The 60,948-nt window shown below is 33.8% G+C and overlaps 5 protein-coding genes, 2 long non-coding RNA genes and 1 other non-coding gene across 20 annotated transcripts in view; 2 read left to right on the top strand and 6 right to left on the bottom strand.

Annotated features, from left to right (window-relative positions):
- Positions 1-428: 428 nt before the first annotated feature.
- Positions 429-17,887, bottom strand: LOC132045248 (uncharacterized). 13 transcript variants are annotated; one of them, XM_059435803.1, is made up of 13 exons: positions 17,713-17,887; positions 15,550-16,066; positions 14,313-14,497; positions 13,180-13,284; positions 9,897-11,144; positions 8,495-9,106; positions 8,183-8,408; positions 6,417-7,189; positions 1,792-1,857; positions 1,427-1,510; positions 1,064-1,129; positions 920-967; positions 429-832 (listed from the first exon to the last, which is right to left on the bottom strand). In XM_059435803.1, exons 2-13 carry the CDS (start codon positions 16,058-16,060, stop codon positions 815-817), a joined length of 3,942 nt encoding a protein of 1,313 aa, XP_059291786.1. In that variant the 5' UTR covers positions 16,061-16,066; positions 17,713-17,887; the 3' UTR covers positions 429-814. The 13 variants fall into 13 exon arrangements, 6 of the variants coding, with proteins under 6 accessions (XP_059291786.1, XP_059291787.1, XP_059291782.1 ...); XM_059435804.1 differs by having other exon boundaries at positions 429-829; XM_059435799.1 differs by having other exon boundaries at positions 429-837; positions 17,713-17,886.
- Positions 3,110-3,232, bottom strand: LOC132045268 (U6atac minor spliceosomal RNA). The gene has a single exon (XR_009412389.1). It is a non-coding gene; the product is annotated as a U6atac minor spliceosomal RNA (small nuclear RNA).
- LOC132045250 (uncharacterized) lies at positions 5,120-6,189 on the bottom strand. The gene is made up of 2 exons (XR_009412385.1): positions 6,073-6,189; positions 5,120-6,034 (listed from the first exon to the last, which is right to left on the bottom strand). It is a non-coding gene; the product is annotated as an uncharacterized LOC132045250 (long non-coding RNA).
- A 13,400-nt stretch (positions 17,888-31,287) lies between the features above and the next one.
- Positions 31,288-34,896, top strand: LOC132045262 (alpha carbonic anhydrase 7-like). The gene is made up of 7 exons (XM_059435819.1): positions 31,288-31,429; positions 31,725-31,945; positions 33,096-33,202; positions 33,361-33,463; positions 33,672-33,839; positions 34,096-34,149; positions 34,582-34,896. The coding sequence occupies exons 1-7, from the start codon at positions 31,336-31,338 to the stop codon at positions 34,663-34,665; spliced, it is 831 nt and encodes a 276-aa protein (XP_059291802.1). The 5' UTR covers positions 31,288-31,335; the 3' UTR covers positions 34,666-34,896.
- Positions 34,897-34,953: 57 nt separating this feature from the next.
- Positions 34,954-37,861, bottom strand: LOC132045261 (lysM domain receptor-like kinase 4). The gene has a single exon (XM_059435818.1). It carries the CDS (start codon positions 37,662-37,664, stop codon positions 35,784-35,786), a length of 1,881 nt encoding a protein of 626 aa, XP_059291801.1. The 5' UTR covers positions 37,665-37,861; the 3' UTR covers positions 34,954-35,783.
- A 1,447-nt stretch (positions 37,862-39,308) lies between these two features.
- LOC132045242 (alpha carbonic anhydrase 7-like) lies at positions 39,309-43,381 on the bottom strand. Its single transcript, XM_059435793.1, has 7 exons — positions 43,227-43,381; positions 42,715-42,935; positions 41,536-41,642; positions 41,306-41,408; positions 40,909-41,076; positions 40,623-40,676; positions 39,309-39,708 (listed from the first exon to the last, which is right to left on the bottom strand). Exons 1-7 carry the CDS (start codon positions 43,318-43,320, stop codon positions 39,625-39,627), a joined length of 831 nt encoding a protein of 276 aa, XP_059291776.1. The 5' UTR covers positions 43,321-43,381; the 3' UTR covers positions 39,309-39,624.
- Positions 43,382-52,698: 9,317 nt separating this feature from the next.
- Positions 52,699-58,328, bottom strand: LOC132045264 (DNA-directed RNA polymerases II, IV and V subunit 11-like). The gene is made up of 8 exons (XM_059435821.1): positions 58,308-58,328; positions 57,850-57,911; positions 57,686-57,776; positions 57,026-57,039; positions 56,148-56,167; positions 56,021-56,079; positions 55,111-55,206; positions 52,699-52,938 (listed from the first exon to the last, which is right to left on the bottom strand). Exons 1-8 carry the CDS (start codon positions 58,326-58,328, stop codon positions 52,906-52,908), a joined length of 396 nt encoding a protein of 131 aa, XP_059291804.1. The 3' UTR covers positions 52,699-52,905.
- A 2,385-nt stretch (positions 58,329-60,713) lies between these two features.
- Positions 60,714-60,948, top strand: part of LOC132045247 (uncharacterized) — a 902-nt gene continuing 667 nt past the window's right edge. The window contains exon 1 of the long non-coding RNA XR_009412377.1: positions 60,714-60,883. This is a non-coding gene — a long non-coding RNA (uncharacterized LOC132045247). The remainder of the gene's footprint in view (positions 60,884-60,948) is intronic.

Below are 60,948 nucleotides of genomic sequence, written 5' to 3'. Positions count from 1 at the left end.
TTGAAAACTACGTTTTCACATGCAGAGATAATTTTGGTCAAATCGTTGTTAAAGCCGGCACTTATATATGCTGACATTTTAGAATAGTATCCAAAGTAATGTCAGTCCAAACAACATATTCAAATCATTCTGCTTCAAGCAGTAGACCTTATTTTTTAATTTAAATTTCGTTATTTTCAATATCTATATGTTTAGATTAAACACAATGTCTTGCCACGATGAAAGTCATTTTCTACAAAAATTGTTTTCCATATAAATATTCTCCTATAACATGTTTTCAAGTGTTTAATTGGTGAATGAAAACTAATTCCTTAATAATATTAACAAATCGTATAATATTTTGATGAAAATTTGTCTATAAAAGATTCATAATATGTCCAAGTGTTGGTTGTGGAGCAAATGATACATGAAAGTAAAAGCCAAGATAATTGTAGGGAAAATGACTTCAGTCCTTTCTTTCCCTTTTGATGAAAAATATTTCCTGATAACCATACACCATAAAATAAATGTCTCATGGAAAACATTAACTTTCAAAAAATGACTTCTGTCATACCAGCACAAAAATTGACCTATACAGTTAGTGGAATTTGAGGAAAGAATATCACTGAGGCGGGATCATAGTATTTCCTCAAGTATTTAACAAAAAAAAGTGAGAGAGAGAAGAAAATGAGCTATTCGCGGTACTGAAACTAAGATGACTAGATTACTTCATTGAAAAAATTATAGAGACCTGTTTTCATGGTCGTAAACGTCTTTGTCTGTTAGTTTCTGCACAAGTGACACTGGAACCAAGCAAAAATCTCTTCTTTGTACATCAATTTCTTCCACCCTGCTATTCTGTTTACTTCATTCATAAATAATTCGCAAGGGAAATAACAATGACTTATGAATTATATCAGAAGATTAAACCAATTTTTACCTGTGAGCGAAAAAGGGAACTACTGTTGCTTCCCGTGTTACACAAGTCCTGCAGACACGTGAGTGAATCATGGAATGCACCCCCAAAAAACAAGAAACAAGAAAAACGCCTTTTTTACTTCAATGCAGTGAAACTGGTTCGAACCTGAATCTGATCTTTAAGAGCCTTGATAGAGTTATAAGTCTCACGGAGGACTGAAGCTGTGCCAACCTGCAATAGAATAACCTCTTTTTGAGCATTGGCTATACAACGTAATTAGAGAAAATGGTGAAGCTGGTCAGTCACGAAAAACTTAAGTATGCGCCTCACACAACTAGGGATAGTTGCGTGAGGCACCATTGTCTCACAAAAAAGTAGACCCACGTCTTACACTTTTGGGCCCACATTTTTGTGAGACAAAAAGGTGCCTCATACAACTAGTGTCAGTTGTCTGAGACACACAATAAAATATACTGCCAGTCACCAAAAATATATAAACGTTGAATGTTGCTTCTGGCAATTAATTACATTGCCATGAGGAGAAACTAGCTTTTGCAGAGCTACAATCTTGTCCGTTATGCCTTTCTGTTTCTTCTTTTTCCTCACAGGCACCTGCAACACAAGCAAGAACAACACCCTTCAGGAACTACTTAATTTGAGCTGCTGATAATGCCTCTTATCATCACGAATAATACAGGAAAAAGAGGAACTGTATAAGTGAACTGTAGATTTTCTTTTGATAGACAAGACTCAAAAGTGTACATTATTAAAAAATAAATTTACATGAGACCGCCAACGTGGGGATACTTCCTCCATTTGATTGCCCAAAAATATATTTCCGTATAAGCTACTTGCGAAAAAAGATCTCCTAGTTTGTCTTAGTTTCCTCTTACCTGTGAGATGTTCTTTCTCCTTAGGTGAACATAAATCTCTGATTCACAAACAATGGATGAAACAGTCTGAAAATGTTAGCAAAAGGGCATATCCAATCATGGTTCTAGATGAGAAGTATCTAAGTGTGGCATATCCAATCATGGATCTAGATGAGAAGTATCTAAGTGTTAGTTCTGTAATCAATAATTGACTGGCACTATCAATCCACTAAAACACTATTTAAAAGGCAGCGTATCACTTGTCCCAATGTTCTGTAGGATGTAACTGAATAATGCAAGGCATTGAAAAATATTCTCAAAAATATAAGAAACAAATGATACCTCGGAAGAAATACAAATTGCTGCATCCGGAGTTAGTGGTATAGTTAATGATATGTTCTCTCGTCTTTTGATACTTTAGCACCAAAACATACAGGTCCCAAGGATAACTTTTTCTGGTTCAAGTTCAGCAAACTACTTGAATAAGTAGGGAATGAAGGCAATTTGTGAGTTAATTGATCAATTTTTCTTCTCAAGTGGTATTTGTCTGAATGACAGGCCAATAAATGCCTGAATGGATGAACTGAAACTAGCTTACTTAAAGAGGAGGTTCCAACATTTAACATAATATTAGAAGAATATAGAAGGTCTTGGATATAAGATATAGTTAATGTTATGTCAAGATCGTTGGACAAACGACAAACGTAAATGTTTCATCAACTTTCGATTGCAGTCCCTAAGTGCCTTTATTTGGTGGTAGTGTAATTAGGAGAAGTGGATAGCTATTAATGCAAGAAGAGAATGGTAAAGAAAGTTGACAATAAAAGATGAATAATTACAATATGGTTCTATTTTATTAATGTTAAGAAAACCGATAGTGGAAACTCGATCTCATATCTATTGGACATGATATTGATATTGGTCTCACCAAAAGACGAGCAAGTTGAAATTTCATCAATCTATACTTACAAAAGAAAAAGAAGTGGCCAAGTTCATTTATGAACATCCTTGTTAGTTTTGGTCGTTACCAATTTCAAAAAAAACATCCTTGTTAGTTTTGATGATATTTTTCACAAATAATCACGAGCTTCTTTGTCCTACCGTCACTCTTTGCCACATAAAAGAGTACTATAAGATGGGGGTTGAGAAGTAAAATTTTGGGGAAAATGACTGAAATCCAGAATGAGTTGAAAAATAGGTAAAGGTGACGGTCAATCTTCTATTGGATCCATTATGGATGACTCTCCTATGTTGATCAATCTTTCAGCTCTTGGTGAGAAAGATTGAAGGTGGAAGATGGCAAAAGGCACAATGTGCTATACAATATCTTTTTGATGACAAAAAAAATTGGGTAGATCAGCCAAAGAGGATAGCCTTAACCGGATGTGTCTGATAACAGGTAAAGCCTGAAGGCTGTTCCCGTCCCTGTCGGGGGGGTGCCAACCATCCCTCCTTTCTACTCCTTTTTTTTTATAAAGAGAAAAAAGGGAAGTGATTGATACTCTGATCGGTTATTGCATTCATGTACGTTAATTATGATTTTCATTCTATAAATGCTGGAAAGATTTTGTATGTACATACAAAATCTTTCCAGCATTTAGAAAAATCCAAATGGGTATACTATAGAAGACCAAATGGGTAGGAACTAAGGCTAATGTTGTATGGGTGGAATGCGTGAGCCTACTAGGAGAGATAGGATTAGAAATGAAGATATTCGAGACAATGTGGGAGTGGCCGCGGTGGATGATAAGATGCGGGAAGCGAGGCTGAGATGATTCAAACATGTGCAGAGGAGAGGAGAGCCACAGATGCCCGGTGCGGAGGTGTGAGACATTGGCTATGGACGGTTTCAAGAAAGGTAGAGGTGGGCCAAAGAAATATTGGGGAGAGGTGATCAGACAGGACATGGTGAAGGTCCAGCTTACCGAGGACATGACCTTAGATAGGAGGCTATAGAGGACACGGATTAGGGTAGTAGATAGTTGTGTGTTGTCCTACTCATTCGTTCATACTAGTAGTCGTATTGTTACTTTTATAGTTTCTTGTCCTTCGATTTCTGCTACTTTCTGTTGTTTCTTGTATCTCGATTATTGTGTTGATTTGTAAAAGCTATTGCCTTTTTTCATATTGTCTATCATGCTTCTATAGTATTTTGCCATGACATTTTATACTGCTTTGAGTTGTTTGTTCTTGTGCGGAGGGTCTACCAGAAACAACCTCTCTACCTCCCAAGGTAGAGGTAAGGTCTGCGTACACTCTACCCTCCCCAGACCCCACTTTGTGGGATTACACTGCGTATGTTGTTGTGACGTACATGAATGCAATAATTGATCAGAGTATTATCATCGTACATGAATGCAATAATTGATCAGAGTATTATCATCGTACATGAATGCAATAATTGATCAGAGTATTATCAATCACTTCTTTTTTTCTCTTAAAATCTGCTTCAAGAAGGTGGGGAGGCCAAAAAATGTCATCCATATTATGCAGGAAGGCTCACATTTTTTGCTTATTATTCTCTTGCATTTTAAAATCCGCCTTACTCACCATTATGTATCTTTTATACCCTTCACCTTCGAAGTGAATTCGAACACTGACACAAGGATTTTCATTCCTTTTCCCTAACCAGTAGGGCGGAACTACCTTAATACTTCATAAAGTACGTTTCCTTTATCAGGGTGATTATAATGTTAAATCTTGCTTAAAATGGCTATATATCAAAGGGATTGATACTATTACTCGGGTTGGTCCGGTTATATTGGAGGTTAAAACTGCCACCGGAGCTTAGTTTGTTTGCTTGGAAGTGCTTAAACTAATACTCTGCCTACCTTATTTGGGTTATCTAAAGGGGGAATTAATATGACAATGCCATTTATGTGACTATCTTTTCTGGAACGTTAATACATCCTCTACCAAGTTGCATGCAGCAATACTCTAGCTTAGGATTTGATTTTTTCACTAGAAAATGGATAAAACATGCCCCTTACATGGAAAACATCGAACTTAGTCATCACAAGTTATATCCAGTATCTTGTGTTTTCAGGAGGAACGCAAACCAGACCACTTGGCTTTTTTCTGTCTATTCAGGAGAATTTACTTCTCTTAGGACTAGAAACTCATAAAATCTGGGGAACCCAGAGGAAAAAAATGGTAGAAGCAGAGGCAGCAGGATGGTGATACTAATGGACAAGGCAAAATTACGGAAGCAAAGAAAAGCTTTACAACCGCAGTGGCAGAGGAAGCTAAAGCATTAGCATAGTGGGCAACAAAGCCAAAGATCCAAATTCTGATTCAGCTAAAATCCTACTCTGGAACTGGAAGATACTTGGTCAATAGTAAAATACCATTAATTTTTGTTTCTACCTTCGAAGTGGTCTTGAAAGAAGGTTCAGTTAGTTCACATGCTCGCAAGACTAGATTTTTTAGATGACCGGTCTGGATAAGATTGGCATGTATGAAGAACATAAAATTGTAAGTACTTAATACGCATAACAGATGGTTACTGATGCTAATGATTCAGCATACTTCCTACGTTAAGGGTCTTTCTATTTTTAGCCAACTAGACTTCTTGGTTGAGCATGAGGCTCTCATAATGGAGGTCTCAGGTTCGAAACACCATGCCTACGAAAGTAGAGGATTTGCCTTCTGAGTCAAGCTCATTGCACAAGGCTTGCCTAGTGTGGGTTATCTCTCCTGTGTGGTTTGCGGACTATTACACAGGAGCGGGATTTACCCTGTGCGCACCCGAAGGGTAGCGGCTGCGGGTTCCCTTATCATTACAAAAAATACTTGTACTTTGGGTTTAGGCCCATGTTCATAAGATCCTGTAAATACTAATTGTCGTGTAATTTTTCTAAGTTCATATGAATGAAGATGGGAAAACCCTTGTGAGGTTGTAGGGTATCTAGTTCTACTTGTAGACTCATAGTTCTTCTAATTAAGGTATATTTAGTGGTAATTTCTTTCTTATTTAGCTTTAATGATTTAAGTTGTTTATTGGAATTCAAGACTCCAAAAAAGAAGCTCAAGCTATTGCTACAAATCAATAGGATGAAAAGCCAAATTCTCTAAAGTGAAAAATCAGCTCCAGAAAGGTTCAGGATCATGAGATAGTACACTTGCACATTTCAAAACTTACTTCTCCAGGAATAGATGAAATCATGCTTTGGTAGTGTCAAGGTACAACAAATTAAGCATGCTTAGACACAATCATAGCATCAGAAACATGGTATAATGCGAGAAATAAACATTCATGTGAAACCTAAACCATTATGCCAGAAATAAACATTCATGTGAAACCTAAACCAAGGAACGGATAATATTCCAATAATAAATTCAGACAGATAGATAGTTGGAGCAGATACAGCTGTCTTACTCATGAACCCTAAAAAATATAGAGCAGGGCGGAGAAGGGAGTTGCGTACCCAGATATTTCCCCAAAGCTTCCTCTCCAAAGGTTAAATTTGGTTAGACCTCTGTTACTGCCCTCTGATAGCTTTCTTTTCCACTCTGCTTTTTCCATATTTCTAAAAAGGAAGTTTCTACACTAACCGATACAAGAGCTGACCCACAAATACACACGCAAATCCACTTTCACTATCAATACTTCAGTCATCATCGGACAGACAAACAACGCCACTTACATTAGTAGCTGTCTCTGAAGAGAGAGAACCTCTCTGTACACTGCCCATTGAATGAAAATCAGATAGATCTAATGAACCAAAGTTGCAGCCAACATCTGGTAAAGGTGGCATAAAACTAGGCCTGTGTGCATGAGATCGATTCTCCATTGCTTGAAGCAATTCCCGTGCTGAGAGAGATGGATTCTGTATAGCAGGCAGTCCTCCACGTCCATGGTCCAATGACATATTCCCAGAATTAGAAAGATTTACAGGTACTTGTTGCACTATGGGTAGTTGCACTTGATTTTGTAATGTTGATTGTAGAGATGCAAGCTGCGGAAGTGAAGGTGATGATGCAGTTACGTAAACAGGTCGTGGATGACCTGGCATGCCATTTGGAAGGATTGATGAACTGCTAACAGGGATCGATGCGGGTCCCTTGAAACGCTGAAGATGAGGGGCTGGAGCACGAACTTCACCACCTAATCGATGATTACCCCTGGAAGGGGTAATTGCGCTAATGAAAGGCGGCCTGGTTACAGTTCCCGCAGAAAATGTTGTTGAACGAATAACAGCAGCAGGTTGGCTAGATAAAGATGAAACAGCAACAGATGCAGATCTTGATGTAGTCTCCCCTGAATGTACTGAACGATTAGCAACTGACGACGTTGAGACAGATGTCTGCTGGGCTCCCCCAGGTTGGCGAGCAGAGGACGAAGCACCGATTGGGGAAGATCTTAAACTCTGCTGCTGCCGTACCTGATGTAGATGTTGCATATAACCAGGAGGCGCAACTGGAACAAAACAAAATTTCATTGCTTAAAGAAAAGATAGATACTAAAATCAAGTTTTTCATGTCATGCTGATTGCTGAAAATTATACATGTGATGCACAATCCTTATAACCAAGTACACTGGTATACTATATAAGCAAATGGTATAGGCATATCTCAGGCACTAAAACAATACAACTTTTGGTAGGAGGTAAAATTTATCCTGATAAATTTAAAGTTTTGGGTTGTAGTTTGAGAATCCCAGGGTGGGATATCTCTGCAAGATATTTTAGAATCTAAAAGATGGTTCAAGACATTAAGCCTGACAGGTAGAGATCATGGTTCAGTCTAGGGGTGGCAAACTTTGCCCATGAAAACATGACCATAGAATTAGGTTCAAAAAAAAACAACCCGCCCATGGTTCATTAGGGGTCAAACTTTGCCCATGAAAAACATGAACACCCCCCCCCCCCCCCAGTTTAGCCCAACCCATTTCAGTCCATCAAAAAAAATTGGACTGATATGTAGGCCAAATTGACCCATGAGGAATCTTGTCAAAATATTTTCAAAAAGACATTTTTTATTTGATTTGTTATATATAGCCATATATTTTAAAAAAAAAAAAAATAGTTTTATTAGGTACTAAAAAATTATAAAAGAACCAAAGAAATTAAAACTTAGTAAGAATTAGACGGGTTGGGTTAAGACCCACTTTTTACCCATTTCAGCCCAATCCATTTCAACCCAAGTAACTTTTGTGCGGGTTATTAACTCATCCCATTTTGACCCGCCCAAATTCAGCCCAACACGCCCATTTGACACACTTAGTTCAGTCCAAGAATGGGACTTACTCAAAAGATTTAGGTACTGGATATGTTGAACAATATGTGTTACCTTTAGGGGCCACTAGAAATGTTGAAGTCAACAACACAGTTGCCCCATGTCATATTTAATGTCGGTAAACAGGAAATATCAACTAATGTTTAGGAACACATAACCAAAAATACTTAAATACCTTGTTGTAAACCTGGAAACCCAGGAAAGTTGGCATCCATGCATGTAAATCTGAAGGAATCAGCCAGAGCTTTATTCATGAGAATTTTGTGCTGATTCATATCAAGCTCCTTCTTCTTCAAAACATATGCTGCCTCAGCCTCCAGAAGCTTTACTTCATATTTCTGACGAATTGGTGCTATAACCTCCTCTATCTCCTTCTTGCACTCGGATCTCAAATGCAATTTCTGTTCAAAGAGAGGAAAACAAGTTAACAAAATGATGCGTGGAGTCCTGAGTGTATATATAATCATGAAGGATATTGGACACGAACCATATCCTCAAGGCCCTTTGTCACTTGTTCTTTTTCTTTATGTATTCTTTCCCATTCCATATGAAGAGGGTCAGCTTGGAAAGGAAAGGCTAAATTTTGAGTGGCCATCTGATGGGCAGGACGCACTGGCATGTTGCTAGATCCCTGAATAAAGGCAAAATTAGCTTGACTGGGAAGTTCAGCAGAACCCTGAACCACTGGAAACACAGTTTGAGTTTTCCGAGAACATGCACGCGGATCCGAAATGGATTGAGGATGCACTCTGCTGACTTCTGGTAAGATAGGTTGATTGCTGGTAACCCTTATGTCTGCCAGAACAGATGCACAAGGCTCCAGATTTTCCCCAGCTGGAGAAACAGCTTGATGTAAAGGTTCTGCTGGGGAGGATCCAGAGATTGGAATAGAGTTTCTTTCATCATGGGTTTGAGGTCCACACTCCCTGTGAGTATGGTGAGTGGCAATGGGAACACCATCACCTACTGTGAGCTGTTTCTCAAAACTGCCAGCTAAAATTGCTTCAGTTTGTGTTCCAATCTGGTTTTCACTAAGTGGCATATTGTTATCATGTGTTCCAAGATCTTCTGAAGACCGGGAACATTCATCTAAGTTTACCTGATCCAGTGGAAGTGAAAAACTATCAATAATAAATCAGTCTGGCTATATCCATAACTCAATAACAACAACATACCAAGTGTGATCCCACAAGTGGGGTCTGGGGAGGGTGGAGTGTATGCAGACCTTACCCCTACCTGAGGTAGAGAGATAGTTTCCGATAGACCCTCGGCTCAAGAAAAGCATTTTCGAAAAAAGGTTTGACAAACACAAGGGTAAAAAATAAAGTTGTGATGAAAACATCGAAGAAAAGAAAAGTATTGAAAGATCCTTCATCAAAAAAAATAAAAAAGTATTGACAGATATAGTAAAGATAACCAAAGTAAAAGAAACAACAATAGTAATAAATTGAAGAATACGATAACGATAGAATACTATTCATAACACTGATAAGAACAAGAGGGAGCAATTAAGGTGCTCTAAACTAGAACTCTGCTCTCCCACAGAAAAGAGAGAAATCGCTCGACTGCCTACTAACCTTCTATCCTAATACTAGACCTACATGCTCTCTTATTTAGGGTCATGTCCTCGATGAACTGGAGATGTGCTTGCACAACATGTACACGATTGTTGGCAGATATAAGTGAAAGGCGCCTGAGATAACACTAACTTAAAGGCGCCTGAGATAACACTAACTTACTTCACTGTTATGGAATATCCTCTATTTCAGACATTTTAACTTGCCCAGATAAACCCTTAAACTACTTGTGTCCAGATTTAGAACCTAAACAGACAACAGAATGAGCTAACACATGCATCATATAAACGTGCAAAACAAAAGCAAACATACTGGAGTTTGCGGCAAAGAACTAGCATCATCTGAAGAAGGGACTGCTGCTACACAAGGCAAGTCTGGTGGCAATTCCTCTGGAGTTCTTTGGTTTCCGTCAATGGAATTAACTTCGTCTCTCTGGTTTCCAACAGAACTATTTTCCAGCATATTATTTTCTGTAACCAATTCTTTAATAGTGTTATTTACTTCAGAAGTTTTATCAGGTCCAACAGCTTCATTAGGGGCAACTTCAGCTATTTCCAAACAGTCTCTACTTCTCTTGTCCAATGCAACTTCACCAGTATGTTCTTTGGGAGGCAGAGGAACCTTGCATGCTATTTCCTCTTCATTGCCACCTGAATTACCTGCTTCATAGGACTGCTTAACTGCAGAAACTGCTGCTCTCCCCATAGATGTGATCTCAGCTTGCTCTTCTGAAACTGAAGCTGCTAAAACATTAGTAGTTTGAACAGGAAGAACATGGCACACATCTGGAGAAGATGCAGGTGCATCAGATGCTTCCATGTCACCCCGCAACCCGGATACAGCATTTCCTGGACCATGTAACTCAACATAAAGTCCGCACACAGGGATAACAGTCTTAGGAATACTGTCAGAGACATTTAAATTTTCCTCATTCCTCATAGCAGAGTACTTAGCCTCAAGCTCTTTCAGTTGCTGGTCCTTTAGGCATGTGTGCTCTTCAATTTTCTTTGCAAACGTAATTTCTAATGCTTTTTGTCTATCATTTGTTGCTGCAGTCTCACCATGTATAGCGCGGAGAACAGCTATCTCCAGTCTGCACTCCTTCTCTAGCACTTCTTTTTTCTTCTCCCAGATTTTATGGAACTCCTCAATTTTCTCCTGTTCCTCTTGTTCCAGCATGGATATTCGTTTGCCATGTCCACGCTGAACCTCCTTAATGACCTTATCCCTAAGTTTTTCTGTAGGAGTCACACTGCCTTCTCCACCTAACTCTTTATCTTGTAACCTGTCTATGATATCAGTTTTCACAGCTTGTGATACGCTTCCCTTATATGGTTCTTCTCCAACAGATTTGAATGGTGATATAGAATATCTTGAAGAGCTTGAAGCATTACCATTTTGATCCAATTTCCGCAAAAACTTCTTCTTTAAGGAACGCATCTTCAGATATACATTATTTGCCTCTTCTTTAGTGCATCTGAACTGTAACTGCTGTTTTACGAGCAAGAATATATCGTCTTTGTCAATCTTTTCCTTTAAGATTGAAGCTGCGGTCCAAGACTGAAAAATTAAAGTAAATTAACATCAATGAGAACAGAACTATAGTAAAATTCACTAAATGAACATGTAAATTTAAGGCTACTTAAAGATATCTTAGGCTGCAAAGAGAGTCATGAACTGAGACAAATTCTTTTCCTCAAGCTCTCATAGACATGAACTACTTTACCATTAGAAAAAATTGAGCATGTTAAAACTTGTGACTTTCACAAGTGAACGATAATTTTTCTCTCTTTTCTTTTTCGTGAGAAAAGTTATGCCAGTATAAAAGCCCATTGTCGTGCAAAATAATACTTACTTTGTCCCAATTTATGTGGCGGTGTTTGGCTAGGCACAGAGTTTAAGAAAGAAAGATTTTTTAAACTTGTCGTCTAAAATAAGCCATAGATATTTGTGTGGCTATAAATCATCTCACTAGGGGTGAAATGAGAAGTTTAAAGTTACATTGTTTCTAAATAAGGAAGTATGACATTCTTTACGAGACAAACTAAAAAAGAAAGTATTGACACATAAATTGGGACAGAAGGAGCATTGGAATTAATCAATACCTACAGTTACTTGCATATACAACAACTACTCCTCAGTCCCAAACAAATTCGGTCGGGTATATGAATCCTCAATGACTATGTTTCCCATTTAAACTCATCTCAGGTCAAAAAACAACAATTTTACTACAACTAAGTCCCAAAAAAGTTGGGTCGGCAAACAAATTGACAAATAGATCAGTTTGAATGTTTTCTTTCAAGTTTGAAATTCTGTTGTAGCTAGATGAATAATAAAAAGATAGGCGAAATACGTTAGTGTATAATGGATAACATCATAACATTTCAGGTATTGTTTGAATACATTTGAACTTTTAGAAGTAATGTATAGAACAGGATGATACAAATCTTACCAAACATTTCGTACGTTCCAAAATGGCAAGTGTGAAGAGCAACCATTTATCAACATGAAGTGAAAATTTATTATAAATGACTGACAAATTGATCAGTTTGAATGTTTCCTATCAAGTTATAAACTTTTGGTTGAGCTAGAGATATAAAAAGGAAAAGCAGATAAATTAGTGATAGAGCCGAAACTCTTTGTTTAAAGTATTTCTTGAACTTATATTTCTTAAAGTAGTGACTAGTGAATTCTACAAATATTATTACTTGGAAAATCATAAAAATTCTCTTCAAATGTTCCAAAATGGACATTGTGTCAAAAATATTGGGACAGGAAAAGTTACAAATTATCAACACAAAGTAAAAAGTTATACATACAATTAAACATTTTAATCAGTTTTATGGTTTCCATATATTAGATATTTTAGTCTAAGCAGATGAATGGACACACCATCATTAATTTAAAATGAGGTATAATTATATAACGAAACAAGCTAGAAAGAGAAAAGACAGTTAAAGATCATCTGATCGTGACTTCAGGAACCCTTCAAGTAACAATTCTGCAGCCGAAAATTTAACAGTTGTCTCAACTTACATTTGTTACATATTTTCCAATGTAATGTGGTCACAACTCAAACACAAGGATGCATGAATGCTGATAACAAATAAAAAAAATTGAATACACATTAAGGGCCAATATGATATTCACCATTGAATGGATAAAATTATGATTTACATAACTAGTACTCCCTCCGGTCCAATTTTCTGTGACGGATTGGGCCCGAAGCTTAAGAAAAAAAGAAAAATATTTGAAACTTGTGCTTAAAAACAAACCATAGACATTTGTGTAGGTAAAAATCATCTCATTAAAGGTAAAATGCTAAGTTGCTCGGACTCTCCAAAAATGTTGCCGCGGCCGTGTCGGATCCTCCAAAATGAGAAAACACGCACCCGTGGGCATTTTTAAAGAGTCCAAGCAACATAGGTAAAATGAGAAGTTTAAAGTTAAAATGTTGCTAAATATAAAAAGTGTCATTCTTTTCAGCACAGACTAAAAAGGAAAGTGTGTCACATAATATAGAAAGGGAGTGTTACTGAAACATAAAAAGCACAGGCAAAGAGAAATTGGAAGTGGATGAGAAAAAGATACTAACCAGAGATATTTGGAAAGCCTGTAAAATAGTTTCAGGTTCCCTATTAACATGATGATTCTCCATAATATATTCCAGAAACTTTTCCGCTGTATGTTTGATAACTTCCTGCATTTAGATTTTAGAGCCATATCAACACGAAGGAAAAGACTGGGAGGTCATAACTAGGGTTGCCAATCCCTTGGTTATGAAAAAGGAGAACTTACAAGTTCGAAGTTGAGGGCAATCTTGCCAGAATACCTTTTATCATTTTCCTTTACAAACTTCACCAACATAACTTAAGTTTTTCTGATGAGGTTTCATACCCCCCCCCCCCCTCTCTCCTCCCACCCAATTTTACATATTTAAAAAAAAAAAAAAAAGAATGGGAAAGAGAAACGTAACAAACTATAGACGACATGAGGTTCCTCATGGCAGATTAGGAAGGGCAAGATAAGTTTCTTAAGAATGAGTTGTAAGCCAACACAAAAGGCTTTTCAGAAGCATCATCAAGGAACCTAAAGATCATAGGAGGACTAAAGGGCAGAAATACAACAGTAAAGGATCACCAAACTATTGTATAAGATTCATTTTCAGGTTAGGATGGTGCTGGCGCATTTTTAGACAGGACAGCCAAATAGAAATAACTTTCATTAAATAATAGAAGAATATTTGAGCTAATGGAAAACTAAGGGATGATAACTTTCATTCATGGAAAATATATACTGATTTAGGTAAGACAACCTCATCGACAGTTAATGAAGGAAGTTCTCAAATTGCAGCGCACTCAATTTTTTGGTCAACACAATATTACTCACTTAACCGGAAGCTGAAATAATTTAGTCTTTTTTATGTGAAATAATTTCAAGAAGTGGATGGTACAGGGCTTTAAGGAAAGAGTTACAACAGCAAACACGATCTTTCCAGTACGTTTCTCCTAAATGTTCTATTACTCAGACAATTTGGTTAAACCACTAACAAGGCTCTAGTAAACGCCCAAGGTAAGTTAACCAGGACCTGAACACCCTCGCTACATTTCCCAGAGTACACGCATTTTACACCACTTTTTACACATGATATTAGCATCCCCTTCCATGGGAAACTGATAAAAATGAAAAAACAAAAAATTATAAGACATGTAATGTAAAAGTCAATACCGAAACTTTTATCACTCCAAAAAGTTTTGCTATCTCAGCTTTCAGATGGATATGGAGGGTTTTCTGCTCATTGCACAGCATTCTTCTTTCTTCAGGCTCAACCAGGTCTGCTTCATTCAACTGACTAGATTGAGATCTAGAACCATGCTCCCCATCAGTATCATCATCTTTACAAGCATCCGAACCTAACAAAGACATATTAGCAGTTGTTACTAAAAAGGTGCCGCATCTAGGAACAGCTAAATATACGGTGCAACAAATATAATAATAGGAGGATAGCCTATTGGAGATGGTTGACTCTAGAGATACATCCCTTTGACCAACGTTTCTTTAAAAAAGGAAAAGTGCAAAGAAGTGACAAGTTCCATGAGGCGTGAAGAAGTGATAAGTGAAGCGCACAATTTACTGAATACAATAGTTCTGAACTTTTCACATTTTGCATAAACAATGATAATCATAAATGCATTGAGTTTTTATATTAGTCAAATTGCAAACTTCGGCATTCAATATTAATCTAACTCTTCAATGAAGCTCCATTAAAGTATAATTTCAGCAGGGCCATCGAAAGATAAATTACAGTCACAATTAATTTTAAGCCATCAGCTAACCAACGATAAAGAGAATTAATTCGCAGCACGATTTAATATTTGATTACTTTAGTTATTTGTACTAAGAGAGGAGGAGAGAAGCAAAGAGAAAACAAGAATTAATAGCGGAAGAAAAGAACTTGCATGCAAAGGAAAAAAGAGTCAGTTATTTCACCAAAAAGAAGAAAGAAGTAAACAAAAAAGTATAAATATTACTAGTATTTAGTAGAATATTTCTAATATTGGAGCGTGCTAACGGGTCAACTAGCCCATCTTACTTCAAGTTTGAGAATATGTGGTTGCAACATGAATCTACTGAGAAAGACCTGCCAGACGAAAATATGGAAGAAACAATGTGATGATTCATACACAGTACCATTTCTCTCTTTATCAAAAAGAGAATAACGTTTTCTCCATATATAACATTGCATACAACTAGTTTACAGGAAGATGAAATATTTTAGAAGTAGAAACAACCTAAGAAGAACAATTTCAACAGCTTGACATGGTTATGGGATAGTTTATGCTACTATAGTACAGCAACTGATTACTGAAGAAGTGGATCATGTGCTATGTCTCTTACTACAATAAAAAAGGAGAAGGAAAACAGAAATAAGAAAATGAAAACTTCAAGAGAACAATTGGCATACCTGATGCAGTACCTCCTTTCTTTTGTTTTTTGAATGATAACCTGAAAGTTCTGCCATCCATTCTTTTCCTTTTTAAATCACCAGGTGCTGTGATATTCTTCTTGCTAGTGCTAACACTTTCAGATTCCATTGTCAGCTTCTTCACAATCTTCTCTCGTTTCTCCTCCTTTATACTAGAAGAATTGGATTCGCTGCCTAAGGACCTTGATGAAGTAGAGCACCTTTCAGACCTTCTTAAAGGGCTCGGAGTATTCTGCTGTTGAAGTCCCCCAGACTTCCTCTTGGCAGGAGACATGGAGGATGGGGTCCGCTTCTCAAGGCGCTCAGACTTCCTTTTACTTGCAGAGCTTATATCAATTTGTTTCGATGAGGTTTCCTTAACTGAGGACCTTGTGGATCTATCTGTCTTTCCCATGTCACGACTTGATGATCCTTTACTAACCAGTTTGTTCTTTGAGTTATTACTGCCGTTATCCTTATTTTTGCTCCCAGATCCAGCATCCTTAGCCATCTTCAGCTGTGATAAATAAACCTCGAATTACCTCAGACGATTCTAACTATTCCAAGTACTCAAGAATGCAATAATCAGATGCCAAAAAAAAAAAAAGACAATGTTCCCTGACAAGTGACAACAATAGAAGCTTAAAATAGAAGGGTGCCAGATTAAAGTGCCTGTTTTAACAGAATCCAGTAAATGGAAATTATCCTGGAAACCATTTCATTGACTTGGAAGCAGTTTACCAGTTTACCCTCCCACCAACCCCGACCCAAAATTCAGCTACATGTCCTATCCCTCAAAACAATTACAGCTAGTTAATTCCTACATGCAAATCGGTGTTCCAACAAATACTATCACAAAAAATACTATCTTGAACCAAATTTCAAAAGAATCCCTCACGTATCAATATTCAACATCAAGGCTTGCTTATCCCTAAAGCCCAATTGCCTGCTTGTAAGCTCTGAAAGGATTTACTCAAAAATTACAACAGAACGCATAATAAGTTTAAGCAGCAGACATGAGGGTACAGCATCACTCTTTTTCTTTTTCTTTTCTTTTTTTTTTTTAACCAACATAGCTCACTGTTGAAAATGTTTAAGAAATTTTCCAAGTATGAACTATCACTTACTATCAAAAATCAACGCTTGTATATCAGTTTTGAAAAGAACTGGGACAAAACCAAAAAAAAAAAAAAAAAAAAAGGACCTTTCAGAGTCCATAATTTTAGTTCAAATTCAACAATCCAATTCATTCAAATGCTAATAAAATCAACCAAAATAGTGCAAAACATGCCACATTCAAATCCAAAAAATCACAAGTAACAACCTTGAATATTGTTAAAAGAAAAGATTTTACACAATGCATGCGGTCAGTAATAACAACGACATTGCTGTAAAACTTAAAAAACATCACATGAACAACAAAAAAAATTGTCCAACAACCTAAGATTTACAGTAATATACAAAAAAAAAACTTACTTTAAAACCCCCAAATCACTGTAATGTACTAAGAACTTGTTCACTGCTATGAAATAGCAGAAATTTTTTCCCTAATGAAAGTAGGGAAAACAAGTCTCACAAGCAGGTATTCCCCATTGATTGTCTCCTCCCCACCCCCGAACGCACCTCATTTTCAACCCCACCCGCTACGCCCCACCAGCTCCACTCCACCACCCACCACCCCCTACGCCCCACCACCCACCCCCACACCCACCCCACCTCACCCCCAACCCCCAATCCCCACTACCCACCCCCATAGTATTTGTCTAGATTATATAAAAAGTATAATATTTTTTGCTTACGCACCGAACACAAGAAAATAAGTAAGAAACCCACTTATTTTACGGAAAACATTTTACTTCATACCAAACACCCCCTAAGAGTGCATAATTTCAGTTCAAATTCAAGAATCCAGTTCCACTCAAACAAAAAAAGAAATATTACACAGATTACAACATGACAAATGCTAATAAAATCAACCAAAATATTGCAAAAAAAAACACAAGTAATTAACAACTAAATGTATGAAAAGATAACATTTTACACAATGCATGTGGTCAGCAACAGCAACATTGCTATAAAACTTAAAAAAACATCACATGAACAACAACAAAAAATTGTCCAACAATCTAAGATTTACACTAATAAACAAAAAAAGAAACTTACTTTAAAACCCCCAAATCACTGTAATGTACTAAGAACTTGTTTACTGCTATTATTAAATTTCACAAAATTTGTTCCCAAATTGATCTGATGAAACCCTAAAAATTGAAATTTTTTGAAACCCAAAAAGCGTTTCACTTTTGAAGCTACTTAATTTGGACTGTTGATAACTTGGGGAGTAGTTATTCCATGTTATATGGTACAGTGATATGATATGGACACGCTACTCAAAAAAAAAAAAAAAAAGGTTTAACTCCAATTTTTCCTTTTTATTACTCATTTGTTCTCCGGATCAAAAAAAAAAAACCCAAAACGTTCGGCACTATTTGGACTGTTACCTTCACCCTTTAATAAAATATTAACTTCTAAACAAAAATAGATAATTTAACTAAGTTACCCCTAATTAAATAAGCATTGGAATTTGATCATACAACACTTAACATGGGCAAATCTGAAAAAACAAGGTTAATTCTTTCTTGATTTGATAAGTGGACACTTTTTTTATCCGGAGGGAGTATTTGATATAAAAGGTTGGAGAGAGGGGTTTGGGGGTTTAATTTGGGATGGATTTATTTAGTTTAGTGGGGCGGGTAGGGTTAAAAGAGAAAATCAGTTAAAATGGGTAATTTTAAGTGGAATCAGGTAAGGTTGATTTGGGAAAAACATTAATTTAAAATCTCGAATTGGAAGTATCGCTGGAAAAAAAAATCTAAATTGATTTGGTTTTCTCGAAATCAATGAGTGGACTTTAAATCATAGATTGATGTTGTGAACAGGTTAAAATGGGTAATTTTAAGTGAAATCGGGTAATCAAAATTGATTTGGAAGAAACGTGAGTTAAGATCTCGAGTTAGAGGTATTATTGGGGAAAAACCTAGATTGATTCGGTTTCTCAAAATCAACGAGTGGATTTGAAATCATAGATAATTTTGAAAACCGATTAAAATGGGTAATTTTAAGTGAAATCGGGTAATCGAGGCTGGTTTGAGAAAAACATCAATCAAAATCTCAAATTGGAGACATCGCTAGGAAAAAAAAGCTAAATTGGTTCGGTTTTCTCGAAATCATCGAGTAGACTTGAAATCATAAATCTATTTTGTGATATACACGACTCAGATAAGAATTATATATCTTACCTCCCAGTGTTGTTCTGATTTAATTTCTCCGAATTTTTACTGTTAAGTAGCACTTTTGCTATCCAACCATACAATTAATTCTCGAAACCAAACGAGACTATAAAGAACATGAGAACTAACACAGCCTTCAAATAAGGTATTTCTTAAGTTTAATAATGATGGGGTATATATAGCCGGACAGTATAACTAAGGACAAAAATGACCAATAAATGAAAATAGAGGGGCAAATTTAACCCTTTTCTCTATTTTATTAGGTCGCGTTTAGATATAATTTAAAATTATTAATTTGAAATCGGTTGATTTGAAGTTGTTGTCGGGCGTTTCACTTTTGAGGTCCTTAAGTTGAATTTGTTGGAGTAGTTATTCCATTTTATATAGTAAGTACAACATATCTTTCTATATATAATAAGTGCCAAGGAGGGACGAACACAGCAGACCCTCCTTGTATCCATTGCTTTTCAAATTGTACCCGCAGTAAATAGTTGTACCAAAAGTTATATAATTTGTACATTTTATTCAATTATTTTTATATCCCACATGAGACATATGTACATCTTAATATTTATTCCTATCATGTATAGACATATGCACTTCAAATTTAATTCTCCGACATATTTATTTCCTCAGTGCACTTTTACTTGTTCACTTTTGACTTTTCGTGTTTTAACCGAATGTTTATTTTAACTTCTCGTATAGACATATGCGATTTCAATTTTAATTATCCTACACAAATTTATTTCCTCCATGCACTTTTACTTGTTCACTTTTAGCTTTTTACATTCTTATAGAAAAAGTACCAAAAGCTATATAACTTGTACACTTTATTCAATTATTTTTATATCCCACGTACACATATGTCATAATACTTAATATTTATTCTCTTCTCATGTATAGACGTATGCACTTCAAATTTAATTCTCCGATATATTTATTTTCTCTGTGCAATTTTACTTGTTCACTTTTAACTTTTCATATTTTAGCTGAATATTTATTCTCTTCTCATGTATAGACATATGCAGTTCAATTTTAATTCTCCTACATAAATTTATTTCCTCCATGCACTTTTACTTGTTCACTTTTGACTTTTTACATTCTTAACATATTTATTTTCTCCGTGCATTTTTACTTGTTCACTTTTGACTTTTCGTGTTCTAGCTGAATATTTATTCTCTTCTCATGTATAGACATATGCAGTTCAATTTTAATTCTCCTACACAAATTTATTTTCTCCATGCACTTTTACTTGTTCACTTTTGGCTTTTTACATTTCTATCTATATTATTTTTCTATATATAATAAGCGGCTTGGGGGGGGGGGGGACGAACACAGCTCCCTAAGCTTGTACCAACAGCTTCACGAATTGTACCCCATTAAATTCTCGTACCATGAGCTATATAATTTGTACACTTTATCCAACTATTTTTATATCCTGTGTAGACATGTGTCATTGTACTTAATATTTATTCCCTTCTCATGTATAAACGTATGCACTTTAAATTTAATTCTTCGACATATTTATTTTCTCCGTGTACTTTTACTTGTTCACTTTTGATTTTTCGTGTTCTCACTGAATATTTATTTTCTTCTCATGTATAGACATATGCAGTTGAATTTTAATTCTCCTACACAAATTTATTTCCTCCATGCACTTTAATTTATTCACTTTTGACTTTTCACATTTTTTGAGAATTAATAAATCCCACGGGGATATATGTCATAGTATTGAATATTTATTCTCTTCTCATATATACACGTGTGCACTTCAATTTTAATTCTCCCACACATATTTATTTCTTCCGTATTGCACTTTTACTTGTTCATTTTGACTTTTCACGTTATTTAAGAATTAATAAATGAAGTACTCCTTCCGTCGCATATTACTTGACCACGTTATTATATTTGACTTTTCACGTTCTTTAAGAATTAATAAAAATTAAGTACTCCCTTCGTCCATATTAACGTAGACATGTGTCATAGTACTTAATATTTAATAAGCGGCTTGGGGGGGGGGGGGGCGAACACGGCTCATAAGTGGCTTGGGGGTACGAACACAGCTGCCCAAACTTGTGCCAAAAGCTTAACAAATTGTACACGCAATGCATCGTTGTACCATAAGTTATATAACTTGTACACTTTACCCAACTATTTTTTAATCCCACATGGACATTTCTAATATGTCATAGTACTTAATATTTATTCCATAGACGTATGCATTTCAATTTTAATTCTCCGACACATTAATTTTCTCATGCACTTTTACTTGTTCACTCTTGACTTTTCGCGTTCTTGAAAAATATAATATGTGTGCGTCCAAATTACTTGTTCATTTATAAAACCAAAATAAAACTAATCCTTTCTAATCAGTATTCTTGAAAATAGTCTATTGGAGAGAGACTATAACAAATGTCTAAGTGGATAAAAAAGTAGTGGGTTAAAGTGTGTAATTTATATAACTTTTGATACAAATTTGCATTGCTATTGTTCGTCCTCTTTTCACGTTTAAAGTATTAAGAAAGAAGGAAAACTCTTTGTCAATACTTTACTTATCTTACTCTCTTTTGCATTCTACGATTATTGTTTCTTTACATTTATAAATCGTATTAGTTTATATTTTCATTTCGGAATTAAAATTTGGTGATTTACAATATAACATATCGCATTTCTAATAAGTCATAATACTTAATATTTATTCCATAGACGTATGCACTTCAATTTTAATTATCCGACACATTTATTTCCTCATATTTTTTAATCAATTTAATAAAAATATTTTATTAGTTTTGCTTTTGAAAAAACCAATATATACAACAATGGTTCTTATGTTTGGATCGAACGATTAATTGATTAAGATGGATATCAACTTGTCCATTGGTATACATATAAGATTTTAAATAATTTAAAAGAAAAAAATCTAAAATCAAAATATTAATTTTTTCCCACCTTCTTACTAATTTTCTTTTTCACATTGATGAACAATTTTCATTGTCATGATTATGATAAATTTTTAAAAATTATTTACAAAATACGAACCTTAAAGACAGATTAATTAAAGTGAATAAATATGTTCGGCCCATGCATCGCAAGACAAGTGGTGCCAAGAGACCTTGATGTTAGAAGAGGTAAGAGTGTGATTAGGAGAATCTATCTATCCCTGTTAGAGAATTCTGACAGAGTGCCTTGGAAGTGCCTCATGTACAGTAATGATGCTAGACCCAAAGCAGTCTTCACAATGTGGCTGTATGTACAAAACAAGCTGCTAACAGGTGAGAGGTTGAATAAATGGGGACTAACTATTGATGCAAGTTGTGTTTTCTGCCAAGAACCACTTGAGACAAGAGATCACCTCTTTGTGCATTGCCAATTTGCACAAACTTTATGGCACAGATTATCTGTTTGGCTGCAAAGGCAACTACTACATGTGGATACATGGGAACTTCATCTAAAGTGGATAATTACCAACTCCAAAGGAAGAAATCAGGCTGCCCATATCTTTAAGTTGATTCACACTGAACATGCTATATGGATGGAGAGAAACCAAAGGGTATTTGAGAAGACAAGCAGAGATATTGAAAGCATTGCTAGACAAATTTCCTGCAACTGCAACTTTAGAATCTCATTAGGTTCAAGAACATTGCTACATTCTTTGCCTTTCTGATCTGTTTTGGTTTTGTTTACTTTGTAGTTACTAAGGATTAGTTAAAACTCCTTTTGGTACTCCAGTCGTCACAAGGTCTCTTGTTTGATAGGAGAATCTAGCATAGAAGTTGGAGGGAGTATAGGTTTTTTTTCTTCACTTGAGACATCAAGCTGTGTGTGCTGAGCTGTGGTTTTGTAAATATCTCACTTTTGGTTACTAATATAACTGTTAATTACCAAAAAAATAAAAATAAAACCAGCCCAATATATTCTCCATTTGGGGCCTAGGCCAAAATTTTGGAAGCCTAAAACATAGACTTTACTAGGCTCTCCCCCTAGCCACCCCTGAAATGAAGGGATCCCCATATTTGTTGTAACAAATTCATAATGTAGCATCCATTCATCATTCTCCCATGCTCTATCAATTATGCTTCATACTCTGCCAGTTTCTGGTCGCTTGTTACGCTAGGTATAGTAATCTCCTCTTCATGGCAATTCATGCAGCATCAAGTATTACATACAGTCAGTAAACTCTTTTATTTCATCACTAGTGAATTTGACCGCGCTTCGTGCTGTAATAGAAAACCTAACTAATTGTGTATTATTATTCAGATATTAAAAAGAAATAATCTTCAAATTCAAATATATAATAATATTTTTTAAGTTCTATTCGATTTTATTATTAACATATCATTATGTATTTCGCTCTGATTTTTATATATCATAATTTTTTTGCGTTTTAGTGATGCTTGACCCATTTTGTAGTGAAACTACATACCTTTTCTCTCTTTACCTTTTCCTCTTGTGCTTCCTATTTTAATTTTTCCTTTCTTACTTGCCTACCTAGTCTTTATTTTCCAAGATGTGAAATCTCCCTTTTATTTCTTACTATTCTCTAAATTCCAGATAATTTTAGTCGGTAACTAAAGAAATTCAAAGGCATAATCAAGATAGGTAAGAAAAAAGATTCAGACGTGGTATTGATTTGTTTTTCCTTTAATGAATCAGTTATGAATGATAACATTAAAAATGTAACAGAGAAGTCTTTGATAGCTCCCAAAACTCAACAACTACACACAAATATAAGAATTGGGTTTATCTTTTTGTTTTTAAAAAATAATTCCGGAGTGTTAGAAAGGCACCCACCTTATTTGAATAGTACTCCTAACCAATTGTCCGTAAAAATCCCTTATTGACTCATTATTGAAGCAAAACTCTTAGAGTTGCAAGATACTTTCTTCTCGTCATGGTTCATACTATAAGCAATAAGCAAAAGGCGTAAAAGCTGAAGGAAAACTAAAAGAACATTTATTGGATGATCAAGATTCGTTTGCTTCACAAGCATTTAAAACTCAAAAATTAAATTCAAATGTAATTTTCATAAAGTAAAAAAAAGTTGCTGACGCTGTCGAATATTAATGTTCAATTTCGCAAGAAAACATGAAATTCTTATTTTTTTTTAATTTGCCCGACATATATAATATATATCACTTAGATACTACTTTTTGTGTGAAAATATAATACTCCATCCGTTTCATAATAAGTGGTGTTTTTAGCTATGCACACCCCTTAAGAAATTGGTCACTCCTAGAAAATTAGAAGTGTTTTTACCCACTTACTCCTAATCAAATTTTACCTCTTTCATAGAAACTACTTAATGATTCTCTATTATGTAAATAAGGGTAATTTTGAAAGAATAAGATCAATTTCTTCTTGAAATTCTAGAACACCAATTATTTTGAATCAAAATGAAAAGTCTAAAACACCATTTATTTAGAAACGAAGAAAGTATATAATATTAAACCGTGAAAGGATACAAATCTAAAGAAGATAAACAATTATTTAAACCACATGATAGCTAAAAAGTTAAAGATTCAAATGAAATATATACTTACACAACTGAAAAGCCAAAAGAAATGGGGATATGAAAGGCATTTGCAAGCCAAAAAGTTGCATTGGGGCTGAAATATAAAGAAGAAGAAACAATTAAAACAAAGAGAACGAAAAGAGGCACAAAGTTGCGAGCACTATGTGCCAAATATATGTATGGTGATATCAATATGCATTTATATGCACTAATGATTATGTTTAATTAGAGAATAGAAACAATTTTTAGTCTCTTCAAATTTCATCGTTTTTATTATCCTAAAAGATTATTGGTCTTAAATGCTTTTGCCTTTTAATTGAGTAATGAATGTGGACAATTACAGATTTATTGATAGAGTGATATTAATTTTCAGCAAATATTTTGAGAAAAATATATTAAAAAAAGGTCAAAAATTTGAGAAAAAAGATAAATATCAATGGAGGTCATAGAGAGGTGTCACATCACCTTGTCTATGCCTAACTTTATATTCATGAACTTTGTAAATTTAAGTTGGACAAATAGGAGTTAAAAAGAGTTTTTGAATTTAGAGAGTGAATATAATTACTTTAGAAGCAATATATCCAATGTTTAAATAGCATAGCAAGAATTACCAAACTTTAACAAATACTGGGTAAGACACAATCATAAGACTCAAGAGTGTAATATTTTCATTAAAAAATTGTTGGCCCTGTTAAAGAAATGGATCCTTGGGAATTGGGATGTCAAATATGACCCAAAAGATGATGACCCGCCCAATCCGCCCAAAATTTTATGGGTTGGACTCAAAATAATTTTATATTGGGCTGATTTTAGCCCAACCCAACATAGCCCATTATAAAGTGATCTCCAACTTAGCCCAATTCTAGCCTGTTCTTAAGATTTATTTAAATTTGGGGGTATTGCTTGATATTTACTTTATTTTTATATGTCTACACTTTTCTTGTATCATGGATCTTATAAGTTTGTGGCGTGTTTGTAGGGGTGGGAACAATTTGGGCCAACCTGAAATTCAAACCGAACGTTTTAAATATTTGGTTTGGATATTTGGATTATGGATTAGACTTTGGATTTTATTTTTAAAATTTATGGATTTCAGATTGGATATGAATTTAGTACTCCGAAAATCCAAAATTTTTATACCTTTTATCTAGACCTACCTATATCATATGTGCCCAATACTAATAAGTCTAGTTTCTAAAAGTCCAATAGATTAGTACCTAAAGCCCTACTCATTAAAATATTAAATCCAATATAAAATTCTCTACTCAATCAAATATAATATAGGGTTTTCTTACTTCTCAAGTCTCAAAAGTCTCACGTTAGTGTCACCCACGACAGAGTTCTTTGTTATTTTTCTAGATGACTACTTAGATTTTATTTTGTTCATTTTCACTTTTCTAGAATGCTTTTATTTGGTATGAATTTACTATGTTGGACATGACTTGGATTTGTTAATCCTAATATGAATTGGAAGGCTTTTTTTACTGAGCAATTAAGATTTAGATTTATCTTTATGGAACTAACACATGAATTTCTTTCTTAATAAGTTTGCCTTAAGTCTCAAGAGTCAAATCTGAAATATCTAAACCGAATAATATGAAACCGAACTTCAAAATATCCAATCCAAAGACAAACTTATTTGGATTGGATTTGGATTGTAATTTCTTTAATCTGAAAATCGAATATCCAAACCGAAAATTTTATATCCAATCCGATGGCCCGAACGTCCGCCCCTACGTGTTTGATATGAAGGGAGATATTTTTCACGAAAAATGTTTTTCTCGAAAATATTTTCCACGGAAATGTTTTCCTCAAAAATATTTTCCATGAAAAATCCTCTAAAATATTTTTCAAGAAAATAGACCCTTCCAAAAAACTGGGTCAAGTTGGATGGGTCATGACCAAGTCCCATTTTTAGGTCATTTCGGCCCAAGTAACTTTTGGGCCAATGTTAGCCTCACTCATTTATTACCTCATCCATTTTGATTGGGCCAATTTCGGCGTCCGCCCATTGAACACCTCTGCAGCAATATGCATGAGATTTAGGTTTTTGTCCTTTTATCTCCTCCCTTTGAGACATTAATAAAAATTTAATTACCCTCCCACGTAACAGCAACACACTTTAATATATATATATATATATATATATATATATATATATATATATATATATATATATATATATAATACTCTCCCACATAGCACCAATAAAACACTATCTTTATTCTCCCATCTTTACTGATACAAAACTAATTATGTTTGGAGTATTTAATAAAGATTATTAGGCTTTTTAATAAACTAAACTAATAGAATCAAGTGAGGAAAAAATTTAAAAAAAGAAGAGAAAAAGGATAAATAGAAATGGAGGTCGTAGGGAGGTGTCACATCACCTTATCTATGCCTAACTTTATATTATATAGAGATATGTCACTGACACTTCATAAATTCTATCTTGTGGATGTAATAGTACTGCACTAAAATCTCCATTTAGTAGCAGGTTTCATCATTGATGTAGCCAGATTATGTATGTTTCCATAGTGTTGTATCCATAGATAAATGTTAGTAAAATATTCTATTGAATTTGTCCTCCTCTGACCAGGCAATGGATGTGCTAAGCTGATTTTCTTTTTTCTTTTTTCTTTTTTCTTTTTCAACAAAAACCTTCCTCTATTAAGACATTCATCAATTATCCCGTAAATGGCTGTTACTTTTTTTTAAAAAAAATAAATAAATAAAAATTAACATGATGGAATTTTTTCAACTATATAGGATCCGTTTGGTCATGAGAATTATTCACTTTTTTCTCTTTTTTTTTTCCACCTTTTTCACTTTCAGTACATTCAGACTATCAAATATTTTTTTGCAAAAATTATTACTAAACCCAACTCTATCTTCAAATCCAACTTACAAAATTCCAAATAAAGAAAAAAATTATTTGGTTTCTATGGCCAAACACCTACATAGCGTATACTCTCTCTTTTTCTATTACTTGTCCACATTACTATATATATATATATATATATATATATATATATAAGGTCTCATCAAAACTACTGATTTCATTTGAACCCATAATCAACTTGCTATTTATTTTGAAAGTAAATATCGAACACCGGGTGAGAAATTTAAAAAATCTCTCACGTTGTGGACTAATAGATTTAAATATAGTCACCACTACAAATATGAAGAAATCAATGGAATTCCTCTTTCCATAATCAGAATCGAACTTGAAATTAAAAATTCTAATAAAAAATATCCCTCTTTAAAATATGTCTTAAGCGGCACGAATGTGAATAAGTTGCATTGGTATATAAATTTCGGATATATTCCAAATAGTTATACAAAAATATATAAAGAGAGTCAAAGTTGGCAAAAAAAGGTTAGCCATTAGTCAGGGAGAATTTCAACTAATCCTTCCACAAATAACAACCAAAGAATAAGAAAAACAAATATTTAATTGTGATTATCATTTTCCATAATCTCCCTTCAATCGCACTAATCGTCATCACACATCATATACTGTTCTCGGTCCATTTCGCCAACCTTCTAATGTCGTGTAGTAAGAAACGTTTTTTTTTTTTAAAAAAAAAAAAAAAATTAATTTTAATTTTTTTTTTTTATAAGTGCTCAAGTGAAAATTAACGACCATTTATTTGGTCCAAATTTCTGCATACGATGAGAAAAATAGTCTATCTGCACCTGATATTTGGATTAAAGGAAAAAAGTGCATGACATATTTTTATATGTAACGATGATCAATTAATATAGTAGGTATTTCTATTTGTCAAATACTAATAGAAACACAGGTTTTTCCTACGGACATTTAGTGGAAAATTTGTGCTATGAAATATGATTTTCCCACGTCATTTCCACCGAACCAGCTCATCGGGAAAACGCACGTGGGAAGCAAGTTCTCATTGAAACGTTGGAAACTTCTTAATATTTCTGTGTGAAAACACTACTATTTAGGTTTTCCACCAACATTCCGTGAGAAATAGCCACTGAACATTTTTCAGTGGGAAAATAGAGATTTTTTAGTAGTGAAATTTTTTTACGAAAACATTTTTCTTGAGCCGAGGGTCTATCGAAAACAACCTTTCTATGACTTTACCTTACATAAGCTGGTTGGGGTAAGGTTTGCGAACACCCACCCTCCCGATACCCACCTGTGGATTATACTAGGTTAGTGTTGTTGTATTTCCTATTTAATTGCTGACATTTAAGCTTAAATATATTTCTTGATTTGAGGCAAACAACTTGAATAACTATTTCTCACCCATATATATTTACACTAAATCAGTGAATTTACCCTTATAAATTGAAAAAACATATTAATTAATCGTGATTAGGTGATAAAAAATATATACGAAATAACAAAAATGGTCTCCTGTGCTTGGGGGTAGGTTCAAATTAATCCCTTATATAGAGCCCGTTTGGATTGGCTTATAAGTTGCTAAAAACAGCTTATAAGCTGTTTTCAGCTTTTTTGAGTGTTTGATAGTCATTTTGTGCTTAAAATAAGCCTAAAAAATAATAATTGGGCCTTTTGACTTAGCTTATCTAAAGCAACTTATAAGCTGAAAAAAGTTTATAAGAAAAAAATAAGTTGGGCTAGCTTATTAGCCCATCCAAGTAGCCCAACTTATTTTTTTTTTAAGCTTATTAGCCCATCCAAACAGGCTCATAGACTTCTGGATAGTTTTAGTCCTTTACCGAAAGAGAGTACTTTTAGTTTATGACTCTAAGTATTTTAGCAAACTCTTAGATTTTAGAAGAATTGTGGGGAAAAAAGTTAACCAGAAAAGTCTCATTCAGTCCTAGAAATCGCAATGCAAAAATTGTACGAGACATCAAAAATAGCATAATTTGCACCTCAAAAGATTGTACTATACTCTAGAAAATAGACCGAAAATATCAGAAACTGCACCTCCAAATGTGAATTTCCCTAAAATACCTTTTTTTATATGTTTTCGATCAAAATAGAATTTATAATATTTGACGATGAAAAAAACTCTCATTTTGAAAAAATAAATGGAACAATCATATTGCAAAATCATTCCACAGGTTTGTATGCTTATTATTGATGAAATGAAATATTCTAGAAACACTTGATAGGTCATCAGAACGATCAGCATATATACCTTACCTATATATGTCATTGTGTCAAAGAATAATTTCAAGTATCAACGAATTAAATAATAGAAAAATGCATTTAATTAATGTGTCGCCTCACGCAATTAGTCTCCTAGGCTTCTCAAGGGTGTCTAAAAGAAGGTGGCAATAAAAAAAAAAGGCATATTTTCAGTCTGTAGCACATGATCACATGTTAACGTTTGATTTTCGTCATAGTGTTATGTGATTAATTAATAATAAGAGAACGCTCTTTTAGTATAGGACATAGGATTTAACTCATAAATATGATAGGTCTAAGGAAAATGACATATTTAATACTTTGTAAATTGTTATGCCATGTAATCTATATAACTTTGTTTTCCGATTATTAATTTCACTTTTCAAGAACGTTTTATAAAATTATCAAGGCAATTGATCTCCTAGCATATAAGAAACTTTTTTATACTATCAACGTATAGAAATTAAACTCAAAGGGATACGGTCAATATTTTTTTACATGTAAGTTACAATATTTTGTTGCGGTCAATATTGTTGGAAAGATATTAGAAATGATCACATTAAGAAGAACAAATAAGAGATAATTAATATATAGTACTAACACCAATAAAGATAAGACAAAGTTGAAACTGGAAAACCCGGTTCAAGGCACACTATGGATGACGCTGTCTTCAGAGTACATTTCCGTCGCTACCCTGGTGCAAATAGCAAAGTGACGTTCTACTCCCAAGATACAATGAACCACTCAGGAATCTTCTAATGTGCACTCAAATAGAAGTTCTGGTAGAACTCATTTAATCTCTCGAATGCTTTAGTAAAAAAGAAGAGACACGAAGCAAAATTTTATATTGCAGGAATTTTTCTACTTCTGAAATATTTTCTAAGTGCTGAAAATCTACAGCAAACCTACTATTTATAAGGTGTTGAATAAACCTAATACACCTTTTCAATGAAAGGATGCAACCCATGAGAATAGAAGCCACCTGGAATTTTGAATCACCTTAAACATAACTAATAAATATTGGCAGGTGAATTCCAAATCCTTGTACTCCACGCAGCAGCCAGCAAATTGCGCTTTGATAAACTCCTCCTTTAAAAGAACTTACTTTATTAAAGGTCCTTTTCTCAACAAAACAAATTTGATAAAAAATTGAATTGAATTCCCACCATGAAGTGTCAAGAAAGTATATTTGAAAATGATCTGTTCGTTGTCTTTTCATATTTGTTTATTGTTTTCACCAAAAGAAACAACTTATGCTTCAAACCTGATATGCTATCACCAAGATATTTTTGGGATTGATAGAATATATCTCCACCTTTAATTAAAAATCTTTGAGTGCAACTTCTGAAATTAAAAAAAAAAGAAAAAAGAAGCGCTTCCCCTTTTATGAGCATTACGCGCCGCAAATCCAAATTAGTTAGGACTCCACTATAAATACAGAATACGGAATTGAAAAAAAAAATGTTCAGCTAGCTCAAATAGCCAGAAATTAATAAAAAGGGACCTTTTTAAACAAACGAATTTGATTAAAAATTGAATAGAATTTCCAGCGTGAAGAGTCAAGGAAATATATTTGAAACAGAAGCTGCTTGTTGTCTTTTTATAATATGTGTATTATGTATTATGTTCTAATTAACAGAAATTAACAGATGCTTCGAACCAGCTCACAAATAGCTAGAAACTTCTTAATTCACACAGAAAGTATAGTCAAAGGCAGTTTTTAAGATCTTCGTGGTCAGTTTCACATTTCACTTTCCACTAATACTACTTTATTTTTCTTCTATAAAAGCAACCATTAATATGTAAAGTTTCGTTAACAACAAAACACAAAGTTCTTTTTCTAAAGTGGGAAAAATATGGATACAATGCTTGCAAGAACCAACAAAATCTTGTTCCTTTATTTTCTTCTCCTCACAAGTGCATTATTCCTTGCAACATGTCATGAAGTTGGTTAGTATCTTTGTTTGTGTCTCAATTTAGTTTTTTCTTCTTCGTTTTCCACCCGATATTCGGTATCCGTATTGGGAGTCGACTAAATTTGAATTCACGCCGGAAAGTCCTACATTGGGGTAAAGTGCTCCCTAATTAAAAAAGGCGACTCATATTCAGTAGGGTTCAAACCCGAAACCTCTTATTAAGAATGAAGGAGTACTTACCACTCCACCATAACCTTTGTTGGTCTCAGTTTAGTACCTTTTTAACAATTATGTGATCTAATTATAATATTTTCATTATTATTTTATAGATGATGAAAGTGAATTTAGTTATGATGGAGAAAGTGAGAATGGACCAGCACATTGGGGTGAAATTCATCCAGAATGGAAAATGTGTAATTCTGGAAAATTGCAATCTCCAATTGATCTTTTGAATGAGAGAGTTGAAGTTGTTTCTCATTTGGGAAGACTTAAAAGAAGCTACAAAGCATCATCCTATGCTACTCTTTTGAATAGAGGACATGATATGATGGTAAGAACAAAAAGAGAACTTGTAATATTTTTGTTTGTCATTACATTTTGGAGGAGAACTCCTTTCATTGTCATTTTAAAATTTTAATATGTGTGTGTTTGATACGATATAAGTTATTTTTTAGAAAAATATATTTCATTTTGCGTTTTCCTTACGGAGGGTGTTCAACTTATCATTATTGAACATACATAGCTACGTCCCTAGTATTTGGCGGATCCTAGAAAGAGGGAAAAGGGTTTCTTCACTTACAGAGGAAAATTAGTTTTCTTACAAATACCATATAAATTTTGTGTTGCACATCATTAACTTGCTCCAACCAACACTTATACATTATCTTTATTATTAATCCTTTTTTTATTTAATTATTTGGTATTCAAAATTCAGTATTTGCCCGATGAATTCAAATTAATTTGTATCACACATGATCCATATCAAAGTGGGATGCACTGATCTCTACTAAGAGTTTCTTTATTCATAGGACCCAAAACTGATACATTTGGTTAAAGGTGAAAGGATAATCTCATTCGTCCACCTATAATCCTGGATAGCAATAGTCCGTAATAACTCAAATGTTTCACCAAAGCACTATCCGATCGATTTGCTAATAACATTATTACTCTTTTTCTGTATAAAATTTTCAGATAATACTTTTTCACTCACCAACCAAAGAACGTAACATAAAACATGTTCTGGAAAAAAATATATTGTCTAAGAATTGGTGTAAAAGTGATTTCAGATTTTGCAAAAATATCCAAGTTTTATGTGCTCAATTGCATATAAAATTGTGTAAACATAATTTGCTTGGTTATGCCGAACTGGGTCCTCCTAGCTATCAACAACTTAACCTACTACCCATGACACTAAGCAAATAAATAGTCATTTTTGTTGTCTGTGGTTATTTCACTATTTAACCAACCAAGTGCGAAAAAAATCAACAAGCTTAGTTACTTTTTGAATATGCGACAATATAATTAGGTGCTTAATTGAAATTAAGAGGATGTTATGGGGACGTTACGTTGAATAGTAACTTATAGTATTAATTAGTCAGTATATGTGTAAATTTTGGAAAATTCCCTATGATAATTAACAAGTGATTTATTTTTCTTTTCTTGTGATAAATTTGATGAATAATAATTATTTATTACTGCAGTTAAGATGGGAAGGTGGAGCTGGACATATTGCGATTAATGGAACTAAATATCAACTTAATCAGGCTCATTGGCATTCACCTTCTGAACATACTATCAATGGAAGAAGGTCAATAATTTATTTATTTTCTTTATTATTATTATTATTATTATTATTATTATTATTATTATTATTATTATTATTATATACTTTCTGGCTTTTGTTGTTTGTAATATTCTTGATTTTACATATTTAAGTAGTGACAAAAAATGTATGAATAACTGCAGATTTGATTTGGAGGTTCATTTGGTTCATGAAAGTGAGGATGGAAAAGTTGCAGTTATTGGAATAATGTACAAGATTGGAAGAGCTGATTCCTTCTTGTCTAAGGTACATTACACTAAACACAACTTTTAACTCAGAGTTAATCTTAAGTTGCTTAAAAGCTGATTATAAATAATTATTCATAATTAGTGAAATTAGTAACCTAAAAATATATAAGATAAGTAGTTTACTACGACAAGAGCGAATTACAGTGATAATGTAAACATTCTTTAACACTATCGGTATATGTAATATGGCCGATCTTTGATTTCAGATCGAGGGTGATTTAAAAGCTCTAGCACATACAAAAGGTGTGGAGAGAAAGATAGGAGTAATTGATCCAAAACAAATAAAGTTGGGTAGCAGAAAATATTATAGGTATATTGGCTCGTTGACTGTTCCTCCTTGCACTCAAGATGTCGTCTGGACTATTGTAAGAAAGGTAATTTCAAAACTTCAAACGCTTTTTTTCCCCTTCATTGTAACATAACATACTTCAAAAGGAGCTTTGAAGCAACAAAAAAATTGTTTCGGTATGATCGGTATTGGGTTTCGAGCCATAGAATCGATCAATATTGATATATCGTGGCTTTTTTCGAACACTAAATAATGAACACGAAATATTTCGTGCACCAAGCTGTATTTTATTATAACATACTTTGAAGTTAATATTCGACTTCGTCTTTACATTTTCTCAGGTGAGAACTGTCACAAGAGAACAAATGAAGCTAATCCGCGAGGCTGTTCATGATGTGAGTTACTACACCTCAATTTCAAAACTATGTCAATAGAATTATGTTTTATCGCCTAGTAATTATGTAACTATCAATTATCCTCCATTAAATTTACTTAAATGTACACTGACATTGTTATTGGTTTTTAAGCTATAAGTTTAACTTTTGTGCGTTGATGGTATATAAAAAAGTATCAGATTAAGTTGACCTACAACAACGTAACATGTAACTTTTCTTATTAAATCTGATATGCTAACTTGAAAAATAGATTAATAATACGTTGTATCCAGTTAAAACACCTTTATAGATATACTATCAGTATACATAACTTAAATCCTTTTATATTACCGAATTAGCCTTTTTATGAGGAATTATTTGTTGTTGTATGTCAATTTAACCTAAAGGTATACATACTAATGCTCTCTCCAACATGTTTTTTTCCTTTTGCAGGAATCTGATACAAATTCCAGACCAGTCCAAGCAGCAAACAAACGACCTATCCGACTCTATAGACCAAATGATCCTAAAGAATAATTGAAATCATTCTACAATTATGATTTTGTTTATATTACAGGAAAAATGAGTTCAGTATATGAGCTAGAAATGGCCTTATAGCATTAATGGCTGTTGCCCTCCATTTATTTTCCTAACATGACAGGAATTGTTTCCACTACATAGTATATTTCTTTGTTGTATTAATTATTGGTCATTCAATATGAAATTGTAGCAAAATAATTGAAGGCATTTAGTTCTTTGTAAATTGTACTATCAGGCCCCTCAATATTTCTGTCGTTGACGTATTTGTCTTAATCAATTATTCTCCCTACAACCCCACAAAAAGCAACATATGTAGGAAAGTTCATTAATTATAAATTAGTAAGGCATCAAATAATTAATTATTGGACAAGATTATGTCAAACATTCGGCAAAGGACAATAGAGATTCTACGAGCCATGCATTTGTCCAGAGCATAATTTGCACTATTACAAAAATCAGATGCCGCTATCACTAATTAACAAATTAGACTAATATGATTTAATGATGAGTAATTTCATGGATCATCAGCCAACTTTCATTTTATTGTACCAAAGTCAATATACCATTTTTTATAATGAAAAATCAATCAACTTTGTAAATGAGAAAAATCGCTAAACAACTTTGTGTAATAAAAAAGTCACTCAATTTGCCTGAGTATCGTAGAAAAATTCTCATTTATTTCCCCCTTGCTACTTTCTATGATACTTAGACAAAGTTGAGTGGCTTTCTTGTTACATAAAATAGTTCAGTGACTTTCGTGATAACTAAGTAAATTGTGATTAGCTTTGTTGTTAAATTATTAGGATTATTTAGTTAGTAATTAAAGTGTTGTCACAAGTTACCTTAACCTAAAGGTGTAAAAAGTTTGTCAATAATAGTTTTGGACCTGTAGTACTGAACAGAAGGAATTGAAGAATCCAACAAATATTGAAAGATAAAACAAATACAAACTGAAAGCAAGAATCTATAGATCTAGTGAATAATGTAGCTACAATGTGACATAAATTGCCTTGGCAAGTACAATATGAATGGAATGTGTTTCCAGTCGCGAACCCGAATTTAGTCAGCCCTTAATACTGGTACGGGACACCAGATGGAAAAATGTGTTTATGAGCTCATACCATTCTTGCAAGGACTTTAATTAGATCATCCGTCGATGGCCTATGAAGAGGATCATCTTCAATACAAGCTTTAGCTAAAACAGCTAAACACAATGCCTCTGCTAAAGGGTAATCTTCCATAAGGCATGGATCAATAAAATTCTTCAATTGTTCAAAACATCCTCCCTCATTAGCTCCCCCTCCCAAAAAAGTAATTGAGTCCCTCAAGAAATTCCCATCAACGTCTTCTTTCCCCGATATGAGCTCGAGTAGTACTACTCCGAATGCAAAAATGTCCACTTTTTCAGACACCGAACCATGTACTAGATGTTCAGGGGCAATCCACCCTCCTAGACTCCCGATACTTCCAACTTCCCTGGTTGCTCCAATGCTTGCTTTAGCTCCAAAAACGGCCAATTTTGCCCTCCAATTCGGGGTCAAGAAGACGTTTTTGCTGTTGATGTTCATGTGTGTATAAGGTGGAATTGTGCAAAAGTGCAAGTAGTGTAGCCCTGTGGCAATGTCAAAAGCAATTTGAGTCCTTTTATGCCACTTTAGAGAAGAAATAGAGGAATTAGACAAACAGTCCCTTAAAGTCCCATTGGATGGATATTCAAATACAAGATAAGATCCTGTTATATCATCCTCGCCATAACAAACACCTTGAAGCTTTACAATATTCACATGATTGATTCTCGAATGTACATCAATTACTTGTCTAGTGTCCTCAAATCTTATTCTCTTGATCAGTACTTCAGCATTGTTATCAACACATCCCTTGTATACATTGTCACTTATCTTAGTCTCTTCACTAAAATTACCCGTCGCGTTTGTCAATTCATCTATGTTGTACTCCCCTAAAGTGTACTTTATTCCTGCAAGCAAATCAGGAGAAAAGCACGAATTCGTTGAGCTTCTAGTAGGCGTTGGACCGGATATTGGAGGCGAGCTTCTTGGAGTTAATGAACCTGAATTAAAAGACCTCTTATGTATTGTCCGCTCTGCTTTGAATTTCTTTAAGGCCCTTACATATAAACCACAAGCAACTAAAGTTGCAGCAACAAGAAAAAAACCAATAACTGATCCTGCAATATAGAGTTTCTTTATTTTCGGATTTTTGGATGATTTTTTGACCGGTTGTGTTGGTAGAAAACCAGGGCTAGGAGGTTCAGAATCATGAATATTGCTGAAATTTATTGACGGTTCGCCTCTAAGGGGGACCAAAATTGTTGTGTTAGAGAAAACAGGGGGATCAAAACTTAAATTATTAGCTCCCCATATATCTTCAACAGGAATACTGAATTTTTCACTTACTTTTCCTGTATTATCACCTGTAATAAAAGGGTATGTCACAAGATACTTTAATCCAGGACCAAAGAATTTATCAGGACATGCACATTTCAAAGGCACAAGCAACTCTGTTCCACCTTTAATTTCATCAGAAAATTTGATTTTCTTGTTCTGCTCATAAAGTGTGACAGACTTAACTAGACCTTCAAAAACACCACAAGCAACATCGTCGAATTTCGTGTTTGTAAGTGCAATGTAACTAACATTTGCTTGAAAGAATTCACCAAAACAAGAACATTGAATTGGAACAATCACTTCTCTACCAATTTCAAGAATCTGTGACGAAGACGTGACATTGTTCATGTTGAGTAGTTCATCAGGGTCCAATATTCCAAACAAGTAAGAAACATCAGAGATTGTTGTGTAATCTTGGTTGGCTCTATAAACCAAAAATGTCTGACAAGAATTTTTTGGTGAACTACTACATGTGTATCTTGTGCCTGGAGAAGTGATACTAGAAAAACATGAGGTTGGATCATAGAACTGTTGGCCATAGCTTGATCCAATAAAGATCCAAATTAGTACTAGAAGCCATTGAAAAATCATGGCATGCAAAATAAAATCAGATGGTGTGCATTCTGCTCAAGAGAAAAAGTGAAAGTTGGCCAATTATCTTACTGTCAAAATAAACAAAGCATGAAGAATCAAGAAGCAAGAATGTGGCAAATGAAGGAGTGATGTTGATATGGGAGAAAATTAAAGATGATGGAAGAATTAATATAAAAAATTAAAGTACAATTAGATTTCAGGGCAGGCCAAGCAGAGAAGTATATGGGTAGGATGTTTGGGCAACTAAGCTTATAAGTAAGCACTTTTGAACTTATTTACCTGTAACAACTTATGGCTTTTAGCTTATAAGCACTTATAATGATATTTTAATCATTTTAATAGTATTTACTCAAACACACCAACATTTTAATAGTATTTACTCAAACACACCAACTAGTTATTACTAGTTTCAACACTTTTAGTCAAATACGTAATTGCTTATTCATAAATTTAGCTACAACACTTAGAAGTGTTTTTCAGCTCTTGATATTTATCGGACACTTTTAATCAGCTAACTCAAACAAACTCGATAAAATGACCATTAATTTTTTTCTTTTCTTTATTGCAATAACGTACTGTGACTGAGTTTTTGTTGTGGAATTAAGGGCAACATCAACAGCCGGCCACAATCTGTATATCCAACTGTCATCTACTTGGCAAGTAGACAGAAAAAGTATGGAATATTTTCTTGACGTTTTCTGATGGCACCTCCTAAGGTATCTAGCTGATAGTGTGACATAGCTCTTTCCTTTTCCACTTCTTCTCTGAGGTGCTCAAGTACGGAGACGTCTTATGCAAATTCAAATATAGTCTGATCCTAGTAAGGATATCAAATATCGGGTGAAAACCCAAAAAAGAAAAATAAATGGTCAAGTGTACTTACAGAAAAACACTCTTAAAGTAGGTAAACTCTACATAATAATTCTAGTATCAATTCACCTTATAACAATCCATACATTATTCAACGCGTAGCAATCCCTATATTATTATTCATTATGGCATAAGAAATCCATGTACCACAATTCAAACATAAATAAACTATAAACCAAACAAAACCCCTTAAAAATATATATGTAAGTCTCACCTATATACATTCCTTATAGGATCATAAAGATAATGGGCGAAAACTTTTGGGTTCACGTGAACCGAGTAAATTTTTTCTATATTAATTATGTATTTTTAAAAAAATCATTAAATATTTATAAATGTTTAACTATGAGTCTAATTATAATTTGAGGTTGTTGTATGAACCCGTTAAATCTTGGATCCGCCTAACATGATACTTAGGCAAAGTTGAGTGATTTTTTAGTTATCAAAGAAGTTGTTTAGTGATTCCTTATGATACTTAGGCAAAGTTGAGTGATTCTTTCATTACAAAACTGATAGTAGTAATTTTGATACAATAAAGTAAAAGTTTGAGTCATGACCTTCTGTAAAATTACTCCTCATTAGACCATATTAGTCTATCTGTTGGACAAATGCAAGGCTCGTGGAATAGATATTGTGCTTTGCCGAATGTTTGACATAATCTTGTCCAATAATTAATTATTTGATGCCTTACTAATTTATAGTTAATGAACCTTCCTACATTTGTTGCTTTTTGTGGGGTTATTGGGAGAATAATTGATTAAGACAAATACGTCAACGACAGAAACATTGAGGGGCCTGATGATACAATTTACAAAGAACTAAACGTCTTCAATTATTTTTGCTACAATTCAATATTGAATGATCGATCGATACAACAAAGATATATGTATACTACTATATAGTGGAAAGAATTCCGATCATGTTACTAAAACAAATAAAAGAAAGGTAACAACCATTTATGGAATATGGCCATTTCTAGCTCAGCTCATATACTGAGCTTAATTTTGTTCTACTATAAACAAAATCATCATGATAATTATAACTATGAAAATGATTAAATCCTTCTGGGATTGTAGAACCATTTCAATTATTCTTTAGGATCATTTGGTCTATAGAGTAGGATCGGTCGTTTGTTTGCTGCTTGGACTGGTCTGGAATTTGTATCAGATTCCTGCGAAGGAAAAAAAAAAAAAAAAAAAACCATGATTGAGAGAGCATTAGTAATTTAGTATTTATATCATCAGATTAAGATAACCCATAGTAACAAATAATTCTCTTATAATAAGCTTAACTCGGTAAAAGGGTTTAAGATATATACTGTTAGTATAACGCAGAATTTTCAGATTTTCAATAAGCGGCGTTGATATTCATAGAAGAAAGAACAAAAAATTAATTATCACATATGATATAAAACATATCTTGGCCCAATGGTTTAGTTCAGTATTAAGTTAGAAGAGCTCGTTGGTTCAATATTGCTTAACCACAATTTTAAGCAAAAGATGTTGTTTTTCCAAAAACATGCTTATGCTAAGGTTTAACCTCCAACATCAAAGACCAAAACTAGGCGCTAAACCATATATCTCACCAAAACATATTCTTTGTCAAGAGGTGTCGATTCTTTTATATATACATATATATAGTAAAATTTTCCGACGATACACCCCTTCGGTCAAAGTGCATGGGTCTGCCCCTGAGTATAAACAAATTAACTAGATATATAAGGGGTTATTATTCGGTTTTGCTAGTTACCATATCAGGCTTATTGCTACGAAAAGTTACATGTTATTGTAGGTTAACTTAATAAATTTGATGGTGTAAAATTTTTATATACTATTAGTGCAAAAAATAGTCCTGGGATAAAAATTTAATCTCCTTGTCCCACGTTTGGTTGGGATAAAATCGCGGCATAACTAATCCCGGATAAGTTATCCCGAAATCTTAAACTTATAGCATAGAAATCAATTATGATGTCAATGTATATTCTAAGTTAAATGTAATGGAGAATAATTGATAATTACTAGGCAATAATCATAATTCTAAATGCTAATAACATAGTTAATTTGGAATTGAAGTGTAGCAACTCACATCATGAACTGCCTCGCGGATTAGCTTCATTTGTTCTCTTGTGACAGTCCTCACCTAAGAAAACGTAAAGACGAAGTCGAATATTAACTTCAAAGTACGTTATAATAAAAGGACAACTTGGTGCACTAAATATTTAATTTGTGTTTAATTTAGAGTCCCAAAAAAGCCACGATGTATCAGTATTGAGGCGATTCTACGGCTCGAAACTCAAGACCTTCAAAGTTCCCGTTTGAACCCTTTGAACGTTACAATGAAGAAGAAAAAACCTTTGAAGTTTTGAAATTACCTTTCTTACAATAGTCCAGACAACATCTTGAGTGCAAGGAGGAACAGTCAACGAGCCAATATATCTGTAATATTTTCTGCTACCCAACTTTATTTCTTTTGGATCAATTGCTCCTATCTTTCTCTCCACACCTGTTGTATGTGCTAGAGCTTTTAAATCACCCTCGATCTGAAATCAAAGATCGACCATATTACATATACCGATAGTATTAAAGAATATTTACATTATTAGTGTAATTCGCTTGTAGTAAATTACATATCTTATATTATTAGGTTACTAATTCCACTAATTATGAATAATTATTTATAGTCATCTTCTAAGTCGTAACTTAATAGCGTAAATATTCTGGTGTATGAAAATTAACTCTGAGTTAAAAGTTGTGTTTAGTGTAATGTACCTTAGACAAGAAGGAATCAGCTCTTCCAATCTTGTACATTATTCCAACAACTGCAGTCTTTCCATCCTCACTTTCATGAACCAAATGAACCTCCAAATCAAATCTGCAGTTATTCATATAAAATGTCACTACTTAAATATGTAACCTCAAGAAGACTACAAACAAGAAAAAACAAGAAATTATAATATAATAATAATAATAATAATAATAATAATAATAATAATAAGGACCTTCTTCCATTGATAGTATGTTCAGAAGGTGAATGCCAATGAGCCTGATTGAGTTGATATTTTGTTCCATTTATCTCAATATGTCCAGCTCCACCTTCCCATCTTAACTGCAGTAATAAATAATTATATTCATCAAATTTATCACAAGAGAATAAAAATAAACCACTTGTTAAATATCATGAGAATTTTCCAAAATTTACGCATATAGTTACAGATTAATATAAGTTACTATTCAACGTAACGTCCACATAACTCCCCTCTTAATTTCAAGGAATTAAACACCTAACAATATTGTCGCATATTAAAAAATTAACTTGTTGCTTTTTTCACTGATTTTTCTCAGAGATAAGGTAGGTTAGGTTAAATAGTGAATAAGAATAACACCAAACAAAAAATAATGATTGTATATTTGATTAATTTCATGTAGTAGGTCAAGTTGTTGATAAAGAGCACCTATATAGTTCAGCATTACCAAACAAATTGGGTTTACTCCAACTTTATATGCCATTGAGGCTTGAAATTATCGCAAATCTAGAATTATGTTTACACCAAATTTATATAGTACTACACGGTCTGTTTGGTATGATGAAAGTGATTATTTTATATGAAAAATATTTTCCAAAAATATAATATTTTTCTATAAAATGTTTTATGTTCTTTGGTTCGGTGAGTTAAAGATATTTTCCAAAAAAAGTTATGTTAAAGAATAATAATATTTGCAAATCAGATAGTGTTTTGATGAAACATTTGAATATGTACTTTTACTACTAAGCAGTGTTGAGGATGAATAGGATCCTTCCATCCTTAATCATATTTCTCGATTTTGAACTCTAAAAATGAAAACTCCATGTAGGCTCTAGCTAGGGAACACTTCCCGCTTGGTGGGTCATGCATGACAAGAATTAATCCGAATTAGTCGAACAAGTAAATCTCAAATGCCAGATGGTCAAATCAAAGAATTGAGTATTAAAGATCATTTATAAGTGTGGTTGGAGCAACTTATAGGAAACAAAAAATTAAGGTCATTGTAAGAAAAATAATTTCCGTCAATTGGTAACGAAAGCCAGTTTTCCTTTTCTTGTAACCCAACAACAAAAAACAACTTATGAAATATACTTTTATAAAAAATGACACCCATCGTACCAAGCAGAATAAAAACTGTGATCTTTTTGTTCTTACCATCATATCATGTCCTCTATTCAAAAGAGTAGCATAGGATGATGCTTTGTAGCTTCTTTTAAGTCTTCCCAAATAAGAAACAACTTCAACTCTCTCATTCAAAAGATCAATTGGAGATTGCAATTTTCCAGAATTACACGTACTCCATTCTGGATGAATTTCACCCCAATGTGCTGGTCCATTCTCACTTTCTTCATCATAACTAAACTCACTTTCATCATCTGTAAAATAATAATGAAAATATTATAATTAGAACACATGATTGTTACAAAAGTAAACTGAGAGCAATAAAGGTTATGGTGGAGTGGTAAGTACTCCTTCATTCTTAAGCAGAGATATCGAGTTTGAGCCCTACTGGATATGAGTCGCCTTTATTAATTAGGGAGCGCTTTACCCAATGTAGGATTTTTCAAAGACGAATCCAAATTTAATCGGATCCAATTCGGGTACCGAATACTAATAGAAAACGAAAAAGAAAAAACTAAATTGAGACACAAACTAAAGATACTAACCAACTTCATGACATGTTGCAAGAAATAATGCACTTGTGAGAAGAAGAAAAGAAAGGAACAAGATTTTGTTGGTTCTTGCAAGCATTGTATCCATATTTTTCCCACTTTAGAAAAAGAACTTTGTGTTTTGTTGTTAAGGTAACTTTACCTTTAATGGATGCTTTTATAGAAGAAAAATTAAAGTTGCATTAATGGAAAGTAAAATGTGAAACTGACCAAGAAGATCTTAAAAGCTGTGCCTTTGACTATACTTTCTGTGTGAATTAAGAAGTTTCTAGCTATTTGTGAGCAGGTTTGAAGCATATGTTATTTCTGTTAATTAGAACATAAATACATAATACACATATTATAAATTAAAAGACAACAAACAGCCCCTTTTTCAAAAATATATTTCCTTGACTCTTCACGTTGGAAATTCTATTCAATTTTTAATCAAATTCGTTTGTTGAAAAAGGTCCCTTTTTAATTAATTTCTAGCTATTTGAGCTGGCTGAACATTTTTCTTCCAGTATTCAATATTTATATTGGAGTCCTAATAATTTGGGTTTGTGTTGCTTGTGCTCATTATAGGGCCGGGAAGCGATTCTTATAAGATTTTTTTTTTTAAAAAAATTTCGGGCTCGCACTTGAAATTTTTAATTAAGGATGGAGATATATTCTATCAATCCCAAAAAATTCTTGGTGGAAACATATCAAATATATCAGGTTTGAAGCATATGTTGTTTCTTTTACTGAAAACAAAATACAAATATGAAAAGACAACGGACAGCTCATTTTCAAATATATTTCCTCGACACTTCATGGTGGAAATTCTATTCAATTTTTAATCAAATTTGTTTTGTTGAAAAAAGGTCCTTTAATAAAATAAATTCTTTTTGTCTCTATGATTTTGTTGATATCGAATGCATGTTTTTTTTCCTGAATGATTCATTTGTCGTCACCATATTATTGCCCTTGTTTTAAAGCAAATAAAAAATTATTGCACTTGCACAATTGTCAGGGATACATTGTTTACTACTCCCTCAGTTTCAACTTATGTGAACCTATTTTCTTATTAGTTCGTGTAAAAAGAATTGTCACTTTCTATATTTGGAAACAATTTACCTTTATGCAGTGATTTATAGCCACATGTGACTCATTTAAAACTACATGTTTAAAAATCTTCTCTTCTTTCTTAAATTCCGTATCCAGTCAAATGGTTTCACATAAATTGAAACGGAAAAAATATCTAAGTATAGAAAATAAACCAAAAAAGGAGGAGTTTATCAAAGTGCAACTTGTTGGCTGCTGCGAGGAGTACTAGGATTTGGAATTCACCTTCCAATATTACCGCAACAAAATACTGTAACTTGCATGTAAAAAATATTGACAGTATCCCTTTGAATTCAACTTCTATACGTTGATACTTGATAGTATAAAAAAATTACTTATATGCTATCAGATTACCTAGATAATTTTACAAAACGTTTTTGAAAAGTGAAATTAATAATCTGAAAACTAAGATAGATTACTCGCCATAACAATTTATAAAGTACTAATTATGTAACTTTTTAGACCATCATATTTATAAGTTAAATCCTATGTCCTATAGTAAAAGATGTTCTCTTATAATTAATTAATCACATAACACTATGACGAAAATCAAACCTTAACATATGATCATGTGCTACAGACTGAAAATATGCTTTTTTTTTTAATTGCCACCTTCTAGACACCCTTGAGAAGCCTAGGAGACTAACTGCGTGTGGCTACACATTAATTAAATGCATTTTTCTGTTATTTAATTCGTTGATACTTGAAATTATTCTTTGACACAATGACATCTATAGGTAAGGTATATATGCTGATCGTTCTGATGACCTACCAAGTGTTTCTAGAACATTTCATTTCATTAATTAATAATAAGCATACAAACTTATGGAATGATTTTGCAATCTGACTGTTCCATTTATTTTTTCAAAATGAGAGTTTTTTTCACTGACAAATATTATAAATTCTGTTTTGATCGAAAACGTATATAAAAAAAAAAGTATTATATTGGAAATTCACATTTGGAGGTGCAGTTTTTGATATTTTCGATCTATTTTCTAGAGTATGGTACAATCTTTTGAGGTAACTATGCTATTTTTGGTGTCTCGTACAATTTTTGCGTTCTAGGACTTGATGAGACTTTCCCGATCTTTCTGGCTAACTTTTTCCCCCACTATTCTTCTAAAATATAGGAGTTTGCTAAAATACTTAAAGTCATAAACTAAAAGTGCTCACTTTCGGTAAAAGACTAAAACTGCCTAGAAGTATAGTTAAGGGATTAATTTGAACCTAACACCAAGCATAAGGGACAATTTTTATTCTTTCTGATATATTTTTATCACCTAATCATGATTAATAATATGTTTTTTCACTTTATAAGATTAAATTCATTGATCTAGTGCAAATATATATGTGTGAGAAATACTTATTCAGGTTCGATGTTTGCATCAAATCAAGTAATGTATTTCAAAGATAAATATCGAAAATTAAATAGGAAATACAACAACAACATATATCCAGTGTAATTCGCAAGTGGGTCTAAGGAGGGTAAGTGTACGCAGGCCTTATCCCAACCTTGTGAGGTAGAGAGGTTGTTTTCGGTAGATCCCCGGGCCTCGGCTCAAAAGCACATTTTTCGGAAGCATGCTTGACAAATAGAAAATACATGCATTCTATATTAATTGATCATCGTTACATATAAAAATATGTCATGCACTTTTTCGTTTGATGCAAATATATATATTAGGTTCAGATAGACTATTTTTCTCATCGTATGCCGAAATTTGGACCAAAGAAATGGTCGTTAATTTTTACTAGAGCACTTAGGAGAAAAAGAAAAAGTTTCTTACTACACGACATTAGAAAGGTTGGTGAAATGGACCGAGAACAATATAATGATGTGTGATGACAATTAGTGCAATTGAAGGGAGATTATGGAAAATGATAATCATAATTAAATATTTGTTTTTCCTATTCTTTGGCTGTTATTTGTGGAAGGATTAGTTGAAATTCTCCCTGACTAATGGCTAACCCCCCTTTTTTTTTCCAACTTTGACTCACTCTATATATTTTTATACACCTATCTGGAATATATCCGAAATTTATACGCTAACTCAACTAATTCAAATTCGTGTCGTTTAGGACTCATTATAAAGAAAAATAGTGTAACAGCCTAGTCAACTAGTGATATTGTCCGCTTTAGGCCTAGGTCCACACTACTTTAAAACACGTTACTAGGAGGTAAGACATGCTTACTTATATACCCATCATCGCTCTTGTGCTTTGCCGATGTGGGACTTTCCTCCTAAACTGGGGCGTGACATACACCCTCTCTTACGGACTCAGCGTCCTTAATGAGGTTTGCCCCACCACATGGGATTTCCCTAGACTCAGCATTGAGGTTTGCCTCCCTACCCGAGATTTGCCTAAACTCAATTAAACTTTGGCCCACCATCGATAAAGTTGACACAAGAGTGGCTCGGATACCATCTGTAGCGACCCAGCCTGCTAGTGATATTGTCCGCTTTGGGCCTAGGCCCGCACGACTTTAAAATGCATCACTGGGAGGTAAGGCATGCTTACTTATATACCCAACACCTCTCCTGTGTTATGTCGATGTAGGACTTTCCTCCTAATCTTGGTATATAAGTAAGCATGCCTTACCTCCTAGTGACGCGTTTTAAAGCCGTGAGGGCCTAGGCCCAAAGGACAATATCACTAGCGGGCTGGGCTGTTGCAGACGGTATTAGAGCCACTCCTGTGTTAGCCTTGTCGATAGTGGGCCAGAGTTCAACTGAGTTTAGGCAAATCCGGATAAAGGCAAACCTCGGTCGAGTCTCTCGGCAAATCTCATGCGGTGGGGGCAAACCTCAGCGAGGACGCTGATTCCATAAGAGGGGTGTATGTGACACCCAGCTTAGGAGGAAAGTCCCACATCGGCAAAACACAAGAGAGGTGTTGGGTGTATAAGTAAGCATGTCTTACCTCCTAGTGAAGCGTTTTAAAACCGTACGGATCTAGGCCCAAAGCGGACAATATCACTAATGGTTGGGCTGTTATAAATAGTTGCCATTGGTATTCTTTTTATTACGAGCTTGATTGATTAAGAATGGAGGCTGGATACCATTTATTTCTTCATATTCATTGTGGTAACTGTATTTAAATCTATTACTCCATAATTTGGAATTTTTTTTTAGTTTTCCACTAGGTGTTCGATATTCACTTTCATGATGCACGTTATAGGGAGGGAATTACGGGTTCAAATGGACTCAGTAGTTTTGAGACCTTGAAAAAGGGCAGTCCGACGCACTAAGCTCACGCTATGCGAGGGGTCTTGGGAAGGGCCGGACCACAAGGGTCTATTGTATATAGTCTTACCCTGCATTTCTGCAAGTGATTGTTTCCACAGGTTGAACACATGACCTACCAGTCACATGACAACAACTTTACCAAACCCTATAAATAAATTTAAAAAACCCACTAAACAGCTATATGTACATCCTTGTATTTGACTATGAACTAAATTGTTATCGTAGTATTAACTTGCAGTTGCTATAGGAGCCCATAAACATTAAATCCTGGATCCACTTTAGTCCGCTTCAATTTGAGGCTCGACTTGTCCGATTTCCTGCCAGAAAATCCTACATCAGTTAAACTCTCACCATCAAAGGCGACCATTCCCAAGGCTCGGATAAAAGTTTTGGTAAAGAATATAGTGTTATTTACTATCCTACCACAACTTCGACGGTGGGAACAAAAAAGTTTGATGCAGGAAAGAAACTTCGTGTGACTTCAAACTTCGTGGCTTTCTGCCCAAGGAAGGGAGAAGAAAGAATCATCTTTAATAATCGTATTACTTAATTAAGCAGGTCAAAATTTTCTTGGAGGCTGCTTTGATCTTCAAGAATCCACCATTTGTTTGTTACTTATTAGTCCATTTAAATCATTTTTTATTTATATTCCAAGATGGAAAACTTTTCAGATGTTTGTTACACCTGTACACATTAATTTGATTAAGTAGAATATTATCTGCCTGTTAACTTGATTTCTTCTTTTCGTACATGCTTCTCTTTTTCAAACCACTTACCTAATTCTGCTTTACTTTCTTGAGATTTACCAGACATGTTGAACGAGAATTAAGGTTATTACTTTTTTAAACCATTCAGCCAGAAATGTTGAACGAGAAATTAAGGTTAATTATTATTATTTTTTGCTTAATCATCTAGTTCCTGTAACCACTAGTTCACGACTAATTCAGATTTTCCACCGCGTAAAATTTATTAAATCAACATTTTGCATCAAATATTTCTCCACTCTGAGGGCGGATCCCTAGGCGAACCTATGTGGAAGGTAGGGGGGTCAGCGGACCCGGTAATCTCGGAAAATTCTTCTTTTTTGTGTGTATTATATATATATATATTGAAGAGTGAGTATATATTTTATTAGGCGCCTAGATCCACAAAAGTTGGTTGGGGGCACTGGCCAAGTCTGTTGTTTAAGTTCTGCTTGCTTTAGATGAAACGGGTTTGATTCCTAATTCTAGCAATATCTTGAATTGTTTTTAGTGGATGGTGTTCTTGCCGCCTTAAATCTTGGGCCGCCTCTGCTTGAACTCAAAATATCTGGTCAATGACAAGGGATTCCGTCTATTAACTTGAAATTTTAGTGATTAGTCACGATTTTGCAACATAACACTGGCCACAAATCTATTTTTACAATTTTTTTAACGGAGTCAAAACTTAATGATTGTGCAAATTTTATGGTGTTCCTGGTCTATCTTTTTTCTTCTTTTCAAAGCTAGTATTAGATTATCTATATTTGTTGGAACAAGCAAAATGTTTTATAATTTCGAAATTATAAACTTCACTTTCTATGGAGAATTGGTTAAATATCTGTTTGGCTATTTGATATTGTAATTTTTTTTTATACTCTGTGTATATAAATTAAACTCGTACAATGAGCTAAGATTTTCAAGCACATGTGGCAATAGGAAAACGTGTTCCAGCATCGAAGTCAAAGGTTGAAATTTGCTCAAGTATTTTAGAAATTTTCACCATGAAACCCACGTGTATGCACACGTAATCTTATATTCCTCTTGTTGAATGTTGGTATTACCCAGACAAATTTAATTAGCTGAGAAAGGTAAACAGAAAAATCATCCAAAAAGAAGCACATCTCAAACTCTTTGACGTCCTTATTAGAAATCAAAATATTTCTCATTTTGAAAAATCAAAATAAAATTAAGTAGTTCTATTTTTCATTTTACCCTTTGTATTAATTACAACATTTAAGAGGGAGACAATCATTGATTTAGTTAAAATGCATACACAAGAAATACTTATTGAAGAGTTATAACATGGTGCAATATTTTAAGAGGGTAAAATTATCAAAATGATTTCTTATTAATGCTTTCTTAAGGCGTGTAACTAAAAAACCAGATAACTATTTGAATGACATCTATTTTATTACAACACGGAAACTAACACTTTTAGTTCCTAATATGTCGACATATCTTAATTTTGGTCCTTATAATTTCTGATTAAGCATGTTCAACCTTCAGTTAGTTCATGTGTGCACTTGATCATGAGTTTTCATAAATTTTAGGCTTAATGCATATGCAGCCCCCTAAACTTGTCTTTTTTTTTTTCACTTTGGCACCTCAACTAACTGTTGTTCCTATTTAACCCCTGAACTTGGCCTCAAGTGTGTCTATCAAACACAATCCAACTTACATAGTAACATATATGGTGAGCTTCATTTTCTTCAGCTTTGCGCGTGAATGTCAATCGCATCCTACGTGAAAAATTCAACCAATTAAAACATTGCACCCATTTTAATTATACACATCAGATAGGAAGAAGTGTGCTACTGTGTTATACAAGTGAAGAAGCACCACTTAAACGAATCAAATAACAAAACTGAAAAATAAGAAATTAAAATTGAAAACTAAAAATGAAAACTGAAAACTGAAAATAAGAAACCAAAATTGAAAAATAAGAAGCCAAAAATATTAAGCAACACCAAATCCTATTATGTTATTCCAGAATCTCAAAAAAGCTTCAAAATCAATCTCTAAAGGCTGGTCTTCAATTCTTGGTTGGTCGAATTGCTTGGTTCGTGAAAAAATGTCGTTATACACATATTTTAATGATATGTATAATTAAAATGTGTAGAGGGTTTTAATTGGTTTAATTTTCCACGTAGGATGCGATTGACGTTCACACGTAAGGCTAATGAAAATGAAACTCACAATATATGTTATATAAGTTGGATTGTGTTAGATTGACACATTTGAGGCCAAGTTCCGGGATTCAATGGGAATAACACTTAGTTAAGGTGCCAAAATGAAAAAAAATGGGCAAATTTAGGGGACTGCATATGCATTAAGCCTAAATTTTATTATAGTTCTGAAATCTTTTTGATTCCTAGACACAGCCCACACAATCTTGGACTTATTTTTAATTATCATGGGCCATTTTATAATTTGTTGGGTCATTCGCACAAATGTCCTATTTTGGGGGTGTCTTTAATTTTGTCCTTCGACACTTTAAGCGGTTGAAAATATCCCTGAGATTCTGGGTTCGATCCCCAACAGATCATAGAAGAAAAAAATCCGCAAGACAAGATTTCATAGCAAATTTTGCTTATTCGTACAAACGTTATGCCTTAAAACATAGTTCTGTTGTATCCTAATTAGGCCTCAAGGCTTAGTTTCTATGTAAAGTATGCCTTGTCCGGTATAGTTTTGTAGAACTTAAGTTATCCTACAGAACTATGCTACAAGGCATAGTTTTTATGTAGTTACATAGAAATTATGCCGGAAACTATATATGCCTTGTCTGGTATAGTTTTGTAGAACTATGCTGGAAAAGGAAATACAACTTTTGTCCGAATAGACATAGTTTGCTATGAAATTTTGTCTTGCGATTTTTTTCCCCCTCTGCTAAGGTTCGAACCCGAGTCTTTGGTTTCATAGACTAGTGAATAAGGGTACTTTGATCTACAAATTTTTATTAAATGAGAAGTATGGACAAAAATAAAATCACCGATTTTGAGAGACAAAAATTAAAGACCAGTTCATATCAAGGACAATCCGCCCAATTTTTTGTAATTTGTTGGTTTGGCCCATTTGATATCATCTTTTTTTTTTTTTTTTAATTATGCCCAGTTGGGCTTTTCATTTATTTAAAGAAATAAGGCCATTTGATACCATCACTAAGCTTCAAATAACTAATTTTGTCAGTTGAGAAAAGAACATCGGTCACTCTTGTTCAAAGTGGTTGAGGGAGTTCTCTCCACACCACAAGGTCATGAGTTCAAGGCTGATACAAAAAGAAAAAAGATGAGAAAAAAAAATTGAGGTATTCTAAAATACCTTTTTCTTTTTTAGTCCAAAATTATTTCCTGTTATCTAATTTAAGAGTTCTTCTCTTTTTTTGATATTTAGAAACTTGAAATTTCAACTTAATTTCTATATTCAGTGCATAGTTTTTAACATATTTTAGAGTACATAATTTTATAAACCTTCCATTAAGTTTGACTTCATAATACTATTCTTGTAGTTTGCAATATTAGACTCACTTATAATTTGTTTTTATTTTCATAGCAATTCTTTTAACTCACTTATCATTAAGGCAAAACATCTACAGCATGACTAATTTGTCCTTATTTAAAATTTTAGTCAGTAATTTATTTTATGAATATCTTTTTGGAAACTATCTTCTTCGTTTAAGCGCTTTTAATAGTCATTTTTGTTTCTAAATCCTTATTATCTCATATGGCATTTTTTTTTTATTGTTAGTTAGATCCTCCAAAAAATATTGTCATTGTCGCACTAATGTCAGGTATATCAAAATCAATTTGGTTCTGCATTAATTCTTCAAGTCAGTGGTTATTGATAAAAGCTAAATGCTTAATTAGAACTGATCGATGAATGATCTTGTAGGCAACATGATCTTATGTTTTGTCTTGCCTAATTGCTTTCTTAAAACTAATCAAATTTTGGCCTTAATTATGGTCATATCTGATGATAAATGCGTATCTACTATTATCATTGCAATGCAAGTTCCAGATTTGTAACAAAAAGAAATTGAAATTGTTCAGTTTCTCATCTCAAAAAATATATCATTTCATTTGATTTGATACCATACAACAACATACCCAACATAATCCCACAAGTGGGGTCTAGGGGGGCTAATGTGTACGCAAAACTTACCCCAACCTTGTAGAGGTAGAGAGGTTGTTTCCGATAGATTCTCGGCTCAAGGATTTTGATACTATATGAATAAGAAATTTTAAGTAGACACACGTTAACATATACTTTATCTCTATATAAGAGTGTTTTTTAATTGTAGAAACCAGAAAACTTCATTTAATTAACAGTTTTTAAGACAATTGAAAACCAAACTAATCCAAATAGACACCAAAAGCATGCCAAATAACAGTTTAAACCTGCACAAGCATTTTCTGAACCTAAACTTGAGGCATATAGCAGACCTCAAAGTATCAAAAACCGTAGTTGCCGGTTGAACAAACATACAAACAACATTTACATACGTACCAAGATTTGAACAAACCAAACTCCTAGCCTACACCGAACCAGGAAATTTTAGGCACCGGTTGTTGAGAACCAAATATCACTGTTGCTGGATTAGTAGTCCCTCGTGTGCTTGGCCAACTCAGTCTACAGTCGAGAAAACAAACTAAACATCGTTAGTATGAACGAGTAAAGAAATGTTTCAAGTAAAAATAATTCACTGTCACCATGCGGAAAATGAAAATGCAAAATCTGAGACAAGCCAATAGAGTGACTTCAAAACTTATGAGCTGGACATTGCTGCCCGTTAGGAAGTCTTTTGGACCATCTATAATGCTTCTTCTTCCGACGAACTCAAGTCTCCAGATAGTAAGTTGCTCAAAGATATGTAGGAATATTTTCCCATACAATGACCGATGGACAGTATTGCTAAAGCAAAGGGTAATATGAAAAACACACAGTTTTTTAGGGAAAAGGAAAAGGGAAAATAGCATCCCCTGACAAGGTGTAGGACTCTGCAACAATAGAATCAGCAACCCCTTCTCCATAACCAAGCTGAGACTGGACCATATCTAAAGATAGCTTTGGCTTGTTTTGAACTATGTTGCCCGGTTCTTCAATTATGCCGATGGTTGTGTGCCGGATCCTCCAAAAGTAGTGCATTTTTGGAGGATCCAACATGGACGCGACAACATTTTTGAAGCGTCTAAGCAACGTAGGTTTTGAAGCTTCCCAGGGGGAATTGTTTGTGGATGACATTCCTATTCTAATTAGTGATAAAGGATTACGCTCCCTCATCTTCACTATTTAGCTTTCACCCTGCTCATGGTTTTATCAACACAAACAATTCAGAATTAGAGAATCATAGGTAAAATGCAAAGAACTAATTTGACTTTTGTTTCTTTCTTCTGATATCCTAACTTCACGATGCAAAATTTTCATTGATCTTCTCAAATAATATGAAGAACCTCTCACAAGATTGAATTATAACTTAATAGCCACGGATACGTCTTAAGTCCCTTCTATATACTCTCTCTCTCCGGAAACTCTCCAAGTTAGAAGGCTTAGGTTAGTGTCAAACTAGCCAAAGGCAAAGACTTCACGGCAAGAGCTATCATTCTCTCACTATTTCATCTTTCTTTTCCAACTAGATTCGATCAGCTCTTTTCGCTCTAACTGTTGTCATGGTGGATATAGAGATTAAATGATTGTTTTTTTCAATCTTCCCACATATGGCTAGATTTTGAAGGTTCTCAAAGTTTAATGTTCTAGAAAACGGAAAAGGAGGCCAAAGAAAGAGGACTTTTCACATTCTCCCTTTCATCGTTTTAACCTTCACATAAGTTGGAATGAAGTCTATAAATATTGTTTATCTTTCCTATGGTCATCGATGACTAAAGCAAGTGGTGGAAGAACGATAACCCAGTCCATGGTCACCAGTGTTCATTTCTCAAAGGTTCAAGACCTACAAGGCTTATTCAAGGCATAATTGAGCAGCTTCTAGGACAAGGTCATTGATAGCAAAAATAAGTGGAATCGTCCTTCAATAGCAATAGGGAGGGAGAGAATGGTAACAACTAACAAGTATTTTTTGTTTGTTCAAGGGTTTATTACATTTTGTATCATTAGGAGGTAAAAGGGAAGACAATCATAGCGACAAAACTGGGCATGTCGGTGCATGAAAAAGGAAAGAAAATATTAAAGAGCTTCTTTGAGTTTGAGCTGTCCCGACATGAAATTTCAATTGAGTTTTTGAATCAGAGTTTCAAGTTCGAGCTAAGAAATTGTAAGAACTTCAAGATAAGAGCTTATCTAACAGGTTGTCTTCCCTATCATTTATTGTATCTCAAGAAGGTAAAGAAGCTCAACTCATTTCAGAAGATGCAACAATTTGCATCCAAACCCAGCTTAGAAGTTAGAACCGTAGCATTTCATAATATAAAATGAAGTAAAACACTACTTAAATGATTTTAAATTGATGCTTCCTCTTAAGTACAGAAGAAGGGGAACCATAAAATCCAACCCAAAAAAGGAAAAGAAAAGGAAAGAAGTAGAGATGAACCATACAAATATTCAAGTAAAAAGTAAACTTGTAAGGATACAAGCTGCATTATCTATTTATGATTTTCCAAATATTTAAAAACTTCCAAATATATGTCAACTCTTTTGATATTTTCTTCTTATAACAATGAAACATCACTGAACATCTTGACATTCAAAGCCAGAAATGATGCATGCATTAATGTTAGAAACACATGATAGTACAAAGACAAAGTCTACTTGAAACAAGCTAGACTAAAAATTAAAAGATAACTGTACCTCGAACTGATTCTTCAAATGATCAAGTTCCTTATCAAGATCATTTATAGCCTGGTTATATGCCTGCATAGGTGAGGACTGGCTTGTTGTTTGAATCTGCAAATCAAAGAAAGCAAATAGGTCAAATCCGGAGAGATCAAAGTGCATAAACAAGCAAGGTTGCAGTAAAACATCATAATATCCAACAGACAAAATTGTAAACTAAATGGATGACACATCTTCCAGCTTCCATAACTTTACCTTCCCACCCCATTAATACAGCTTGTCCAACTCCTCTTATAAGGATCAGCCAAACAACCCTATCATTCTCGTATTCCTCCGTCTTCGCGAACACTCATGACCCTTCTTTCCATTACTCACACCTTTAAAACCGAACTAGCTTGAGTCATGCTATCTTTCAATCCTTTATGAGCAGTATAACAAGCTACACTCTCTGTCCTAATTTATGTGGCACAATTCGGATTTCGAGAGTCAAACCTGTTAATTTTGACCGGGTATTTGGACAAAGAATCTTTAAGTTTTTTGACATAAAATTTACATATTTGGAAAGAACATAAAAAGCACTATAAGTCACAATAATTGACAATTCAAAATATTTGTGGTCAAAGAAAAAACTTGTTTGAATCTCGAAATCTAAAAGGTGCCGCATAAATTGGAACGGAGGGAGTATAACATTCCCTAGTTGCTACAAGTCATTTTTGTTTTATTTTCATACTCACGAATATCACATATCATGCTATACAGAGTTAGTCTTACTTTTAAAGGCATTGCAATTTTTTCATTCCACCTTAACCTACTACCTCCCACCTGCACAATTACGTCTGCCAACAGAAATCCATTGACCACTTGGCCACAACAATACGAGCTATAAAACAAAAAACAAAAAAAAGTGAGGAAATAGGCACAATACCCTAAGCAAGATTTTGTACTGAAGAGGATGAGGCAACTTGTATCCAAAGAACAGACATTCTCATCCCTATGTACTGTCGTTATTTTCAAAAATCATGTCAATATTACAAAAAAAATCAGGTCATTACCAAGAATATAAGAAAAATACCTGAAAATCCAATAGAAATAAGGGATTTTCAAAATGGAAAAGGGCCAAATACACCCTTGTACTATGAGAAAAGGGCCAAATATACCCCTCATTATACTTTGGGGTCAAATATACCCCTGCCGTTATACTTTGGGGCCAAATATACCCCTCAACCGTTAAAGTTAGCCAAGGTGGACATCCAATCCTACGTGGCTGCCACACATTTGATGAGATGGATGCCACGTGGCATGCCACCTCAACACCCCTAACCCATTTTACCCTCCCCTATATTTGTTCTTCCGCCACCAAAATTTTCTTCCCCTCCACCACCATTGCCACCATTACCGCCACCACGACCAACTCTCCATTCGTCCCTTTATCTATTAGTTAATGGATCAGAACCATATTTTGACATAAAACATAACATTAGATAGTTGTTCAGATGCTTGAAACAGAAGAACAGTGATTGTCCTTAAGTGTGGATAATACCAACGAAGACTACTTTACCTGGGGGTTGAAAGTGGAGTAGAAAGGATATTCACCAAGAAAATCCCAAAAGAGAAACATCGAAGAGAATTCTTGTCCGAACGAAAAAAGGCTTCTATTGGCTATATACTGAAGAAGAAACAAGAGTACTTGTTGTGGACTAAGAATAAAAACCCATCAGGATCCTTTTGTCGTCCTCTTCCTTGTCTCCCAATTATGTTCTTTTTTATACCATAATATATATGTAATGGTTCATATTCACCATACTGTGGGATTTCACTGGGTATGTTATTGTTGTTGTTGTTGGTTCATATTCACCAATTATGAAAGAGATCAAAAGAAAACTCAACATTATGTTTGTGGCCCAATATACAATATTATACAACACCATACCTGGGTGGAAAGCTCTATACGTAATGTATCAACCTTTTATAGAAGTGTATAATAGTGTACAAAAGGTGTTTATACACAAATATGAACTAAACCGCATAACAAACTCAACATATGAGTTATGTGGCGTAAGTATTTTCTCCCAGTATACATAGATTGCCTAAAAATATTTTCCTTCATACCACCCACCCCATCCCATCCACCCTCACCCCAAGCAACACAACCACCCACCATCAACCTTGTATAAAGATTATAAAAAGGTGTTTATACACAAATACGAGCTAAACTGGATAACAAACTCAAAATATGGGCTAAAGCGTGTAAATATTTTCTCCCAATAGACATAGAGCATAAATTTCCCTAAAATATTTTCCTTCACCCCACACCACCCACCACTACACCACACTCACCCAAAGACCCCAAACCACCCCACACCCCAACCCTAAACCAACTCTACCCCCATCACGCCCTAACGGCCTAACCCCACACCCCCCACCTCACCCACCATCCACCTCAGCATTTAAAAAATTTGGGGGAGGGGAGGAGGAGGGGGGGGTGGGGAGTCAAAATTTCTCATTTTTTATAACATTTATAAAAGTAACATAAAACTTACAATAGAAATAGACCAAACAAAAAAAAGAGAGTAATTAGTGTGTTCACTTACATGCGAACAATGTTGCCAATAGTGTGGTCTTCTCTTTCAACAGTAAATGTAGCTGCATTCATTATCTTCGTATCCCTCTCATACGAAACCCTAACCAAAAAAAAAAAGTTACACCCATTAAAAAAAGAAGGTAATAAAAGTATGAGAAAAATGAACTACTTACTTTTTTACGCCTTCTGGTACGACAAATCGCTCATAACGATACGAGATTCGTATTTGTACTCGCTATTGCTCTTCTTTCATTTTTTTTTACTAGTTTTTTTCGTTGTTCTTCGTCTTCGAACAAAGCCCAATCCAATCCATAGGTAAAAATGTCCGTTCTTTTCTATTTTTTTCTAGTTTTAATTTTGAACTTTGAGTGGAAAATATCCCCGAGACTTGGATTTTTAGCTTGGCAAAAAAACAAAACAATCCAATCCAATTAGATTAACATGTCCATGAGCCCAGCTCAATCAAAAAACAAAAAATCACAAGGCAAAGCAAAAAATTTTTTTTCTTTTGTAACTTTTTTTTTTTTTTGCGTAGATTGTCTTTCTTTTGGGGTGGTCTTTAATTTTTGAACGCTTTTTAAAAAAAAGACTGTAGCTAAAAATATCCCGAGATTACAATCGTGATTCGTACCTCAAAGTAGGGGAAAAACATTTGGTCAAAACAAAAAATCGCAAGGCAAAAGTTGTTGAAAATACCCCAGTTACTCGGGAAAAACCCTTATAGTCAAATTTATAAGATCAAAGGTTTGCCTTTTTTATTTTTTACTATGTTGGAATTCTACAAAAGTTACTTTTGCTTGAATAAGTCTAATTTTGCTAAGAAACCCTACCTTGCGATTTTTATTTTTTTTTTGTGATTGAGCCGGGATTCGAACCCAGAACCTTGGGGTATTTTAGGTGAAGGACAAAAAATTAAAGACCAGCAATTTGAGGGACAAAAATTAAAGATTACAAATTGCCATCAAATTTTGGCTAGCGTTTTAATAGTATTAATTAAACTTTAGCCACTTTTTAATATGAAAATTTAAAAAACTCTTAAAACTTTGGATATTCACCATGCAACTTGAAGTACAAGACTATGAGAAATGTTCTTGGAGTTAAAACTGATACGATTCAAATTTCAAAATAAAATATGAAGTTTCAATTTTTATCCATTCATATTTTCGAAAACTTTCATGTGTTTGACTTTGAGTTCATCTTTATAAGTTCGCACTCTAGAATTTTTACTAAATTCCTTCCAGGGTCCTAAAATCTCAACCGTATGAGTTGAACTCCATAACATTGTCCCGGATTTCGATAGAGGTATCATCAGAGAAATAATTACTATACTAATAGGAAGAGTTAGTTACTTCTATGGTCATCCAAACTATAAAAATTACCTAGTAAAATTACTTTTTTATAACAATATATTTACTCATAATTTACTTTTTTCCTCATCAGAACAAAATTCCCAGATCATACAAACAATTAACTCATGATAAAAGTGGACGAAATTGGAAAGTCATATATCCCTTCCTAGATATTTTTTCTCTTTGTTATATTGCAAAAGGACTCATCAAATAGCAAATGAACATAATTGGTTGTCAAATTGGATGCCAAAATTAGTCAATTCAATTTTTTTGCGGCGGAGAAGCATGATAAATAATTGATCATGATTTTTTTTTATTTGTTTTAGAACAACAACTAGGCAAGTGCAAATTACTATGCATTTGAAAATGAACGATTTTAATCATGCAAGTTCCATATGTCTAGAAAGAATTTTCAAACTATGATCATTTTTGTCTGTTGTAGTGGTATCTAATTACTTTGATCAAATAGTTAAATTTGTATTGAAAGTTAAATAAGGTTAACCACAGTTGATAGTAATTTGATAAAAATGGTTGAATTAATACAAGCAACTTACTCAAAAATTGATAAAGAAATAGTAAATAAAAAGAAAGAGTGAACTTATGCCAATTATGATGAATAACAGTAATGGACTTCTCCTTTGCTAAGAATGAACAAGAGCTTGATGATCAAATAATAATAATAATAATAATAATAATAATAATAATAATAATAATAATAATAATAATAATAAGTAGAAAGTAATCAAGAATAGTCTCTTCTTTTTAGTGAGTATTCGATGCCCAGGTATACAAGTGAAAGTACTATTTATAGGTATTTGGTCCTGTCTGGTGCCTTTCCCGTTGTGAGTAGGTAACGACAATCATTAATTGCTGAATTAGTGATTGTCATTTAATTTCTTGATTAAGGTCGTCGAAACCGTTTCGCCGTTACTGCATTAATTCTATTTAATGCGTAATCAATAGGATCTCGTATGTTGTTCATGTTGATGTTTTCTTCGTTGACCATGTCGTCGGTATTAGCTACCTCTCCGTAATTACTATGCTCGGCATTACCGTTAGGTCTTTCTACGCCATTGCCTTAACTAACATGTGTCAGCCATATGTTGGTCCACGTGTTAGTTGCAATTTTTACTCATACACTAGCCTTTTTTTGAAAATTACAAATCTCACATTTAAATGAGATTTACATGTAAATTTATTTCGAAAGACTTGAAAATATAAAAAGTTATTTACACTAACAATATATATAACATAAACTCGTCTAGGATAGGATTAAATCACAACATAGATATAGATAAATCCCAAAGAAACATCAGAGATTATGCTAGTCATAATTAGGCATGTAGTAATACAGTAATACAACTGTTACTGGTTGACTTTTGGTTTATCATAAAACCCACTGACATTAATGTGGGGTTAAATTTTAATTAATATATCAAAATGCAGATGATATTTCCTTAAAATTCACCATTTAGCACGTTGTTGAGTTAAGTATTTCTCTATCTTTAACTAAAGATTTTAGGTTCGAGTCCTAGGTATGAAGTCGTCTTTGGTAGGAAACTTTATCCCCTAAAACGGAACTTTCAAGCGTGAATCTGGATTATTCGGGACCTAAAACAAGTAACGAACACCCAGCAAGAAACCAAGGAAAAATACCATCATTTATTTGTCTAATATGGCAATCCCACTTATTTTTGCCTCATTTGGTGGGGTTCCCATTTCTAAATTAAATAAGATGAATAGTAATTACGTGATCTCTAGCTAGATTCAACTATATAAACAACGTAAGAAATTTCATATACCTCACAGCAAATTAACTTCAAATATATATCCTTTAGTTCTTCTTGTCTTTAGCCAGGTAAGATTAAATTTCATAGCATTAGATAGGATATCTATTGTGCCATTATAAGAGAAGAAAATCAT

Source organism: Lycium ferocissimum, unplaced genomic scaffold, assembly GCF_029784015.1.
Source record: "Lycium ferocissimum isolate CSIRO_LF1 unplaced genomic scaffold, AGI_CSIRO_Lferr_CH_V1 ctg638, whole genome shotgun sequence".
In the NCBI taxonomy this organism is placed as follows: Eukaryota; Viridiplantae; Streptophyta; class Magnoliopsida; order Solanales; family Solanaceae; genus Lycium; species Lycium ferocissimum.
Note: the sequence above shows the minus strand (reverse complement) of the source record. Positions and strands in the feature narration are given on the sequence as shown.

Coding starts and splice junctions, on each gene's coding strand:
- LOC132045242 (XM_059435793.1), bottom strand. CDS start 43,320: ATGGATACAATGCTTGCAAGAACCAACAAAATCTTGTTCCTTTCTTTT. Junction 42,936..43,226: donor TGCAACATGTCATGAAGTTG/GTTAGTATCTTT, acceptor ATTATTTTACAG/ATGATGAAAGTGAGTTTAGT. Junction 41,643..42,714: donor ATAGAGGACATGATATGATG/GTAAGAACAAAA, acceptor TTATTACTGCAG/TTAAGATGGGAAGGTGGAGC.
- LOC132045262 (XM_059435819.1), top strand. CDS start 31,336: ATGGATACAATGCTTGCAAGAACCAACAAAATCTTGTTCCTTTATTTT. Junction 31,430..31,724: donor TGCAACATGTCATGAAGTTG/GTTAGTATCTTT, acceptor ATTATTTTATAG/ATGATGAAAGTGAATTTAGT. Junction 31,946..33,095: donor ATAGAGGACATGATATGATG/GTAAGAACAAAA, acceptor TTATTACTGCAG/TTAAGATGGGAAGGTGGAGC.
- LOC132045264 (XM_059435821.1), bottom strand. CDS start 58,328: ATGTTTTTCCCCTACTTTGAG. Junction 57,777..57,849: donor GTACCAGAAGGCGTAAAAAA/GTAAGTAGTTCA, acceptor TTTTTTGGTTAG/GGTTTCGTATGAGAGGGATA. Junction 56,080..56,147: donor GTATTTTTCTTATATTCTTG/GTAATGACCTGA, acceptor CATAGGGATGAG/AATGTCTGTTCTTTGGATAC.
- LOC132045248 (XM_059435799.1), bottom strand. CDS start 16,060: ATGGCTAAGGATGCTGGATCTGGGAGCAAAAATAAGGATAACGGCAGT. Junction 14,498..15,549: donor GAAAGGAGGTACTGCATCAG/GTATGCCAATTG, acceptor TGTCTTTGTTAG/GTTCGGATGCTTGTAAAGAT. Junction 8,409..8,494: donor CAAAGGGCCTTGAGGATATG/GTTCGTGTCCAA, acceptor CTCTTTGAACAG/AAATTGCATTTGAGATCCGA.
- LOC132045261 (XM_059435818.1), bottom strand. CDS start 37,664: ATGATTTTTCAATGGCTTCTAGTACTAATTTGGATCTTTATTGGATCA.